Below are 72,089 nucleotides of genomic sequence, written 5' to 3' on the forward strand. Positions count from 1 at the left end.
TGAGCCACATCCCCAGCCCTATTTTGTATTTTATTTAGAGACAGGGTCTCACTGAGCTGCTCAGCACCTCGCTTTTGCTGAGGCTGGCTTTTTTTTTCAGGATCCTCCTATCTCAGCCTAAATTATTCATTTTTATTAGTAACATGACTTTGGCTTTGGCTGACTCTGAAATTGGTCAGTGTTTCATAAACTAACTTGTGCTTATTGATCTGCGTCAAGTATTTTTTTTAAATGCGTAGTGTACCGCAGAAAGCTGGGGATGTCTAAAATAAAACAAAGAAGTAGTCAATTTCTGTTGAAAACAAACAGTAAAATGCTACTAAAAAGACAAAGTAAAAAAATAGACACAAGAAACTGGGTTAGACAAATATAAATTTTGAAATTAAAAAAAGCAAAAATAATTTGGGAAATGGAAAGATGCAAATGTATTGTGATTTTTTTCAGAATTGCAACTGTTCTAATCTTACATAGGCCTTTGGCCAAACTTTGAAAAAGTTGCAGCATTATTCTAAGAGAAATGTTACTACCTATCTAACAGGAAGGAAGGAAGGAAGGAAGGAAGGAAGGAAGGAAGGAAGGAAGGAAGGAAGGAAGGAAGGAAGGAAGGAGCTAAAAGCCAATGGGCAGACCAGCAGGACAGGTAACTGGTAGACCAAAGCCAGATTTTGAAGAATTTCAATTAAGTGATTTATTGAATTTAGAATATTTTAGAAAGCCAAACAAATATTTGTGTGTTAGTCAACTTTTTTTTTCTGTTACAAAATACTTGAGGAAAGATTTATTTCATTTCAAGGTTTTAAAGGTTTTAATCGGTGGTTGACTGGACTACAGTGAGGCAATGTGGCCAAAAAGGTGGGATGGAGCAGAAGTGCTCCCATTACAGCAGCCAGGACACAGAGAGAGTAAAACCAAAGCTGCAGAACAGACCCCAGAAATTAGAAATGCCAGGAGTGTGCAGTGCCTGCCCTGGAAGTCTGCAGGCAGTGACCAAGCAGACGACAGCTGAGAAGACCACAGGCGAAGGGGGACCCAAGGCTCTTGGAGCCCAGCTGGCCCCACCACATGGACCCCATGCTGGACATGAATTCATAGAACTCGATGTTCGCCCTCCAGCTCTTTGATCTTGCTCTGATACGTCCTTTCTATTCTCCTTTTCTTCCCTTTTAGAATAGGATTGTTAACCTGTACCATTGTGTATAGGATATGTAGTTTTGTTTATTTTTATGTGGAGACACTCACCTAAGAGTTTAGTTTGAGCCTCAGAGACTGTGAACTTGGACTTTTGAATAATGTTGGAACCATTATGATTGTGGAGACTCTTAAGAGATTGACTAACTGCATTTAGGGGGGAGTGCAGGGATTGAACTCAGGGGCACTTGGTCACTGAGCCACATCCCCAGCCATCTTTTGTATTTTATTTAGAGACAGGGTCTCACTGTGTTGCTTGAAGCCTCACTGTTGCTGAGGGAGGTTGGCTATGAATTCACGATTCTCCTGCCTCAGCCTCCTGCACTGCTGGGATTACAGGCGTGTGCCGCCACGCACAGCAGACTAAATGCATTTTAGATTGGAAGATGAACATGAGCCTTTGGGGGCTGGGGTGCAATGTTATCATTTGAATCTGGAATGACAGAGGCATATCCGTTGAAGACTCGGTCCCCTAAACAGCAATGTTTTAGAGGTGTGGCTTTGGGGAAGTGATTGGATTATGGAGGCTCTGAATTCATGGATGGATTAATCCCTAAAGAAGTTATAGTTGAATGCATTTTGGGGAGGTGGTAGAAACTATAAGAGGTAGTACCTCATTGAAGGGAATGGGTCATTGGTTATGTGATCCTTAAAGACAAAATATCCAGCCCCTTCCATGTTTTCTGCTTCCCAGCTGTTATGAGGTTAGTAGTTTTGCTCCACCATATCCTTCTTCCATTATGTTCTGGGTCACCTTCACGCCCAAAGCAATGGAGCCAGCCAAACAAGGACCAAAACATCTAAAAGTATGAATCAACAAATCTTTCCTTGATTTTCTCAGGCCTTTTGTCACAGTGACAGAAAGCTGACACAGGATCTCCCAAGACCACAATGTTCAACCTCGAATCTTCTCAGAATTCCATCAAATACTTTTCTCAAAAAGAAATTTTCCTTGTTTCTGAAAGGTCAGAAATATTTACATAAACTATGTTAGAAAAACGTTATTTCTCCTCCTTCCTATATAGTCAAGAGGAAAATGCAGTTCTGAGTATAAGGTTAGCACAGTTCATTGAAAAGGTTCAAGGTTTAGATTGGTACAATATAAATTTAAGAGCTTTTGTCATATAAATTGTATCTGAAGGCATCGGAAAGCATGTTATTGTGAGGGGAATGAGAACTTTCCCATGATCAAGTCCTGAAAAAAATTAATGTTTAGTTTGAATGAAGAAAAACAAGAGAAAGAGGCCAGGTATATTGGAAGAAAATAGGGAAATGTGAGACAGGGTAAATTTCTTGTGGGAGGGAGTTGAATGCAGAACAATATGGTAAATATTACTTGGATACCAAAGGGGAAAATGGGAATATGCCCACAGGATGGGGCACCAGGGGTCTGCAGAGACACTGGAAGAGCATGCAGAGGAACTCAGTAGGAAAGACCCGTGCGACTTCCGCATCACCTCCAGCATGTTGTTTGCAAGTCATGGGTCCCATACTTACAATTAGAATCGAGGAGATTGGGAAACAGTCACTTCTCTTGGACTCACAGGAGAACAGAGGTTATGACCCCCCTGAAGTCTATGGGGACAGGTGGCTCCTGAGAGAGACAGTCCCACCCACACATCCTTCTTTGTGGAGAAGAAGCTGCGGTGGAGCATAGACAGGGAGCAGATGTCGAGCTGGGGACACTTCTGCGCAGTTCTCCCTCAGGACTCCCATCCGATTTTCATAGTAAGGATCTGAGAAAGATTCCTGGATAGTCCTCCTACGGGGAGGGAAAGAGCCGCCACCTGAGAGTCTCAGGCTCTTCTCACTAATAAATACCCACTGCCCCGTCCTCAGAGAGAAAACAAAAAAAAAACCAAAAATACCTTCAACAAGAGACTCAGGGCTTCAAGGAAATAGAAAGGAGGTGACAGCCATGGGAGGAGGTGGGTTAAAAAAAAAAAAGAATGGACAGGGTTGTGAAGATGTCACTCCTGACAAACCAGCAAGACTCCAGAATAATTACAGAGAGCCAACAGAGCTCTAAACTTCCAAACCTTTCTCTACAAAACAGAATGTAGAGGAGTCCCAAATCTACCAGAGGAGAAAGAAAACAAAGCAAGAGAGGAATTCAAAACTCGAGTACCTAGAGCTTCAACAAACATGAAACAGAGCCCCACTTTTAAATGGACGACTATGAAAGCTGATTTAATTTAGTATCTACTATCTAAAAGTTCATTTAATTCAGTATCTTCTATTTAATATGATATGTTCATTTTAAGAAAAACAATCATAAGGCATATCAAATGATCTAAAATGAAAAAGCAAATGTCAGAATCAGACTCATTCAACACAAATGTTGGAACACAAAGAATTTCAATATTTATGGTTAATATGTTAGTGAATCTAGTGAAAAATATGCAAAACGAAGGGGGAGAGTATTGTAGAGAGTAGAAACTATCAAAAAGAAGCAAAAGAAAGTTGAGAAAAGCAAGACATCATTGAGTTCATTAGTAAACTCAGCACAGTTGAAGAAAGAATCGGGGATTAAAACTGGGAAGAGAAAAATCTCAGGAGAAAAATGGATGGAATATTTAAAAAAAAAAAAAGGTTGAAATTCTGATGGTTGAAAACTCTTTAAAATTGATGACAGCCCCAAGCAAGTTCAGAGAACAAGAACATTAAAAATGAAACAACACAAAAGGCAAAATAAAAGCCCCACTCAGGCATATCATATTTTAACTACAGATACCACAGCAAAAAATAAAATCCTGAAGGGAAACAAAATGAAAAAAATAATTTAGGGAACAAGAATGAGACCTACCAAAGACTGTTCCTCAGAATTTATGAAAACAAGAAGAATTGAAATATATAAATTGTGGGAAGGGAAAAAAATCCCACCAACCTAGAATGATATACATGACATGAAGTAGTGATAAAGATATTCTCAGAAAAACAAAACTGACTGGTCCTGTAGGAAATGTTAAAACAGTTCTTCGGACAGGAAAGATCATGACACATGAAAAACATATCTGTATCACAAGAGGGAAAGCATTTACATACCAGAGTAAGGTACAAAACATTTTATGATCTCATTCATAATTGGTATAAAAGATAATTCTTATGCAGTAGTAGTAATGTGTTGGATAACTACAAATACACAGGGGAAATGAACAAGAGCAACCCATAGTGCAGAAACGAAGCATTAGAGGCATGAAACATAAAGTCTTATAGTGTTCGTTGTAGGTGAACTTGACATTTAATATTTAGCATATTGAAATATTTATTTTAAATGCTAGGGAAACCACTGAAAAATATTTTAAGAGAATAAGGAAAAAAGTCAAAAGAACAGTTTAATAAAAAAATAAGAAAGAGCAGAAAAGACGATACAAGAAAATAGAACAAATACAATAAACAGAAAACATTTACAAAGATGATTGATAGATGGTAATACAATTTTGTTGATGATTGCCATAAATTGGAAATACTTTCAACACACCAGTTAAAAGACAGAGAATACCAGGTTGACGTAAAACAAGACTCAATCATATGCACTCTATAAAATTTCTACTTTAAATAAAAAGACTCAGGATAAAATTAAAAGTGGAAGAAAGGAATACCACATTAACATTAATCCAAAGAAAGTTGGGATAGATACATTCCAGTAAGTGGACTTCACAGGGAGCTTTATCAATGATCCAGAACAGCATTACATTAGGGTTAAAAGAGTCAGTGCTATAAGAAGTCATAATAATCGTAACAGATGTATTACTACATGAGAAAAAAAATGAAAGACCTGAAGTGAGAAACAGTCAAATTCACTATCATATTTGTGGTTCTCAATACTGCTCTCTCTGTGATTGATAGAATAAGCAGGCAGAAAATAATTAAAGAGAGACGACCTGACCAGCTATCAATTGACATGATCTAATAGAACTTCTTAGAACATTCTATCCAACTATGATAGAATATGCATAGAATACTTACTAAAGCAAACTATGTTCTGGGCCATAAAAACAGCATAACAAATTTAAAGGAATAGAAATCATACAAAGTATATTCTGAGGCTATAATAAAATTAAACTAGAAATTTTAAAAATAGATTAAAATATATTTGAAAATCATATTATACTTTTCTAAGTAATTCTTATGAAATAAAAAAGTCTTAAGAAATTCTTATGAAATAAAAAAGATAAATTATAGAATATTTATAAGTAAATAGAAATAAAAATACAAGTTTGGCTTGGCAATACACTGAAAATAGTATTTAGAGAAAAACTTATAGTCTTAAAAAAAGTTTGAGTGGGGGGCACTAAAGAAGAATGGAATTACCTTAGGTTAAGTAGAGGGAAGTGAAGGGAAGGGAGAGGAGGTGATGTTGGGATAGGAAAGATAGTAGAACAAAATAGACATTGTTACTTTGTGTAAATACATGACTGCATGACCAATATGATTCTACTACATGTACACTCAGAAAAATGAGAAATTATATTTCATCTATGTGTGATATATCAAAGTATGTAAATGCATTCTACAGTCACTTATAGCTAATTAAATTAAATTTAAAAATTAAAAAAAAAGTTTGAGAAAGAAAAAAGATATGAAAATAATGTTTTCCTCTTAGGAAATTAGATTGAGAACAAATTAAGCCTATAGAAAACAAAATTTTAGACAGATAAACAAATTAAGCAATTTAAACTAAATAAAAAAATCAAACCATGTTAAAAAAGAAAATATTTCAGCAGAAACCAAAAAAAAAAAAAAAATGAAATCGGGAAAACAATAGTAAAAAATCCACAACAAAAAAGCTAGTTCTAAAATACTTAATAAACCTGATCAACTTTTTGCCTAACTAAGGAAAACAATGTAGAAGGCATTGATTATTAATGTGAGAATTGAAAGAGATGATAAAGACTATCGATTCCCAAGTCCAGTGGTCAAAGGAGTATTACAAACAAGTTTGTGTCACAATTTTGGTGCCTTGATTAGCAGATGTCAGTTTCCTAGAAGAGACTAACTATCAAACCTAACTTAAAGGGAAATAGAAAACCTCCATAGTCTTATATCTTTCATTTTATTATATTAGTAGTTAAAACACTAAAACCAAAATAAATACAACACAGATGCCTGGAGCTTCTCTCGTATGAATGCTTCAAGACATTTAAGAAAGGAATACTATGACCAAATCCTCTCCATCTTTTTGAAAAAAAGTTGAAGAGGGGAGCACACTACCCAACACATTTTATAATCTGCATTATCCTACTATCAAAACCAGATAAACACATTACAAGAATAGAAAATGATAAGCCAATATTTTTCAGTTTTTAATGGAAACCACTACAAAATCATTAGTGAAATGTTAGCATATCTAATCCACCAATGTATAAAAAGAATTATGTACCAAAACCAAGTAGGAATAATCCCAGGTATTCAAGGTTGGTTCAACATTTGAGAATCAGTTAACATTATCTACCTCACTAGCAAGATAAATAAGAAAAATCATATGATCATCTTGATGGATGCGGTATCAACATTTCATGAAATCCAGCAGTAATTCATGATAAAAATTCTCAGGAAATACCAATGGAGGGGATCTTTTTCAATTCATTTAATGAAATATACCAAAAAAAAAACCTTAAAACAAGAATAAAACTTGTATTAACAAACTGGATAAACCCACCCTAAAATCAAGAACAAGACAGAGACGGTTTCTCGCACCACTTCATTCAGCATCTTACTGGAGATTTTAGCTAGTCCAAAGAACAACAAAGGGAAATAAGAAATCTACAATGTAGAAGGAATAAATAAAATGCCTTTGTTTGTCTAGGTATAACATTCCAAAGATTTAACAAAGATTTAAGTGCTTTAGATACCAGGAGAGCAATATCCAAGATAGGAGGTAAAAATACAAAAGTCAAGTAGTTTCCTTTATAAAAGCAAGAAAATTTGAATTTGGAATATGAAAATGAAATACCATGCCCAATCCATTAAGATCAAGAAAAGCTAAGAGATAGTTAGATGATTACCTAAGAAACATTACAAAATAAGTACAAGATTACTGTGTAAAACTTACAAAACTTTGGTGAAAGAAATAAAACACTAATTATAAAAATAAGTTTATTAACAATAAAGTGTACTATAATAATCAATATGAGTTAACAGTTTTAAAAACACTATGCACTGGCATTGAACCACCAAGAGGCAGATGATGGGAGCCAAATTTCTCAATGACAGAGAGTCACCCTGCCAATAAACAACTGGAGAAAGATAGAATAAACCATGTGGTGCTGGATTAAATTTAAATAAATCAGCATAAACTCAGTGTTTGTTTAATATAGACACAAACAAATAGATGTTATAGAAATGGTTATGGATATGTATACATGGATTAGAATATGTATTTACATGGATTAGAATGCATGGATATATTTCATAGTGCTACCTGCTAAGAGCAATGATAGCCAAATAACAATGAACAAGATTGGCTCTTGGATCTTGGTGTCCAGTGCTATTCTCTAATAAAAGGAACCCAGGCTCCTTAGAGCAATGCCTGATTCTAAGACATCAGAAGGAAATATACAAGACTGGAGAGTCCTATAGGGCCAGAAAGTAAGGAAGTACTCCAACAGGACAACGGGAAGTCCACAGGACATGGGAGCCTACTGAAACACTTTATTGGCAAGCCTCAAATAATTTGAGCAAGAAAATAAGTGGCATGTTGTTGAAACATAATTTATGGAATAATACTCATGAGTGTATACTCATTATAAGTCAGTGGGGGAGAGACAAATATCTAATTTGGAAGTGTAAACCAATGTTCCATTATGTGTGGCCACTTAAGAAGGCAGATACTGATTGATTTAGTCCGCTTTTTCACTGCTATGATTAAAGGCATGACAAAAACAATTTGAGAAGAGGAAATGTTTTTTGAGGGACTCATGGTTTCAGAGGTCTCAGTCCATAGACAGCTGGCTTCATTTTTTGGCACTCCAGGTGAGTCGGAACATCATGGAGGAAAGGTATAGTGGAGGAAATCAGGTGAGGACATGTCTACCAAGAAGAAGAGAGATACTCCACTAGCCAGATATATGCCCCAAAGGCACACCCCAATGCCCACCTCCTCCAGCAGCACACCACCTGCCTTCTGTTACCACTCAGTTAATCCCTATCAGGGCATTAATTCACCGATCACGTCAAAGCTCTCATAATCCCATCATTTCACCTCTTAATGCTTCTTGTATTGTCTCACATATGAGCTTTTGGGAAACATCTAATCTCTAAACCATAACAAAGTGTCTAAGAATTGCATAACAAAGAAGTCATAACATCTTTATGGAATTTTTTAAAGTTTTTTTAAAAGAGGTTGTAGAAAAACAAATTGAAAAGAAAGAAAAGACAAAGGAATATATAGCACAGCAATCCTCAATTTAAACTTATACACAAAATATTTAAAGGTCTTGTTAAAATGCAGATTCCAATGAAATGAGCCTGGTGCAGAGCCCGAGACTGCATTTCTAACAAGCTCCCAGGTGATGTGGACGCGGCTGGGTCCAAATCCACACTTTAAATAGCAAGAATAGAGGAAATGGTTAGAAACCTCAAAGTCAGTGGCTTCAAATGGTGCCCAAATAGCTGAGTTGAAATCTTTTCCAGAATTCCTCTTCCTGTTTGGTTTGGGGTTATGGTTTCTCACAGGAGATATGATCTGGAAAGCAGCGTCAAGAACTAGCCATGTTCATGCTGAGAGGGTCACCTAAAGCCACACCTCATGGCTGGCTGCTATATCTCATGCGGATGGCTGCAGATGCCCTGATTTTCCTGGTGGATGAGAGGTGACAGGTCTGCATCTTCTCACCACCTATCGGGTCTCTTCATTTGGTATCTCCAATCATGAACCAGGTCCGGGGGTGGTTATGTGCTGACAGATGCCTGTATCATGACCCACATGGTAAAAGCTGCTGGTGAGAAGGCAGTGAGTGACCAAGGTGGGTTCCAGCTTGTCCACCTGGTTGCAAATTTCCCTTCCTTTGTGTTCCTCTCTTTTTCCTGACTGGAGGCTCAGTGTCAGAGGCAGGGTAAACATACTTGCACAGAATGCTCCCCACTCCCAGAGTCATGTAGGCTCTAAGCCCTATCTTAGTTATTTAGGGGATTGAATTTTCAGGTCGATTTCTCACTGACATACATTGGGGATGGTAGGAAGAAACATGATATGCTTATTTTGGGGAGGTTCTAATTATCGGGATGAGAACATGACTACTTATAAAAGACTCTTAATTAGAAAGCATAATATGAATACATAATAATGGCTATACTAACATTAGTATTTAGGACTCTTCGTTGTAGATAAAACTAATAGGTTGATACCATTTGAAAGAAGAGTTTGCTGACTTCCAACCACAAATCTTAACAAATAACATATTCTAGTATTTTAGGGAACCAAGAGAAATCAACAAAAATGGTCACGACTTCCCCCATCGGGGAAACAAAGATGAGTGATTATGTAAAGGTAATTCATTAAAGGGGCAGCCAAGCAGCTAACAAGAATTTAAACCATACTCAGACTCACTATGAAGTAAGTTAAGATCCACAGTAACACTGAGATTGTCCCTAAAACCAGCTATGGGCAAAACCTTGTTAGTGGCTTTCTATTTGCTTGTTTTTCAGGACTGTAGAAAACGGTAGTTCATGGCACACAAGTGGAAGTACAAGTTGTTTTATTCCTTCGAGATAGAAACCTGACTAGTACTTGAGGACATTAAGTGGCATGTACTGTGCTGCAGCAATCCTACTCTGAGGAGAAGGAGGAAGGGAAATGTGTTTGGTGTTGTAGAGAAAAAATTAAGAGTCTGATCAATTCAAATACCTGTTGTCTGAGGCTCAAGTGAAATAAAAAGAGAGAAAGAAGAAAGAGAGAGAGCTGTAGAAGATTTTAAAGACTTTTTCCAAGAAACCTGAAGGAAGAACCACAGAGTTTTTGTTTTGTTTTATTTAGTTTTTTTTGTTTTCATTATTTCTCAATGTTTTCCATGCATCTCACCCATCCCAAATCTACTCTGAAAAACATTTTGTGAATGAGCTTCATTGAGTCTTTCCACAGCAGTCAATTTAACTTCTTAAAAACAGCCACCCACTTTATTTTATGCTCACATTTAATAAAACAAATAATCATTCTGAAGCAGATGAATACTAAATGAAGGAATAGTTAAATAAATGCCAATAACAAGTACAACAAACATGGAAAGATTGGAAATGAGCACAACAATTTCTTGGTATGAACCTTAGTCCATTTTGTTGCTTTAATTAAATGCTAGAGACTGGACCATTTATAAAGAATAGAGGTTTATTAGACTCATGGTTCTGGAGGCTGGGAAGTTCCAGAGAACGGTGCTGGCATCTGTTCACCATCTGGTGAGGGCCTACTTGCTGTAATACAACATGGTGGAGGGCACCACATGGAGTCACAGAGCCAAACTGGCTTCTATAACAGAGCCACTCTTTAGGCAACCCACTAATCCATTAACCCATAGGGCAGAGCCTAATCACCTAATCGCTTCTTAGAGGTGCCACCTGGTCTCCACTCAGTCACACACAATGGGATTAAATTTCAACATGAATTTCAGTGGGGACATTCAAACCAACGCAGTACTTACCCCCTCAGCTGCAACCAGCATCAGAGCAGGGGAATACATTAAGGGAACCCGCTCAGCAGTAGGCAGCAAGCCAGGCAGCTCTCCGTTTTCACAGGGGCAGGGTGGGCTGTCTGATGGTATTCTGAGAAGCAGGTGATACTGTATTAGAAATAAATAAAAGCAAGGCATCCTGGAGATTACTGTTGCAGATGAGGCTGAATTCAAAATTAAAAAAAAAAAAAAGAGAGAAAACTGGTGAGCCTGGGCCGGCGCGGGGCCTTGTGGGAGGGCTTAAGGAAGTAAAATGGTGGACCTGGCGAAGGAAGAAAAGCCTGCCATTGCTCCGCCCGTCTTTGTGTTTCAGAAGGATAAAGGACAAAAGAGGTCAGCTGGAGGCTCCAGTCCTGAAGCAGGAGAAGATTCTGACCGAGAAGATGGAAACTACTGCCTTCCTGTCAAGCCAGAAAGAACGTCCTCTTTAACCCAGTTCCCACCTTCACAGTCAGTGTCAAAACACAATGTTTTTATGCCATCAACCTTCTGCGAGTCCTCTGCAGGCAATTCTGACTCAGACCCAGAGGAAAAGAGCAGCGGGTTCCGGCTGAAGCCACCGACACTGATCCATGGCCAGGCAGCCAGTGCAGGTTTGCCAAGCCAGAAGCCCAAGGAACAGCAGCGCAGTGTTCTCCGCCCAGCTGTATTGCAAGCCCCACAGCCAAAAGCACTGTCGCAATCCATCCCTAGCAGTGGCACCAATGGAGTCAGCATCCCAGCAGACTGCATGGGGGCAGCAACATCATTATCACCAGAAAACCCTGCACGGAGAAGTCCTTCTGAATCTGCTGACGAGGCACATGCACTTGAGGAGAAAGAGCCCCAGAAAAATGAGTCTAGCAATACTTCTGAGGAGGAAAACTGTGAGAAGAAAGATCAAGTTGCACAGCAATCCTTTGTATTTGGGCAGAACTTGAGGGACAGAGTTAAGCTGGTGAATGAGAATACCGATGTAGCTGGCTTGGAGAGTGCCGGACAGCCCAGCTCAGACACGCCAGCTGCCACCAACTACTTTCTCCAGTATATCAGTTCCAGTTTAGAGAACACAGCCAACAGTGCCGACGCCTCCAGCAACAAGTTCGTCTTTGGCCAGAACATGAGCCAGCGTGTTTTGAGTTTCCCCAAGTTAAACGAGGTCAGCTCAGATGCCAGCAGGGAAAACGCAGTCTGGATCTGAGTCGTCTTCCCAGGAGGCCACCCCTGAGAAAGAGTCCCTGGTCGAGTCAGGGGCTGCCTACACCAAGGCCACAGCGCGGAAGTGTTTGTTGGAGAAAGTGGAAGTGATCACTGGGGAGGAGGCAGAAAGCAACGTGCTACAGACCCAGTGCAAGCTGTTTGTCTTTGACAAGACCTCACAGTCCTGGGTGGAGCGAGGCCGGGGGCTGCTCAGGCTCAACGACATGGCATCTACCGACGATGGGACACTGCAGTCCCGACTTGTGATGCGGACCCAGGGCAGCCTGAGGCTGATCCTCAACACCAAGCTGTGGGCCCAGATGCAGATGGACAAGGCCAGCGAGAAGAGCATCCGCATCACCGCCATGGATACTGAGGACCAGGGTGTGAAGGTCTTCCTGATCTCAGCCAGCTCCAAGGACACAGGCCAGCTGTACGCTGCCCTGCACCACCGCATCCTGGCCCTTCGCAGCCGTGTGGAGCAGGAACAAGAGGCCAAGATGCCCGCCCCTGAGCCTGGGGCCGCCCCATCCCACGAGGAGGACGACAGCGATGATGATGTGCTGGCTCCCTCGGGGGCTGCCGGGGCCTGCGCAGGTGAGGAAGGTGACGGGCAGACGCCTGGGAGCACATAGCAGCCAGCGCACAGGAGGCTGCTGCTTGGTCATCTGTCTGCTGCCCGCCCCCTCCCCGCAGGCAGCGGCACCATGGGCGGAGCCACACCCACCGGGTTGACCACAGTCTGGATCTGCATCCGTTGGAAAGCAGACTCACTCGGGAGCTGCCTGGATGTGGTTTGGGACATGAGACCTCATCATATTGATGAGCAAAAAAAAAGAACGTTCCTCCCTGCCCCTCCTCTGAATGGCACATTAAGACTTGTCACAGCTTCTCACTGGGACTGGGAGACCTGGTTTCTTCACCCTGCGTGTTGCAGCCTCTGGGTGCAGCAAGGGCCTCTGGCCCCCCTGCCACCGCACCCTCCCTCCTGCATGGGTGGCACCTGCCTGGAGCCAGCACAGGGCCTGGGTGCTCTGTGTGGCTCTTTATCTCCCACATTCTGATTTGATGGTTTATATTTTACAATTTTTTTTTTTTTAATTTCCAAAGGCTCTGTTTTCAGTTCTGGGATTGAGTTGCTCTCTTGCGCTGAGCAGGCACAGCTCCTTGAGGGCTTGTTCTTGTGGTCCTGGCCTCTGAGCCGGGGTCAGTAGGCCCCCACTCTGCCCACCTGGGTTCCTGTAAGCTGAGTCACGGGGCGGTGGGGTGTCTGCTTCCATCTGGCCTAGGTCTGGAGATTCCTATCTAAAAAAAGGCCACGGAGCCTGGGAGGGGCCCCAGGGACCCCTAGTAGCCTCTTCCCCGTCCACATCATGTGATCCATCTGTCCTCGGGCACCTGGCGCCAGCCTGCTTCCTGCTGTGGGCCATTCCTTGCACAGCCCTGGACATCATACCCTCACAACGGGCTGGGACCTCTGGGAGAGGCAGCGGGGCCCTAGCTAGCCATGGGGACCAGGTACCAGACAGTACGCTGTCCCCGTGCACACAGCATACAGGAGTAGGTGCCTGGGTACCACCCGTAGGGCAGCCCATAGAGGAGGTGAATCTTGTGCACAAGGCTCCTCAGGACTTTAGGGGAAATCCCCCAGCCCTGCCCCCCCCCAGCGCCCCGGGGGTGAAGAGGAGGCCTCGATTTGCAGCTGTGCCACCCACACCTCCAGGGGCAGCCAGAAGCCCCAGGGCCAGGGTGGCTCCATGAGTCTGCACTGCCCAGCCCCCTGCAAGCCTGAGCCAGGGGAGACACCAGAGGCCTGCCCAGGAGATCCGGTCACACTTCTCTGCTTTACGCCTTAGCCAACTAGTGACAAGGAAAACCAGACAATGCCCATGTGTTTTGGAACATTTATGTAAGATTGTCATATGAAATGTATTTGGGAACTACATTAAAACTTTTAACTAAAAAAAAAAAAAAAATTTAAAAAAAAGTGAGCTTATTTAAAGACAAAATAATCACATAGATAAAAGTCGACATGGTAAATGTAATGGCTAACTTTCAGGGTCCAGCGGGAACTACCCATCATGGACTTAACATCATTTCTAAACTCGTCTGTGGGAATGTGTATCTGTTGGCAGTGCTGGAATTGAACCCAGGGCCTCATGCATGCCGGGCAAGTGCTCCACCACTGAGCTGCATCCAGAGCCCTGTGAGAGCATTGCTGAATGAAGCTAGCATCTGAGTCACAGTCTCAGTCTCGGTAAAGCCAGTGCCCTGCTGCTCCCAGCATGGGGAGGCATCATTCAGTCTCGATAAAACAAAAGGAGAAAACATGCATTCTCCCTTTTTCTTTGGCCTGACCACATAGTTTGAGACCTTCATCTTCAGTCCTCAGACTAAGATCATACCAGGTTGGCTCTCCTGTTTCCAGGTCTCCAGACTAGAATAGAATTCCATCACTGGCTGGAGCCTCCAGCTTGCAGAGAGCAGATTGAGGGGCTTCTCGGCGTCCATAATATCGTGAGCCAACTCCTTATATTCAGTCGATGGAGAAGATAGATTACATGGCCCCTGCAGAAGAGGGGAGAGGTAAAACTCCGAGTCCCTGAATGCCTGTTTTCTGTTCCCCCAAATTCTAGCCAAGTTCAGGGAACGATGAGAGGAAGCCTGGGCCAGAAAGTTCAGATACATTTTATCTTGAAGGGCCCTGGCTTTCTCCTAAGCACACAGGGAACTAGGACAGGTTACTAGGACAGGTTAGTCTTATTCGTAGAAAGCTACTTTATTGTGTCTACACCAGGAGAGATGTTCCTTGGGATTCAGGCAAACTAAGCAAACTAATACTCGATGATGTCACTGCTTCTTGCTTCTGCAGACTAACATATAAAACTTCTCTCTAAATGGGGAGGGGCAGGGAACTCAGGGCACTGTGGAAGCACATGGGTCACCTGTCTAGCTGGCCGCCACTGGACTAAACGCCATGAGGGAGAGGAAGCCCTGCCTGACAATATACCTTGAGGGACAGAAGTGCTACTTGTCATCTTGTTGCCACTGAACTCTTCTTGGAGCAGTCACTGATCTCTTGAAGCTTTTCCCAATAAACCATGTGTCTCCTATGCTGTCTCTGGGTACTTTCTTTGGCCATTCTGCAACCTACACTACTGGGTTATGTACAATATATATATATATATATATATAGATAGATAGATAGATAGATAGATAGATATGGATATAGATATATATAGATAGATAGATATAAAGAAGAGATATTAGATCTATTGCTTTTCTTTGTTCTTTCTGAAGAACCATAACTGATACACTAAATTACTATAAAAAATCTCATCAAAATGTTAAGTATTTATTTATTCTCTATGAGTTTGAACCCTTGGATTTGATCTTATAGATCAAAAACAGTCAAAAAGCAGCAATTTCATGTAGTTCAACCAGGCACCGTAGTGTTTTCATCTTGGTATCAATCATCTGGTACAAATAGAATATTAATGATTTAGAAGTACAAGCAGGATTTGAAGACACAAAGTCCTAGAGAAATGGAAAGGGACATATTTAGTTAGGTGAGTTGTGGCACATTGCATAAGGTATCAAATTTTTGAAAATATTTTTAGTTTTCTTTAGTCCATAAATAAACTTTCCGTGTTCATGAAATATCGTGTTTATATGCAAGGTACATTGTGTTTCAAAAATTATGTGTCACAACTTCTCCTACATAAATTTGATGGAGTCATTTTAACTGTCTTCTGACGGGAGAATTTCAGAGAAGGCCGAGATCATCAGCAATTATTCCAAATAATCTGTTTGCTTTGCTGATATTTTTGTTTTGTTTTGTTTCGTTTAGTTAGTGTGAAATTTGTTTTACTTTTCTGTTAGGATCATGAGCTATATAATTCTACCTAATTTCCATCTTCCATTTTTGGATAATTTTTTTTAGAGCTTTATAGTTATTCATACTTGGTGGGTTCATCCATCCGTGGAAATCGGTTGAAGTTCACGTTCCCCCTTTCCCTCCCCCTGCCCCCTTCTCTTTCCTCTACCATACCAGACCTCCTTTCAATGGTCTATTAATTTGTATTTGTTGGGTAATGTTTTAAACTGGGGATGAACTTTCTTGATTTAATATGGGAGTATTTTGTATTTCAGTTATGACTTCTTCCCTGGGAACTCATGCAAATGTTCATACAGCCTTCTCCAGGTCTTTATTTATTTATTTGCAGTTACTGGTAAAGGCTTTACCACTGAGCCACATCCCCATCCTTCAACCTTCCATTTTTTTTTAACTTGCCTTTATCCATTTTTCTGTAGGAATCTCTCTGATCTTCCCTCTGTGTTCCAAATGCGTCCTCTCTTCATCCCAGGGCTGTTAGAGACTTTCATCTAGCCTTTGGAGGTTCCTAGTGGTCCTTTCCCCATGTCTCCCTTTCATCTCATCTAGTTTGTTAACTCACAGATTTCAGGTTTCTGCTTCTGTTGACAGAGGCCCTGGCTTTTCTTGTATCCTGTTGAAGATACTAATAGCATTCACTTCTATAGCATTGTTAACATAATTGTTTTCTTCTGGTTTCCATATTAAACTATTTCCTTTGGTCTTTCCATTATCGGAGTCTTCAGCACGATGCTTTGCTTATTTTCTTACCTAACAACATTTTATTTATTTATTTATTTATTTATTTATTTATTCATTCATTCATTCATTCATTCATTCATTCATTCCAATCAGTTACACATGACAGCAGAATGCTCTTAGACTCATGTACACAAATGGAGCAGAAGTTTCCACTTCTCTGGTTGTGCCTTACGTAGAGTCCCACCATTCTTGCAATCGTACATGTACCTAGGGTAATGATGTCCGTCTCATTTCCACCGTCTTCCACCAACTATTTTACAACCTCTTTGTAGGCCCCCAGTGAGATCTTTTGTCTACCAGCCTTGAATGAATTAACTTCTATCCATGCACAGTCCCCAGATCTGGTTAGTGGATTGTTCCTGTCTCAATTCTCATATTCTTCTGGATTCTCCTTCTCTGATCGCTCTAGGGACAGCAGGGGGATTTTAGAAACACTGGCTGAGATCAGAACATCAAAAAGCCTTCTATTTTGCATAGGGTCCTTCTCATCTCCTAACCCACAGCCTTGCTCACACTGGGATTAGAATAAGGAAATTATTTCATAACTCCCAGAACATTATACATTGCTTTCAAAAACCTTCCTCCACTCTTTTTCACCTTTCCTCCCCCCCCTTTTTTTTGTATAAAAAATATGCATCCCTAGATTTAAACTCTCCGTGTTAGTGCCCCATGGTGACCCAACCACTCCATTGCTATCACTGAAGTATGGTTTTCATTTCTTTTTTTTTTTAATTTTTTTTTTAATTTGGCACTGGGGGTTGAACCCAGGGGTACTTTAGCCCTGAGCTACAGTCCCAACTTTTAAAAGAAATTTTTTTTTTAAATTTGGGACAGGGTTTCACTAAGTTACTTAGAGCCTTTCTAATTTGAACTTGCAATCCTCCTGCCTCAACCTCCCAAGTAGCAAGGATTAGAGGTGTGTGCCACCATGCCTGGCTTATTCTCTTTTACCACTAGAAAGTTACTGAGGGGATTAGAAATGACCACAGGCCTCTTGACAAGAAAATCAACACACACTGTGGGAAGACATCTGACTATGGTATTGATAAAGACTCAGACTTTCTGAGGAAGAGCCCCGCGAGAGCCCTGTAGGCCTCCTTTCCCACTCCCAGATGGGCAGGCCGGCTCTGGTGCAGGATGCTTAGCCTGAGTGGCTGAGCAAGTAATGTTTTTGGAAGGAGTTATCCCACATGCTTTGCCGTGATTGGAATATCACCCAGATACTGGCAACAGAATTGTACACTGTCTTTTTACATCTAGTTGTGGGTTTGGAGATGCTGTATGAGCCAAAGTCATTGAAAAGATTTTCACTTCTTTTGATTTAACTCATGCAAATTTTATTATAAACTGCAAACTCCCTACTTTTATCCTTTTTTAACTTTATAACGTTTAAAACTCTAATATTCCCCACATCATCTCTGCCTTCATTTTAGTCTTTCCTCTTAAATACCCTTTCCTTTCTGCTAATTCTGGAACTGATCTTTCTTTTAATCCCATGCCTTGTCACATCACATCCGAGGTCTTCCTAATTCAGTTGCAATTTGGTTTTGCCTGTTTCCACCTAATAAAACATTCAGAGTTTTCCCCTCTTCTGCTGGCCTTTTCCTTTCCAGTTTCACATCGTGGCAAATTAATTACACAATCCATACTGAATATTGAATAGTGCTGCCTGTGCCTCCGCAGCAGGTAGTGGCAGCTTGGGATGTTATGCTTCCGACCCCGTCCACTCAGTCACATCTTCAGCCCTTCCAATTAATTATTTAGAAGACTTCATATCTTTTCTCGCTGGGAGAACCAAGTTGGAGCAAAAATGGTGTCAGTGCTTTGGAATACTCATGTGACATAAATCACTATTTATCTGGGGCCACTGGTCATTTGTGAACCTGTTCATCTATGCTATCTGTGCTGACTTTGAAAGAGCCATCATGATTTTTTTCCCAGTTTTCATGATTAGATCACATCATGAAAATCCTTTTTCACTTACACTTATATTTTGAACTTTAGTCTACATATAAAGAGGCACAGAAAAGTCTAAAATATGAGTAAGAAAGATTAAAAAAATAAAAAGACAATGTCTTGTGAATTTTTAAGATAGCCACTAGCCACCCCTCTCATGCTAGAAGTTTGGTTATGTTCCTCTCTTAGAGGTACTCCTGCTGTTCTTTACTTCTTGACAAATTACGAGTTGTCATCCTATTGTAAATAACAGTTGGGGGAATATTTAATGAAAAATCTCATGGGCCGAGCAAAGCATCACATTATTAATTTGTCAGAAATGCTATTACTTAGACAACCAATCTAAAATTTGTAGCTTTTATTTCACAGTATTAGAGCGACTCACACCGAGAAGCACTGAGCAATATCAGAAAAGGTACTGGGAAAACTCCACCAAAGTAAATTTTTTTGTATGACCAATTATATTTCAATTTATTTTTTTTGATAATAAGAAAGCAGTAAAGATTAAAAATGCAAAAAATACTTTTGAAAGGAATTTTCAGTTAGAAATCCAAATCTCTCATTCATGTTTCTGATTTTAGTTCATTCAGTCATATAAAACTGTGGTACTTAACCTGCAAAAAAAAAAAAAAATAGCAAAGAGATTTCAGTATGGTTCTGGTTATCCCACTTCCATAAAATCAAATATGTCTATACAACCAGAGATATGAAAAATTGTGCTCTAGATGTGTAATATGATTTGTAATGTCTTCTGCTGTCATATATAACAAATTAGAATAAAAAATCAAATATGTTTATTTTCTATAAAGTGTATTTTTAGGCAAAAAAAGAAAAAAAAAACATGCTTAAACTTAACAGAAAGATATGACTAGATAGGAATTAAATTTGCCAAAAAAGAATGATCTAGGATTTTTAATATATCAAGTGGTGCTTGCATTTCAAAACATCTTGTTTACTATAAACATAAACATTTTCAATTAAAATTAAATAAATATATTTAAAATTTAAAAAATTAACAAGTATATTTCTTAATTTCAATAAAAATTACTTTCTTTCTTTATGTTCATCAAACATTTATGGGTGGTTCTGCTAGATGTTCTTTTGCATCAAGGCACACATCCAGGAAGCCACGAACCTGACCCTTTCCAATAAATGAACTGACTCTTTTCCATGAGAGCTCAGTAAGAAAGGCAAAGGGAAGAGTAAAATAGAACTTCTCAGCTCTTCTCAGGATACCAAAACATCCGTGGCATACAGAGTCAGGAAGACATAAAGCCATGAGAATTATCAGTCTTGCCTTATATTGTATTCAATATTTATAACACACCATCAGAGTGTAAAGATTCCTATGGATATTTAATCTTTGCTTTTTATGGACTGGGATAAATATATATTCTCTTATAAAAAGGCAGTTGGAAACAACATCTACATCTTGATTGTGACAGCATGACATGCATTGGGAGAAGTTTTCTGTACTTTGTTTACGACTTGCTTGTGACTCATAAACTATTTCAAACAAACATAAAATCTACTCAAAAGTATAATCATGTACCACTCCATGATGTTTTGGGCAAGGACGGACCACACATGTGATGGTGGTTCTACAAGATCTTATCTCCTGGAGATATCATAGCCATCTTGCTAGTGTCTGTACACTCTCTGACATTTATAAGATGACATGGACTAATGGTGCATTTCTAGATGTCATGGCCTTCCTTAAGCAGAGCATGATTGTGCTAGTAACTTTCCTCATAAGCCTTTCAATATGTGACCATTTGTAATTTTAATAGTGACGATTAACTATCTCAAGGTAGGTAAACTAGAGTCAAAGTAGATCCTCTCAAAAAAGTTTGGAAAAGGGCAGTCTAGTTTTACATGGATTAAACAAACAGAATTACATTGAACATTGGTAAATTCAGAAAGCAGGATAACCTGTCTTTTACTTTTTTTTTAATTTTATTTTTTTAGACTATAAAAACTTCCTCTTTAATCAAGGTTTTTAACATTGAACAGATTTCTCAAATAAAATGGAAAATTTTCAATACATTGAAACATAAATCCATAAGTCACCATACATACAACACCCAGCAGGAAAAAACTAAAACGGCAAGTTCACACAATCCCTGTAACAGCCGTGGTCTGATTCTTAGATGCTCCCTCCATCTGCCAAGTGTGTTCTGCTGGATACAGAGCACACTGTGGCTTCTGGGGACCAACCCAGCTAAGGCTGTGGTCCACAGAGCACTCATCTGGCAGGGCAGCAGTGGCTCTATTCCACAAGCAAAGTAGTTACCAGCACATTCAAACAGTGGATTGAATATCCTTTAAATATCAAAGTGGAAAACAAGAAGGCAACATAATCACATTATCAGAAAGATGTCAGAAAGTAAGGACAGCTGGGTAAAGCTCAAGGCTGCAAAGTGGCTCGCCAGCTTCATTTCTTTGGCTTCTTGGGTAGTGGCCGAGGGAACAGCAAGATGTGAGGTTCTGGTTCATGGATCATATAATGAACCCATCCCTGACTCTGCAGAACTCCAAGATTCCTCCATTCAGATTCAGACATCAAATGGGTTTTAGGGACCAGTTTGGCTATGTCCTTGGGCAACATGACATGCAGGTACTCGAATTCCTGGTCGCCGTATTTGTCCGAATAGTAAATTTGTTTGTGCGACTTGATCGCTCTGCCTGTGGGCCTCCAACACGGCGCCGCCAACCTCTAAACAACTCCCAGCAGCACGCGCCACCTGTCTTTTACTTTAATGTTTAATTAAAAGCTACCATTTCAAAACTAATGATCTTTACATGAAATTCTACAAAGTTAAAAGGGAGAACTGTCAAACAATACATAAAACACATATTGTAAGATACCTTTTTTTATATTGTATCTAATACTTTATAATATCCTTTTCATGTGAGAGAAGAGAAAAAGAAATTAAAAATTATATGGCTGGAGCAAAAAAAAACAGTAATAATAATGGCACCTTCTCTTATCATTTTTTTCCTTTTTATTGTTCAATGTGGACTTTTACTCTACATCCTCTCTGAAGAAAAGCTAAGTTAAAGTGAAGTAAGCTTTGACTGTTTTCTATTCTTTCTGAGGTTGTTCTGCATTTTGTAACTTTGTAGCAATTATAAACACCAGTACCACTTTGACAAAATACCCCCAAATAAGGATTTTACTTGAAGAAGGACAGTTTTATGCCGGATGAGGGATCACTGTTTTTTTTTTTAATATGGAAATTGAACCCTGAGAAGCTTTGACACTGAGTTACACCCCCAGTTTTTATTTTTTATTTTGAGACAGGGCCTCACTAAGTTGCTGAGGGCCTAAGTTACTGAGGCTGGCCTCAAACTTGCAACCCTCCAGCCTCAGTCTCCTGTGTCATGGGGATCACAGGTGTGCATGACCACACCCAGCAAACGGCCCCTTTTAATTGAGATGCTTACTATCGTGTCCTATAGTGAAAGAAACTCACCCCCCCCCACACACACACACAAAATAAGTCAAAACACTGTGGCTGTATTTGCTTCTATATTTAATAAATTGGTTTACTCTTTTTCCTTTTAGAAACTTTACATCTAAGTTTATCATAGGTCAAATGAAATGTTCACTCTGGACTTTTACTAAAAATATTTTTTACATAAAAAGTTTAAACACGTATAAACAAAGGTCTATAATGTAATGTCAATAAGTTATTCAAAAAATATTTTGATAAAAAAACTTTTACTCCAAATCAATAATTCATCAAAATGGATCAGATGGAGCAATTGTGTATGTATATCCTCCAAGAAGAGTAGAAACATAAACTTCTTAACCCTTTAATATAAAGAGGCTAAGTAGGAAAAATAAGGGGCTGGGGATGTGGCTCAAGCGGTAGCACGCTCGCCTGGCATGTGTGCGGCCCGGGTTCGATCCTCAGCACCACATACAAACAAAGATGTTGTGTCCACCAAAAACTAAAAAATAAATATTAAAAAATTCTCTCTCTCTCTCTCTCTCTCTCTCTCTCTCTCTCTCTCTCTCTCTTAAAAAAAAGGAAAAATAAAATAAAGATAATGGAAGACCTTCTCTTTCAGCTCTGACCACTGAAGACCTTGATGGTCATCACTTCTATTCTTACAGCAAAAAAGGCTGAGACAATTGAAGAGCGACTATCTTTCTAGGATCCTTCAGAGAACTCTGAGCAAACTTCCACCCCAAATTTGTACACACAGCCAAATGCAGAGAGCTCCAACTCAGACTTGGCTTTCTTAAATGGAGGCCACTGGAGCCATAAACGGGGGGTGGGGGGGTGGGGGGGTGGGGTGCACATGAATCAAGGCTTTGACAAATGGCGGAAGGCTTCACTCCTGAGAGTGCAGAAGCCCACGGTGGTAGTCCCAGGGCCTCCTCGGATTCCCCAGCTCACTCTCCCAAAGGGGAGACAAACTTGATCAGAGACTCGTCCTATTAGGGAGCAAAAGACATTTCTCCCACTCACCTCCCTCTGGTCTTCCTGCCTCATGATACAGGGAGAAAAACAGCCAAGAAATAGATTTGAAGGTCATGGTTCTGGGACACAAGCCCTTCAAAGACTGAGATAGACCCCTAAGACTTGGAACACTGTCCCCTGCATCCTGCCACCATAAATAAATGCAGACGATCCAGACTTTTGATGATTCAAAGTTTTTTTTATCTTTAAGATAGTACAGGAATGATCCACAACCAGGGAAAAGCCATACTTTGGGTTTTGAAATTAAATCCTGGGTAGGTAGAAGTCCATTTATTAATAGATATATGTATGTAATTTATGTCTGCTAAAAAATTAGTGAATTTTTTACTCTGTTAGTAAATTAAAGAAAAGAGAAAGCAGGAAGAAAATGAGAAGGGAAAGAAGAGCTCTTGCAAATCACAGTCAGAGTGGTAGAATTTTATTTCTGTAAGTCTGCGCAAATTACAAATCTCCCCCAAATAAAGCTGCAGAAAAAGACAGTGAATGGGGAAAAAAGAACTGGCAGGGGGGTCAGGGCAGGGAGATGAGTGGGGGAGAGGAAGGGGACTGATGGGGAGGGGAGGGACAGTGGGATGGAACTGACCAAGTTAGGCTCTGTGCACGTGTGCGTCTGCCCCAGTGCGTTTCATCTTTAGGAATGTCTATAAAGCACTAATTTTAAAAAACTACAAATCAATAGAAGGATGATCCACAGAGCAGAGGAAGGACAACAGGGGAGGGAGAACGTGAAGGGGTTGAAGTGGAGCCGTCTATATCCCATGCAGGCATGGTCACGTCAAAATGAACCACGATATTAGGCGTGACTGTAATTTTCTAATAAAAACATTAAAAAGAAAGTGAAAAACAAGATTAGAAAATTACAGGATCAATACACCATTTGAACATATAAATAGATGACCCAGAAAAAGAAAACAGAGGTGGAAGAGAGAACAGAGAAAATAGAAGTTAAATAATGAATAGAAAATTATAATAATTTAGAGATATTTCCTAGAAATGAAAGACATCTGTTCTTTGGTTGAAAAAAAATCATAAAGTTTTTGAAAAACAAATACACCAAGAAATATTATCATGAACCTTTCAACACTAGGAAAAGAGAACTGCCTAAAAATTCTGAAAAGGACAAAGGCAGGTTACATGGACGAGATTTGTGGTGGGCATTACTCTGTGTGTGTGTGTGTGTGTGTGTGTGTGTGTGTGTGTGTGTGTGTGAATGCACACGGATACCAGGGGACCCACCCTGCTCCCAGCACATCAGCACTGCATAGGACATTGAACAAGTTTAATTAAAGAGCTAAAGGTAGCAGGAAAAAAATTGCAACGGTATAAGAAATTTTTAATATTTTTGCAATGAAAACTTGATATCAAGACATAAAGCCAGCACATACTAAGACTTTACTACCAGAAAAAAATATGCAGCAAAAGGAAATTAACAAGATGCAGTTGTTCATATTTCAATTTGAGAGAAAAAAAATTCTTAAAAATCCAATAATATTCATATCAATCTAACGCTAAGAAAGTAAGTTCTTGTACGTCTACTAGGTAGAAAATGTATTGGTACAATGCAATTTGACACTCTATATTAGAAACCTTGTGGCATAAAACCACTGTTAATTTTTTGTTTATGGTTCTGGGGATCGAACCCAGGGCCTCACATGTGCTAAGCCTGTCCGTACTCTAGCTCTGAGCTATATTCCCAACTCTATCTTGTATAGATTGTGATGGACTCTAAATTGTGTCCCCCTAAAACACAGAGGTTGAATTGCCAGAGTGAGTGTCTTGGAGACAGGACCCTTAAGAGTTAACTGAGGTAGAACTAGGTCATGGGGCGGCTAACCTCCAGAAAGGAGAGGAGGACACGGCCTGCTCACACAGATCACAGCCACCTGCTGCCCAGAGAGAAACCTCACCCACAGGCCTCAGGGAAACTCCCCTGACCACCCTTGACCTGTGACCTCCAGACCTGTGAGAAAATGAGTGTCCCCTGTTGAGTGGCGGCCTGCCGTGTTTTGTAGGGCGGCCCTGGCCAGCCAAGAGAGCTTTGCTCCTTCGATGGCTGTTGTTCTTCTCCATCCACCTCGCCGTTTCAGAGGTGCTCCCGTCAAGTCTTCAGGGACGGGGTTGCCTCCCCACCTGGTTCGGCCTGCTGTGAACCACCCCTAGGTCTTCTGAGGGCTAGTCGGAGTTCACCCGGGAAGCGGAGCCCACGGGACACAGTGGATAGACGAGGCATGGGCAGGTGGTCACGGAGGCCACGTCTGACAACCTGCCCACAGCCAGCTGCAGGCTCGGGACAGCCGGTGCTCTAAGTCAGTGGAGAACAGAGGACCAGGAGTTCTGCATCCAAGGACGGAGACAGATGTCCCAGCTCAGAGAGAGGACTTGCCTGCCCCCTCCTCTCTGTTCTGTCCAGAAGGCTTGGACGATGCCCACCCTCATTGAGGGTTTTGTTTTTATTTGGTCCACTAGATGACAACTCTCGTATTGAACAAAAGCGCCATCGCGGGCACACTCAGAATCATGTTTTACCTGCCATCAGGGCTTTCCTGAACCCAGTCCCCTTGACACACAGAATGCAGTCTCACCTGCTGGGGTTGAGGTGATTTTTGCAGATAATATTTCTAAGGTACCTGGCACAGGATCTAGACCAAAATATGTGCTCAGTGAATAGTGGTTGTGATATTGTGACTCTTACAAATCATTCCCCGTGTAGATTGAAGCCGGTGACCATAGCTCCTCTTGGGTTCCAGTGTGCTGAAATGAACCCGGATACCTTTGTATTCAAGGGCACAAAGCCACTGACCTCTGGAATCCCCAGGGGAGTTCAGAAGCATGTGAGGAGAGTACCATGACCCAAAGAAAACAGAGTCTAACAGGAGTTAGAACCTGGAAAAACTGAGTGAAATTCAAATACAGTTACAGAAGGGATGTGGGCAGTGTGCCTGGCATTTCCACATGTAACTAATACGGGGAAAGTCCTTGCTCAGACACTGTGGCCAGCCCTGCACTGCTGCTACCCCTGGTCTCACTCCAGCTTTGTCCATGCTGCAAGGTCAGCATGCAAGTGCTCAGTGCTCCATGGACACCACACTGCCCCCAACTCACTACAGCAAGAACCCCAGAGACCTTCCTTCTGCCTCCTCCTCCCTGTCCAGGCCTGGTCTGCAGTCGGCCTGCTCCGGCCCTGCTGGTGACCAGAGCTGTTGCTCAAGAGGGAAGCCAGTCTTTGTTGTCACCCTCCAGGACCAGTGGCGGCCAGCGCTCTCACTCCCGGCACCTCCCTTCCTTCCAGAGAACATGGTTATCTGTTTATTTTGCACTTTGTATTTTCATTTTATTATTCAAGGGAACAGCACCCTTTCATCATCCCCAGACCCAGCAAATTAATAAGACACACAGAGAGTCACGAAGCATCTCTACTTGGCCCACTCCCTTTACCAACTATGGCCACATGTTTTATGCCTTGGATCCTCTGACTTCCTACAAAGAGCATTTTCCTTAGATGACATGTGAAGAAAGAGTAGAAAAACCAGAACCCACCAGAATGCCCTGCTCAGCGAGGCCTCTGTATGGCCAAGGACCTCCCTGCTCCTCAGGAGGGAGACGGTGTCATGGGTTGGCCTGATTGTTTTCTCTGTGCAGAGTGGGAACCGCTGGTCTTGTCTTCCCATTCAGCTGCTCTTTTCTACCACATTTGCCACCCTCCAATTGCATTACCAGTTTGGATGTTTTATAGCACGGCAGGGATCCTTCCCTCTTCCAGGCTGGGTGGTTTTGCCCTTCTTGTGTGACACTCTTGAGTTCCCAGAATTGGGTTGGGGTGATTTCCTATAATTCTATTACAGTAAAGCGAATGTTTCAAAAGTCTCTGTGTCCAGTAGATTTCCTTGTTTATGGAATGGGACTATGTTTCTGGGGCCTGCATACAGACCACAGGGAGAAGCTGGCAGGCTGGGGTATGTTTCAAAGTGTACTTGAAACCACCAGGTAAAGACACTGTGGGTTTGGGTTTCTTTTTTTTCCCAGTTTGTCAACATTACCTGAAAATATAGTAGAGAATGTTATTTTCCATTAAAACAAACATGAATACACAATGGAATCAAAATCAAAACTCAAGAGGACTTTTAAAATAGAGTCATGATTGTTAACAAATGTCATTTGTGGTTGGCTAAATACTTCTGATCATTTTGATAAAAACAGCGTTGGAAATTAGCCCTTATTAAGAAATAAAATCACAAATTTTCTGCCCTCAGATTCCCGGGTCCAGATTCAACCATTTGTCTTTAAGGGGGACTGGAGGGGAAAGTTCAGGAAGCGATTGCGCTATCGAGGCATCACAGATGAACAAAGTTGTTTCCTCACGTTGTTGATTTAAGCCTGGGAGTGGATTTTTGTTTCGCTTTCATCAATAGTGCCTCAGGGCAGAATTCAAATGAATGTTGAGAAAATGCTTAATTATTTCTCTCTTTGGTTCTCACACTTACTCGGCCAAAATCAAACAGCATTTGTAAAGCCTTTATGTATTCTGCTCTGATTGAGGTGTGTTGTTTTTGTGATAAGCATTAAATAGCATAATTTGTAAGTTGTCTGTAAATAAACAGTTGAAGAAAGAAAAATCATGAATTCATTTCCAATTAGACCAGAAATGACTCACAGAAGAGGTGAAGACGACAAGGTTGACCTTGAAACAGAATGACATGTGAAAGACACCAGTGAGAGACAGCACCAGGAGATGGTGGAGGAAGCCGGCAGGGGGTGGGGGGCGTATTGCGGGTGCAGAAGGGGTGACAGGAAGATGGGCCCACCCTGCGGGAGGAGGAAGAGAACCAACTTTGGCTGCAGCCCTGCTGCCCCGGGTCTTCCTGCAGTGCTGTGGGTCTGCTCTGGAGAGGGTGCTCTTCCCATCAGGACCGCGAGGTCCAGAGCTGCTCAGCAGAACTCAGGCTGCGTGGGCCGTGGTGGGGAAGGGTGCACTCTGAGGAAGGAAGTCCTTCTGGTTGTCCTCGTGATGAGTGGTTCTGGGACGCAGGTCCCATAAGCTCCGCCAGCTTCCTCCTGGGAATCGCCAGCGAGGCCCTGTGGACTCTTGGTTTGGTGCCCTCTGCTGCTCTTGGTCTGACCCTCATTCCCCAGCAGCCTGTCCACCAGAGAGGCAGGTGCCTTCTCTCCACAGGGGCCCTTTCCCACAGGGTCCCTGATGGGTGATTGTGAGTTGCATGATGCACCTGTGAGTCTCAACATTCTAGGATAAAAAAATGTGTTCATGGGTGAAGTGAATTATCGAATTAAATTTTAGCTTTCAGCCCACAAAGTAATATGAGTTAAAGATATTTCTAAAACTTTAAAAATAACAGGAATAAGAATAAATAAATTAATAACCCAGACCAGGGATATAATTTTAATATCATACTGTCTAGCTGCTTAAGGCTGATAAATACCAGTATTCCCACTTAGAGAAACTATGGAATATCACTGGTTATGAATATAAATGTTAAGATATGGGGATAAAATCACTAAAATTTTGATGCCTCTTCCCCTGTCAAGTCAGTGTATCAGAACTTGGCCATAGAAAGTCATGCCAGATGCCACTTCCTGAGAGAGGCCTTCCCCAGCTGCCCTGGAGGGCAGTTTGGAGACACCATGCTGCTGGATCCCCTCAGCAGAATGGCAGTGCTTAGCGTGGATCAACTCACTGGTGTAATCATCTAAAGGTCATACAAACTAAGTGGCTTTATTAGCATCGGGAATTTGCAGATAAGGAAACTGAGAAACCCAAAGAGAAGTGAGTACCTTCAAGTCAGCTGCCAGCCACACAGTACAAGAGGCCCCACAGGTGCCTGGTGTCAAAGCCCCAGAGATCCTGACCTGCCTTCTCCTGGTCTAACCCCTCTCACCCCTAAAGCTTCCCTTACCAGCCCTCCAGGCCCTCTCTCGCCCTGTCCACCCCTGCCCTGCTGTTCTTCCTTCACTGTGGCCCCAGGTCCTGCAAGAGAGGGAACACGCACTGAGTGGAGGTGCCAAGAGGGTTTAAGAAGGGACTTTTGGAGAGCTGTAGACAAAGTCCAGGAAACCTGGGGGATTGTGAGGGACTCACAGTGGGAGGCCTGGCCACCATCAGACCTGAGGGCCCCAGGGAGGAAAAGGGGCTTCAGGACCCTAGGAGGGGAAGGAGGAACTGCCCCCACGCTCTCCTCCCCCAGATCTGCCAGCGACTGTCTGTTGTGATTTCCCTGCTCAGTCAGCAAGAGGGTCAGCAGGAGGGTCAGCAAACAGTGAAGCCAAAATGTTTTTATCCAGAAGGAGAGTTCTCTCCCGCACAACGTTAACATTTAGCCTGTTCTTTCTACCAGTTTTAATTAGCCCTTTGTTACCCAATTCCCTTGGTGTCCTCCCTGAATCCCAAGTTCCCCATGCAGCAAGGGTATTTTTTTGAGACATCAAACACACATGACAATGGCTTCAAGCCGATGACATTGCAGAGGACAGAGACACTGAATCCACAATGAGACATTCCATGTTCCTGAGCGAACAGATAGTCTTCTCTGCATTGCTCACTCTGGAGATCGGAGAACATACATATCAAACAGAAAACACCTCTTCCTTTGAGTATAATCTAAACTCTGCCTTGCTGGATCAATGTTTCCAGTGGCACAAATCATCCTCAAGCATGAAGAATAATTACTGGCTCAGAAAGGATGAGGCAGCTACTGGGAAGAGCATGGGGATTTCCGCATGCACACTCTCTCCACCCATTTTGACCTTGTGACACGTGTTCAGGGACCACTTTCATTTGGGTTTGCAGTTGACAAGTTCTCATCACAAAGCTACCTCTGAACAGTCCAAGCCTTTTTAAATATATCTTGCATAAGATCCAAGTGTTAGGCCATCGTAGTGACCATCAAGGCTTACCATTTTGGTGAACCACGTCATGGAATGGCTTCAGTGACAGGGACAAACCAACCAGAATAAACCAGAGCCCCTGACTCTGTCATTTAAACGCTTTCTCCTTGGTCACTGATGGTTGCTTAAGACTGAGTGTAGTTTGCTTGCTCGCAGAGGGTTTTAAGAAAGTGTGCAATTGGCTTTTGTATGTGAAAAGAAAACCCCTAACAGGCTCTCCATCAAAAGCAGCCTTGAGGGGAAAAGATTTCCTATTTTTCTTTCAAAAGTTAATGGACAGAAGTTTGAGATCCCTACAGAACGTACCTAGTTCTCTGGCATCCAGAACTCTCAGAGGGATGCACCTGGGGAAACCCTGATCCCTGACTACAAGACTTTTAACTCATGAAAGATGGAGACACAGAGGTCTCCAGACCCTCACCAGCTTCCGCACGGCTAGCTCAGCTCTGCGGATCTGGAGTTTCGCTGTGTGAGTTGGCTTTTGCAGTATCCCTTGCTCTGCTGAATCTGCTTCTCACCGCAGCTGTCCTTTCCTGCCTTCTAGGTCATGGCTTCGGTGCCTCCAAGATGTCGCGTGCCCAGACGTTTCCCAGCTATGCTCCTGAACAGAGCGAGGAGACCCAGCAGCCCTTGTCGCGGTCCAGCAGCTACGGCTTCAGCTACAGCGCCAGCCTCATCCAATGACACCCAGTGGCCACGGTGACAGTCTGCCCTGGACCTGCCTGAGGGTCACTGCGCCCTCCGCCTCCTGGAAGACCACCTGCAGAACCAATTGACGAGGGCCAGGTCTCACCCAATCCCATGGGAAGGTTAAAAACTGGAGTTCGCTTCCTTGATTCAGCGGTTAAGTCCTTTATTTATTGAATTTCTATGGGGGAATCTGTGTTTTACAAAAATAGAATCCAAATCGTATGAAGAGTCATTTAAGCAAAATTCTTTGGGTCTGACAGTAGCAGAAGCCTGGTCCCTGGGGGACAGCACCCGCACTGGGCTGTGCCTGGGAACGGGCCCCTCCAGTGCCTGATTCAGTCCTCCTGTCTGAGCACAGGGTCTGTCCTTGGACATAGCCATGACCCACTCCGAGCTCTGTGGCAGGGACAAATCCAGTGAGCTCCACAAATGGCATCTTAACTCTAAGTTAACACAGAACTAAGTCCAATGACAATAAGGGAAGGTGAAATCAGAGCACTCTCTCTTGAGCAGGGCCCTGTGGCTCGTGTGTGTGTGTGTGTGTGTGTGTGTGTGTGTAGACAACTATAGATATGGATATCACTATATCCATCTATCTACCACAAGTACATATCCGACATGCGAGGGTGACAGGATATGCTCACTTAAATTGTTGAAAACTACGATTCGTTGCATTAAAACTCAGATCGTTATATTGAATAGCTATTTCTAAAATAGTGCTATTTAAACACAGCTTCTCCTTAGCAACAGTCTTTAAGTAGTCCAGTCTGCTCCTGTCAGACAGGCAGGTATAAATGTGGAAGGGAAATGCTTTGGAAGCAGCAGAACCAGCCCAGCTGCCCCACCCCTCGCGGCGTCTCGCCGTCTGGTCCATGTGGCCTTGCTGTTCTCGACGTTTCTCCCCTCTGCTGTCCACCTGAGCCATGCGAGGAAGAGTCGGTGTGACCACTGACCAGCTTCCATTTACCCTCAGAGGACCAGGAGTCTCCACGTGAGAAACTGTTCGAGAAAGAAACAAAAACACTTAAAAAGAACTCAGCTGTTTTGTGGTCAAGAGTACAACAGGTCCTGGATGGCAGATACTGAGATCTAAAATTCTGTAGATGACGATCCACAGCCCCTGGGGGCTTGTAACTTATTGTGTGACCAGCACTGACTGGTCTTTGTTTTTTTCTTGGGCTGGACAAGGTTTGTCTGGGATTATAAGAGAAAGTGGATCACATATAAATGTTTCAGCCCTGCATTAAACAGACCTGTAAGGTTTAAAGGAAAGTGGCGGTTTTTGTGTGAATTGAGGAAGTTTGGCTAATTCAGATCGACACTGGTATATCTGTCCTGAGTCTTAAAATAAAAAGAGCAATTATTCTGCCCGAGTCATCTGACGCCATGTTTCTAAGATGGTTATCTCTCAAGGACTCCAGGGTGGGTTTAAAAAACTGGCAAGTCCAATTAGGCAAGATGAAAACTTGATTATTTTTCTTAACAGTAAAATATGTTAAACTATCGAGGTTTATCTATATAGAAAGGGTACATTTTTGCTAATCTCTGCTAGAATCTTTTTTATCCCTAAACATAGCTTACGAGCTGATTGGCAATTCATTTCAATGACTCACCACTGAGTAAAAATGGTCTTCATTCCTCCTTGATAAACGTGCACTTAAGCAACTACCTAGCTTCTGAATCAGTCACTAGGTATGAAAACCCCATCAAGATGCTAATCATAAGAGTTAATGTGGCTGCAAAAAATAATTGCATTACGCTTTCAGGGAGAGAAAAATATTACCCAAACACCCCGCACTGCGAATTTTGCTGATACAGCAGAGGAGCAGAGCACCGTTTCTTTCAAGGATACAGCCTTCCTGGAATTCCAGCCTTTGGGGTTAACATCTCTGAATTTCTTTAGCACGTGGCATTTGCCTTAGAAATGCCGGTTGGTCAAATCCACCAGAGCAGCTCCCAGCTGAGACCACTTCAGCACAGTTCCTAGTGCGGCCAACACACAGGGGCTCTGGCCGGCTTACTCAGTCGAGCTGTTGCTCAGACAACCACAAGTTTCCACAAGGGACTTATGGGGAAAGGCCCTCAGGGGTCGTGGTTCATGTCTCAGCTTTATTAATGTGCCAGAAGCACAGAGAGCGAGTCCAGGGGGATTCTGCTAATTACACGAGTCTGCTCTTGTGTCTCATTGGTGGGAGACAAACATCGGCATGAAGTTCCTTCAAGAACACAGTTTGGTTCTGATCGTTGCCAGTAAGCGTTCAGTAAAAGGCACCAAAGATCAGGCGCAACCTTGGGCCATTTTTTTCTGAAAATAATGTCACCAAAAGAGTATGTGAAAGAGAAATTGGCTTCCCAAATCTTTAGCACAATCTCATCACAATGAGAATAATGCTGTAAAATTCCTCACAAACCCTTTTTAGAGCTTTATTCTAGCATCCTCCTCAAAGTACATTTACAATTACAGCGAAGTCAAAACTGCTATGGAGAGAGAGAGAATTTACAGTAACCTAATACACTTGATGTAAGGCACTGTCATTGAAATAAAAATGACAAGCCGATAAATCGTCTACAAAACCAAAGATGGCAAGATGCTTGCACTGGTCTCTTGGACTTTCATAGAATCAGTTCCACTGCAGTGACAGAATGCCCGTGGACGTGTGCTCAATTCCACTGAGCTCATACATTTGTGATTGAAGATGCCACTGAACTTTTCAAGGTTTTTCTCCCTTTAGATACTGTATCTTTAATATACATGCGGCTTTTTGTTACAAGAGAGGGATTGCTATGAACCAAAGACATCTTTGGGCTTCTTCTGAAAGTGACTCAGTTGGGGTTTCTCCCAGATCTGTACAGATTGAGTGAAGTTGGCGCCATTTTTACACCTGGTTGGAAGAGACCAATGATGAAGGAATCCAGGGTACATAGTGAAGTCTCTTCTAATGGCTCAGAAAGACTAGAAGCATACCTACACCGTTCACAGAAGGATTAGATGAGGGGATTTGTTTTTATGTTCCTAGTTTTTTTTTTTCCTTCTGATTATAAAGTACACATGGCCAACACATGACATTCTAGAATAGAACAAAAAATGACCTTGACCCAATGGCTCATTATTCTGGGGAAAGGGGAGAATAAAACAGATCTTTCACTTACTTATTGAACAAACGATAGGCACTCAGAGCTAATTTATTTATGCAAGTTGGAAATATTTATGAATCAATGTTTTGACCACTGCTACAATTTGAATTTGACAAAATACGAAATATATATTTACTATATATTAGGGAAGATGCTGTTTGATAGAGCATGTAAAATAAAGTGAAATCTATTTATTAAAACTAAGCCACACCTCTTTCACCAAATAGTATCTAAAGTACTAGTCCTGGTATCTTGTATAATTCTTCTGTGTCTTCATCAGGCAATTATGTTTGAAAATCATTTATCACCAATAAAATGGCCAGTCACTTATATCTTCTGTCCAACATAGACACAATGGACTGATAAACAACGTAACACTGTTAGTAGTGCTTTCTACTGATCCAGTTTATTGCATGTGGTATCTTTATAGTAGATATTAAAAATACTCTGTAAAGGTTGACGTCTAGCCCCAGTCTTTGGTCAATACCTCAGAAAACTTTGTAAAAAAGCACGAGTACCTTACTCCCTTGATTATTGGAACCTTTACAAAAGCCAGCCTTTATTGCCATAGTGAAAACAAGCTACAGTGATTATATTCTTATAACATAGTCCAGATTTGACCATCATAACAGCACAATCAGCAGGCAATATTCAATGGGGGTGAGCTTTAGGCCTGTAATACTTCATGTTTCACACAAAAAAATTACCTTAAAAACTGTCCAAAGTGAAGATTATGCATTTTCCCCAATTCTACTAACATGTCTATCAATATCTTGGAATTTCTAATTACTTTATTAATCATTAATTCAATAAGTTCTGGAACACCACCTTCTCAAAAATAAGTAAAAATTTGCCTCTGGGTATGCATTAGTAGTTATGACAATGGGTGATATGCCACACAAGTGAATTTTTAGCCTATGAAATTTATAAAGAATGTATCTGCAGGCTATGAAACTTCCTGTGGAAGGAATAGCGAGGGTGGTCACGAAACAGGAGGACAATTTTGGAAAAACAAACAATAAAGAGTCCATTGAAACGTCCAGAGTAACACTTGGACGCTACTTTCCCAGCATTCCGACCTAGTTTCGTGTCATGGTGTGGCCTTCTTTTCTGGTGCCATCTGCTGCTAAATGTGCTGCTGAAAGAGACATGGCTGCTGCATTACACCTTGACACAGGGAGGTGGTCAAGCAGTTTGCCAACCAATATGCCTCTTTCCATTGGTGAAAAAAATTTAACACAAAAGAATGGGTCCCCATGGAAAATTCTCCATGGACAACCTCACTGGGTAGCTTGTGAAGATACATTATCAGTGAGCCTGGTGAGAGTCTAAACATGTGGGAAGACATCAGCAACCTCATGGGTGCAATCTTCATAAACATACTCAAGAGCACCCACCTTTAAATCTGTGGAACTGGGCAAATCCTATTTTCTCAATTAAGACTACGAACCTTGTACCATTTGTACCATCATTCTGGAAGAAGAAGCTTTAGATGGTGTATAGACACTCGTGGAAGTATCATGAGATGCTGGACACATTTTTGAAACAGGTGGAATGTTAGCCAGCTCTTAGGGCCATCTTGAAGGTCATGTAGCATAAAGGTCTCATTTTATGTTTCCCCCAAGAGAGAGTTGAAACCCATAATTTGTTCAATGGCAAAAAATTAAACATCCTAGTTCCAAGCTCCAGGTCCAAGAATGTCTCCTCGGCCCCAGCTTGTCTCCCATTTAGACATAGTGGGAGTTGAGAAATGCCACGTGCTCTCACAATAAATAAGCCTTGTCCTTTTAAGTCTTTGAGTTGTTCTTGTTCTTTTTGAACATACTACCAGCTATATCCCTAAAGAGAATTTCTGGAACATGACGTGGAGCTTGTAGGTTATGAATGACTGGCATATGCTTTATTATTTTCAAATTGTTATCAAGTTATTTATTTAAAATTCAAACTTATTTTTTGCAGATCAATATATGATATTTTGGTGCATATTAATCATACAAAATTATGGGTTTCACTGTGGCATACTAGTACATATATAAAAATATAATTTGATCAGCTTCACACCTCAATACCTCCTACACCCTTTTGTGACCTCCTTTCTTGTCTCTCTTCTGGTTTATCCTACAGTAATAGTTTAACTTAAAAAAAATAATTAAATAGGAGTGTGTATTTCTCAGTCCTACTAATTATTCATATTTTAATTATGATTATTATTTGCCATATTTATCCCTCCACAGCACTTTAGGATGTCATTACTTATGACATTTATCATAATTTTGTTAGACAATTGATGAATCAGGGCTACATTTTTTCATGAGAGCTTCAAAATCTTCTATTCTCAAAAGAAGTTTGAAAGATGAATTTTTTTTACAAATACCTTACACACAAAAAAAATACCTTCCACATCAAATTTTCCTTATAAACTTCACTAAGCAATTATTTAAATTAACTGAAGTTTGTATAAATAAGAACTATGTTAAAATTACTTACTAAATAACATGAAAACATATTTAACTTGTAATTTTCAGACATTTTCCCCTGATTTAAGGTTTTACTATCATGTGAATACTTGATGGAGAGGAAAAAATTCATTTATTATAGAAATATTCCTTCTAATAATTCCATTTACCTACTGAGGATTTCTTTTAATGTTTCTTCTATGTTTATTTCCCAGGTCTGTATTCCACATCCTGGTTGTCAGGAGAATAACTGGATATAAGCTTTGTAATCATTATTTGGGGCCCAATTTTAGTAGCTAATACAACTAACTTCCTTTCTGTTTCCCACCTACGGTGTGATGAGGGACTGAGCATGAAACCCACCCTTTCTGTAGATGCAGAACCTTGCACCCAGCAGAGCAGGGCGGCTTGCGGCATTCTGCAGGGTGCCATCCTTGGAACTTAATCCTAATTCCCCCCAGAGACCCACAGTCTCAAAAGCATTGCTTCTCACCACACAGCCGAAGTTTAAAAACCTGAATTCAGGCAAAGAAGAAGATGGAGATATGACTTAATCTTTCAAAGTCCCTGTAGAATTTCTCTCTAAGAAAACACCGTGAGAGGGTTTCTATGGTGGTTCCCAACCATTGACTCTTTGACAGAGGTGCTGAAAAGGGAGTAAAAGGAAGAACTAAATGATGGGAGTACCCTTGAGAGTAAATACGAATCAGAAGCTGATAACACAGGGCAATATGAAATAGTAATTCAGGGACTCAAATCCAGATTCACAAATCTATTGCATAGTTCAAGAAACAATGCTTAACACTTGCCAAAAGTGTGTGTGTGTGGGTATGTGTGTGTGTGTGTGTGTGTGTGTGAAGAATGGAAGGAGGGGGACTACAGCTCCACATGTGGGAGGAGCCCCACTGTAATGGAGTGTGCGGTTCTTTCCAGTTGGGAGCCACTCTGTCTTTCCGTTACACCAGGCGCTACATTAGAGTCAGTCCGCTCCCTGACACTCCCCGGACCTGCAGTGGCTGCTTCATCTCAGCACCCTGCACCCCAGCTCCTAGCTTTCTCTCTCTCTCTCTCTCTCTCTCTCTCTCTCTCTCTCTCTCTCTCTCTCACACACACACACACACACACACACACACACACACACATTTTGGTTTTGACCCACTCTTCTGTTCCACTGTAGTTATCTTTGTTTCTTTTTAGATCCACATAGAATTTACCTTTTCTTGGCAAAATTTTTATCTCTAGGAATCTCCAAACTGTATTAAGTTATATATGTTTGCTTTCTGTAAAGCTCTATTTAATTAATTTATGTATACTTTGTGAAATAGTATATTGTACATTATAAAGGGATGTCATTTGTGGTTGGCTAAATATTGATGATCATTTTGATTAAAATGGCCTTGGAAATTAAGCCCTTATCAAGAAATAAAACGCCCATTACAAATTTTCTTCTGTTGGAAAATATATGATCGGGCACACTTTATTTTCAGTTTTAATTTATTCCAAATAAATGACAGCCCGGGGAATTCTGTACTTAAATACTAGTTGGGCCACTTTTTTGGAATGAAATGCAAAGGATTAGCTGTCCCTGGAACCTAAGTGTGAATTTCTGGCAGAACAGAAAATAATAATGAGGCAATAATAAAATTAGGAAATTCAATTATTTTTAAAGATGTCTGTGTGATTTTTCCCCTTGATTAAAATACATGAAATACATAGTTGAAGAATTACCTTCTTCTGAATTTATAGTATACATATATATGTATATACCTATATACATATATCAGTCCTTAATTGATAAACCTAATCTATTGTTCTCAATGTCTTATATTCTTATATAATTCCAAGAAATATACAAATGATATTGAAACAAGGAAGAAAATTTATAGTTGTGCAATATCAAAATTTGCTTCACCACTTTAAAAAAAGGTAAAGCAGTTCCAAATATTACTTTATACCAACATTTTGCATGATTGAGACCTTGAACAACTAAATTGGTGGTTTTACAAAACCCATGGGTTATTTAATATTGCTAGCACTATAATATTAAATGATTTTCTTACATTTCTGTTATTATGTGATGACATGTAACTATGTAATTAAACAGAATTCTGACAATCATGCTCTGCTAACCTTTAAAATGTTACTTATTCCTTCACTTATTAGCTTGCTATTTTCAAAATAAAGTAAAAGAAAGCACTTTATTAAATGTAAGGTTACTGAGGATTTATTATGTATTTCCAGTGTTTTCCCAACCCTATGTTATAATGTAATTTAACTTCTGTTATGTTGAATCTGGTTTGGTGGAATCATAGCATATTACATTGAAGGTGACGTTAGAGATCAACATATTATTTTGTAGTGAAGAGATAGCCAGAGAATGTAAGTGACTTTTATTTTGGGATACAACTAGATAATGGGTTTTCTTCCAACACTCTATCACTCTTTAATAACAAGAAAAATATTGAAAATAAATATTTGGCAAATGCATGCAATTAGACACTGTCCTCACCAGCTCCTTGATTTAGCAATCAGTGGCTTCCCTTATTATGTTCTATCCTGTGATCAACCTCTATCCCTGGGATTTAGACCTGCCTAGAAGTACATTTACAAAATCCGTTTCTCAAACAGCATTGGCTGGGTTTCCTGATTACTTTATTAGATGAATTTGTTTTACAAGTTTCTTTCCTCCTAGAGATTCAAGCCTTTAAAGAGAGTGGGGACCTCCTAACACTAGACAATGGCTTTCTCAGTTATGCACCCTGGATCCGGCACTCAGTCCTGTTAACGTGTCCTCCTGTGGGTGGGTCCAACCAAAGTCATGAACAACGTATGGGATTTTCCATCCTCTGAGCCAGAAGAAGTTTATAAAATACCCAGGAGAAGCAACGAGAATGAAAACAGCCCGGCTTTCCTGATGCCGAACAAAATACAGTTTATTCTGAATATGAACTTTTATGCCACATTTGTAACAAATTGGTGATATGGACTTGGTGGATTTTCTTTTCCCTTTTGTCACCATTAAAATTACAAGGACTATATTTACTGAAAAACGTGTCTTTGAAAAGAGCGTAAACGTCTATACAGGCTTGGAGCTGACATCAAAGGAGATGTTTAATAAATACATGTCACAGGGCACAGCCCCAAAGCAATTACTCTGCTATTTTTTGCAATGTACAAAGAAATCAGCTCTCTCTTTTTCCAAGCTAGACAAGTTTATCTAATTTTGGTACCCATATGATGAATTATTAAAATAAATGTGGAACAAGAACTGGATTGAATATTTAAACACTCGTGGAAACATGAACTATCCCAACATGTAGGTAGTTGAGGCTATCAGGCGCTGATTCAAAGGGCCAGTCGCTGTTTACTGAGTTGTTCATCTTGTCGTCTTCAGACATGGAAGAAGCATCTACCACCTCTCTCAGTCTTTGTTCTTTCCTCCCTTAATTCCTTTTGACGTACTTCAATATCAAGAGTAGTTCTGAGGCGAAGGGAAGGGCGTGTGGCCGCCGCAGGAGACACAGAGGTGGCTAGAGACGGGACGTGAGGAAGGCCGGAGACACTGTCACACCAGCTTCCTGATGCACTTCTCAGAGCTCTCTCTGAATTTCTCCTCCTCTCCTCCGCTGAATAGACTGGTTTTAATCACAGAAAATTATTACACAGTAGAGTCTAATGAAATTCCCAATCATCTCCTGCTGTTTGAATGCTATACATTTTTTAAATCATTTTTTAAAAAACCCTCTTTTCCTCTTTTAACACAAACTTATATGTAAGACCAATATACATATGGATATTCTCACTCATGCCACTTCCTACACACGTGTGAATTACAGAGGCCGATTCCAAATACAGAACACTCCTCTGAATAAATCAAACTTCCATTGTGAGGCGGTCAGAGGAGAAAATACTATTTCAAAATTCAATCTGAAGAGCATTAATTTAATCTTTGCGCTGCAGGGATCCGAAAGCAAGATTTGCTCCCTCCCTTAAGAAGCTCACCCTGTGGAGAGGTATATGTAACCTGGTCCTGTTCACTGAAGGTGCTTTGAGGACCACTCGGCTTAATAAATTCCTTTCTTGTTCCAGTATCTATGAAATGTTATTTTGAGGTGCCAGCTGTTTTCAAGGTGTCTATTTTTTTAAAAACAAATCTAATTACATTTCAGGGAGCTGAGTGAAGAGCTAGAGCTTGATACACCTTCCACCAAAAAATAAATATTAAGGCTGCTGCCTAGAAATAACCCACTTCACTCTAACCAGTCATCTCACTCTCCAAAGTATAATATAAATAAAACGTGATAAGTAACATATCTAAAATCTTCTACTCGGCACCCTCCCGTAGGGCCACTGCTCCCCGTACCTAATTGACCCTCTTTCTGAGCAATGAAAGAGGACAGCTTTCTCCATTTAAAAGGGCACAATTAGACTGGGAAAAGAAAGTGAAGGAGGACTGCTTTAAGTTTAGAATTTATAGATGACATGACTAGGAATTCAATGGTAAGGAATACTCACTGATGTCTTCAATATGTGCACAACTTAGACTTCTTGGGGGTGAGAGTTGGTATCTCAGGTGAAACCAGCATTACATGACACAGAGGACACAATGTGCACTCTACTCACCAGCAGAACGTGACTCCCTGCTTCGTGGGACATTGTGCCTCCGACCCCTTCAGCCGAGATGCGATATACAGAGGGACCTAAAAGACACTACAGCCAAGAGACATTATAGCATGGTGTTTGACACTGGAAACTAACAATCCCAGTGGAAGCTATATTTGACCATGTTTCAGTGGGTGAGTGAGTTGGGGTTGGAATGTTATTTTTAGTATATCAGAATACTATGACATCTCTTAGTTCAGATCGTCGCTATTGACCCTCAAGTAGAACCCAAGACAAGAGTAGATCACACTTGTCTTTGTGTGCTCCTCCACGGACACCACATTTCCCTGAAGCTTGCATGATGTGATTCTTACTGCTTGTTATTATTCATGCTTTTTCCTAATCTGGAAGAGATGGTGACATATTTTGGGCACGAGGTTTTCTGGTGGCTTATTAGTTGACACTAATAGGAATGTTCAACTTTAACACTACGCCTATTAAGTAGGGTATAGTTTCAGGAGAAATCATTCAATGATCAGTCTGTAAAGTTTTGCAGTAGTATGTTATATAGCCATATGTAGTACGCAAACTAGGAAGATTCTGGACCCTGCTCTCACTTCTTTGCCTCCTTATCATGAAGTCTTCAAATGCTTATTTATTTTTTGTGTAACTAAACCTTAAAATAAATTAATATCAAATACAGCAAAATACTGCAATATGACTTGCATTTTTGTTTGTTTTGTTTTAGCAGAATTCTAAAAACAGTTCCTGAAATCTGGTGCTCAGTGGTGAGTGAGCTTTACTGACTACATCTGCTTTACGTTTTGTTGATTGTATTGACTAGACATATTTTTGTGACGTTGGACAAATTTTCTTTTTATTACCTTTGCTTCTTTTTTGGACTCAGAAAATTTTATAATAAAAATGTTGACCTAAACATAATCAGGAAAACTGAGTATGATCCCATGCTAATCTTCAGATTGTCTCCTATATTTCATTTTGTGTTTATTTTTTTAAAATAAATATGTATCTGATTTGCATATACCATAAATAATACGCCCATTCATAAAAATGGGCCAAGGAGCAACACAGACTAGAAAGTCAATGGGACAGTGTCCAGTGTCCAGCCATCCTAGTGCAGTGTCAAGAAGTCAGGGCAACGAGACCACTCAGAAGCCAAGAGAGCACACCCACACTTCCTACCAGTACGTGGAGAAGGACCTGCGTGTTCACTGCCACCGTGTAAAGAGCTTGCAAGACGTGGCTGCGGAGCTCACGTCAAGCAAAAGCTTTCTTAACGGAAAATCTGTGACTTTCTTAGACCTATTACAGGAAGGAGGTCCCAGAAAACGCAGGCACCCCAAAACTCTGGAGTGATAGACAAATCCAGAGAGATACAGGAAGCATTCTGCTTGTGAAGAGGTGGAGCCCTGGAACCCCAGGCTGCAGGAGCGCTTACCGGCGAGTCAGCTGAACTGCTGCCGTTTGGTCATGAGTAGGAGTAAAACCTCTTGTGAACTCTAGAGACTTGAAGGGTCTCCCCACTTGCATGAGCTTCCCCTCCAGGACACCCACCAGGTTCTCAATACGAGGCTCCAGGGCAAATCTCGCAGCTCTGGCAGGCGAAGGGGAAGCTTCAGGAAATAAGCCAAGCAGCTTCTCAGTAACAAAGGCCTACTCCCAGGGAAAAGATCCTCACCCATTCACACGCCAAGTCCTAGACCCTGCAGCCCACCTGTCCCACCTAAGAAAGAAAAAGTAAAATTAAAAAAAATCGTAAGTCAATGAGGTTAGGCTTTCAAGGGGATGCACTGGGATGCAAGTGAAGGGCAGGTGGAAGCTACAGCACAAGAGAATGCAGTCTCAGGCCCACTGACAGCCTGACTCTTGATTATGAGATTAGAGACGCTCTCCTTCCACTGTGGTGACTCACCCCACGGCCACAGGGTCCCAGGACAACGGCAGAGAATTACAGAGGAAGGCACTGGAACAGAAAGCCTCTCTGAGCAGGGAGTAGGTAGGGAAGACAGAAGAGAAAGGGAAAGAGAAAAAAAGAGAGAGAGAAAAGAAACCAAGCACATAAACAAAAACCACAAGGACACCAGAGGGACATGAAAGTATTTAGCACCTACAGCCGTGATGGACTTCCACTCAGTCCAGCATCCGGTCAGGTTAAGGTAAGTCTGCAAACCAAAGTCCTATCCACCTCGGTTCCCAATATGCCATACGCTAGGTCTGGCTTTCAAGGAAAAAGCTGTGAAGCATGCTCACCGGCAAGACCAGCTCCGGTGTGAGGGGACCACGCCATTCCTGGACCAGAGAGGCGATGACTCACGTCAGAGTCCTCAGACATGGAAATCATCCTTAACAGGTTAAGGGCTCTGTGGAGGAGCTAGACAACAGCAAGAACAGATGGGTAGCGTAGGCAGAGAAAGGGATTCTAAGAAGAAATAAGAATCAACTGCTGGAAATGAGAAGCACAGTGACAGAAACAAACACTGCCTTCCTTGGGATCATCACTGGACCTGGCACAGCGGACAAAAGGGATCCTCGATTGTGACTGGTCACTATGAACTTCTGAAAGTAAAAGGTAAGCAGGAAAAGAGAAAGATCATCCAAGAGCGATGGAATAATTTCAAAACGAGCACATAATCAGGATCCCAGAAAGAGAATGTAGGAAGACAGTATTTGAAACAATAGTGTCTACAGACTTGCCAAAATTAATGAGAGACGCTAAGCCGTAGAATCAGGAAGCTCAGAGAACACCAAATAAAATATATTGAGGGAAAAAACAGAGTTACATAGGGGGGAGGGGGACAATTAAAAGTATGGAAGGAAGAAAACAGGAGGGAAGATGTAAATTCAAAGAATAGGTGTGATCATCGAAAACAGTCACAAACATGGTAGACATTTTCCAACTAGGTCAATAATCACTTACAGTTGAATGGTCTAACTATTAACTAATTAGAAGACAGATGGTCACCGTGGATTTTTTAAAAAAGATTTAACTATAGGTTGTCCATAAGAAATTCATTTTACATACAAAGACTCACATAATTTAAAATTAAAGGGTGGCAGAAAGACATACCCTATCAATATGAGCCAAAGGACATAGCTGTGTTGTTTTCATAAAAAGGCAGAGATCCAGAACAAGGAGCTTAACAAGCATGAAAAGGAACATAGGTGTGGCAAGGTGTTGGTTATCTCATGGGACATAACAGCCCTGAAAGTGTGTGTCCTGACCAGAGTGTCCGATACCTGAGCCATTCCAAGGTGGTCCCAACACGCCGTCCACCGACATCGCAAGAACATTCCTTTTCTCCACACATCGGACAGCATTGATTATTGTTTGTGTTGACGGCTGCCGTCGTAACTGGAGAGAGACGAAATCTCAGTGTAGCCTGAGCTGTTCCCTGATTGCTGAGGTGTTGGGCATTTTTCCATATATTTGTTGGCTATTTGTACTTTTTCTTCTGAAGAATGTCTGTTGAGGTCATTTGTCTATTTATTGATTGGGTGATTTGGGGGAGGGTTGCTGTGTGTGTTAAGTTTCTTAGTTCTTTATTTATTTTGGATCTTAATCCCCTGTTGAAGAGTAGCTATCAAGGATTTTCTCCCATTCTGTAGGCTCTCTCTCTACACTCCGGTTTATTTTGCTTTTTAATTTGATGCTACCCCACTTATTGATTCCTGGTATTATTTCTCGAGATTTAGGAATCTTTGTAAGGAAGTCAGTGCCTTCCCCACTATGTTGGAGTGTTGACCCTTTTTCTTCCAGCCGTTTCAGTGTTTCTGCATTGATTCCTACGTCACGGATGCACTTTTTTTGACTTTCATGCAGGTTGAGAGGCAGGGATCCAGTTTCACTCTTCTTCATGTGCATATCCAGTGTTCCCAGCACCGTTTGTTTAAAAAGCTGTCTTTTCTCCAGTGTATGTTTTTGGCACCTGTCATGGGACTGTCTCTATATGAATCTGTCTCTGTGTCTTCTATCCTATTCCATTGGTTTTAATGTCTGTCTTTATGCCCACGCCATGCTACTTTTGTTACTATAGATCTGAACCATAATTTGAGATCAGGTTTGTGGTGCCTCCAGCATCTCCATTTTGTTACTATAGATCTGAACCATAATTTGAGATCAGGTTTGTGGTGCCTCCAGCGTCTCCATTATTGCTAGTATTACTTTGGAAACTCCGGGTCTTTTATTTTTCCATATAAATTTTATGAATATTTCTAATTCTATAGAAATTCCTCAAAAGACTGGGAATGAAACGACCATTTGACCCTGCTATCCCACTCCTTTGTATAAAGTAGCAGCACACTGTGGCAGTGCATGCATCCTAGTGTTTATAGCAGCAAGATTCACAAAAGCCAAGCAACAGAACCAGTGTTGGAGCCCGCCCGAAGATGAATGGATAAAGAAAATGTCATATGTGTACGCAATGGAGGTTTATCAAGCCATAAAGAAAGAGAGAGAAAAGGGATTAAAAAAAACTTCCTATAGTTCTTTGGTCCACTGCATATAAAACACACAGAATGTTGCTTTGAGATAGATGTTACAAACTGTTCAGAATATAAAAACTTTATTTCTGCATTTTTAACTCTGAAGGTCAATTTTATTCTGTAGAAATATTTTTCCCTACTCTTCTTTGATAGCAAATGAAACTGATGATCATGGTGCACTACATTTTATTCATTCAGAACAACAAAATACAATAAATGAAGGCAAACATTTGCATGGCCAACAAATGGAAAATCTGAAATAACTGGAAACAGTGTTCTAATTAAGGTAACGATATAACTTCATCAAACAAGAACAATAGGCAGGATCGTCCCAGATTTGGGATTGGGATTACCACCCCAAATGAGACTTTTTCTAACATCATCTTACAACATAGTTAGTGCTTTGAACCCAGAAAAATATAATATGTAAACCAACCCTGAAGATCTATAAAATTTCCCTCAGAAGCACTGCAGTAGATTCTAGAAGTTCGTTGGATCACAGCAATAGAAAATTTAAAGGAAAGCAAATTGTTTTTAATTTTCAGATAGATCTACAAGATCCTAGAGGGTTACTAGAATATTTTCAATAAACAGAACAATGAAAATATACATTAACTGATATCAAAATCTAAATGTGAAGGTCAGCACCTTCTAGACATTACATTTTAATAGGACCCAAACCAATGATTATAATAAGCCAGTGATATTTCATGTTCATATTATAGTTTTACAATCTTCAAAGATATTTTCATATCATTATGGTGAAAAGGTTAACCTTGTTGTCACAATTTAGCATCTACACCTATACTTTATAAGCATCTCACTGAAATTCCATGTAAGCGGTACAAAATATAGCATATTATATAAAATCTAGGAGAAGCATTGGATTAAAGTTATCGCTAATTAAAAATGTAGACTTTCCCAATTTGAAAAATTACTATAATACAACTGTAATTATTATTATTATTATTATTATTATTATTATTATTATTTGCAGTACGGGGAATTGAACCTAGGGCCTCAGACATCCTAGACAAGTGAACCAAAGTCCTGGAAATTTTTATTTGATACATTTTACAAAAACCGATAGCATTTAGATATTTAAAGTAAAAGCAAATCTAATAAAATTATTTTTATTGTACTTGTCTTTTAAATTGATTTTCAGCATACTTAAATATGGATAGCACTTTATTAATAAACTGAACTACTTAAAACATCATATAAATTTGAATTTTTCCTAACTAAAAATTATAATCTCATTTACTTCTCCCAATCTATAAACTTGAGTGTGAGTTGAGGGACCGTATACTATGGACTGGAGGTGGGGCTCAGTGGCGGAGCACTTGCCTGACATGCACAAGGCTCATGTTTCTCTCCATCACCACAAAAAAAAAAAAAAAAGAAAAGAAAAAGAAAGAATGAATACATGAAAGAATTTTGTGTTCTATTTTCTCAGGATACATAAAGGTTTGTACACAAAGTTTGAAAGTCTCTCTGATAATAATATAATCAATACACAGTTACTGTAAGTTATATTTATTAAAGATGTGCTCTTTCCCTGATAAACTGAATCCTCTTTAATGACATTTAACACACTTACCTACCATATTATCAAATAGTAATTTCTTCAATTGGAAGGTAGCTATGCTCACCACTATACCGCCAATGCCACCCTAATTTCCTTAATTGGTAATTTTAAATGTAAATATTAAAATCATGTATTCAAAGGAAGCATAGGTTTTATTTGATGTTGTATTATGTACCAATATAAATTATACATGTAAAACAGACAAAAATCTTAAGACTGCATCTCGCTTCCAAAGCAGCATCTTGCAAAAAAAAAAAAAAAAAAAAACAAACCACAAATATAGTTTAATTCCCATCTTGATCTTTACTCTGAGGATCTGTTTTGATCTATTTTCCTAGTAACACCCAGGACAGTAAGCACAGATTCGAGGGAAAACAAGGGGGGAGGGGAGAGTTCAAAGACCTGGTGCTGCAGGTGTGGCGTTACAGAGATTACAGAGAGTGCGAGGACAGTGCCTGGCTAGGGTTTCCAAAAGGAAATGGGGAAGAAGCTCCTCAGCCCAAGAGCTGAGGCAGTAGAGAACTTCAGCAGGCTGCAGGAGGTTCCCAACTCCCATGGAAAGAAGAAAGGACAGAGTAAATACTGCCCATAAATATTTTAAGTGTGATATTTTTAAAAAAATTTTTAAAATAGGGAGACAGAGATGAGTTTCAGATATTCTGGGGGCTAGCACACATAAGTGGTTCATCATGAAAGCCTGTCAGCCCAGTAGCTATTTTCTTTTGAAGGGATTTATAGTCCTTCATGTTAAGACTGTAGAAATGTTTTACTTCTCACCTGTATTAATCAATGAGAATTTGGTTATCAGAATCTTCCAGATCATTTTAAACGAGAAAAAGAAACAGCTTCTTTTATAAATGGTGCTAAATTGGTTCACAATGTGAACTCAGGGATTTGGCCCTAGCATCTTGGATAAACGTGACGGTAGAGTGTTTTCCGGCAAACGGCCTTTCCACTGGGTTATGCTGATAAACTCATGGAAACAGTTCATGAATCCAAATATGAAGTTCTAAAGCAATGATAATAAAAACGAGGGTAAATGTCCAAACTGGGAAGCCCACATTTCCCTTTGTACTTTATTCCCCGATGAGTTTCCCTCCTTTCCTGTTTCCTCTCCATACTCTCCCGACTCCAGGCTCAAATTTCTACCCTACAACCCTATAGCACCACTTCCAACCATGTTCTCTCTTCATGTATTCAAGTTTTCACACAAAATTATTTTTAGAGAACTTAATGTGTAAGTTCCTGGCCATTTTGAGAGAATTTGCATATTAAATATAAGTCTCAAAGGTAGCAAAAAGAAAAAAATCGATATTAAAAGTATTTACATTATTTATTCTTGGACCCTCTATCACACTTGCTCATTAGGCTAGACCCAGGATGGTGGCAAGAATTCTACATAGATTCAGAGATAAATTTATTTTCTATGAGAAAATAAAATGCTAACCCTGTCACATTTATCTTTCTCTGACTTCATTCATTGTGCTGCCAGGTATTCTTCTGAACTATGGATGATAGAGAAGATTCTAGAAGAGAGGAGAGAGAGAGAACTAACCTGGTTTCACTTTTTAGTGGGTTAGTAAGAGATGTCTTGGAATGTCATTGCAGTCAACATTTAGTAACAACCACAGCTTCCTGGTTCCTTTCCTTCTTTAATACCCTGAATCGCCCTTTCACGCGCTTTGTCCCCACCTCCAGCTCTTACAGGTGAACCCTTAATTAAGGTAAGCTATCTCACCTTAATGACCACAATGCCTGCTTAATGACAGGCAAATAATCGAATATGTTTGCTGTGTTAAAAAAAACAAACACTTCATCCAATGCCAACAGGGTCACAAATGACTTCAGTGGTTGGCTGCCATCTTGAAAGCACACAGAAAAGCCAGCATGGGAGTTAGGCCAAAGCCAGAAAAGTGCATCCACTGCTGTGGGAGGGGGTCTGAACCAGCTTAGGGCCATGTCTAACTCTAGACACAACATTAGAGCCCTGGTAAGTAAAGCTCACTCAAGTCTGGTCTCCCCTGTTCCTCTGTGGCTTGATCCAGCAAGTTTCCCTTATGTAGGAGCTAACATGACTCAGGGGTCCTGAAGCACTCCTGTTCAGGATGTTCTCTAGGTCACGCAGTGTTTTCTCTACCAATGAAAGAAGTTTCGTCAACTGGAATCAAGACAGTCATTGGGTGGTAGGAAGAAATTATGAAGATCCATGTATCTAATAGTCTTCATTAGTTCGATGATATCAAGAGAAAAGCTTAGACTCTAGGTTTTGGCCTTCGAGAGAAGGTAGGATAGTTGACATAGATGTCCTCCCTTGTGTCTTCCATGGGTTGAGTGGTGGAGATGGGGCTTCTGTAGTTGTTGGCTGCCTACAAAATAAACAGCAATGGTATCAATCATTCAGTGTGTTTCATCAGCTAGTAAAGATATTCAGCATAAATCTCTCAATTGAACCATAATGTAGGCCAAAATTCCACTACAAGTAATTTCTAAAACACTCCTTCCATGGTATAGAACTTCTGTTAGAAATCACTTTCTTGATTTATCGGATTCTGAATAAGATGCAGCATAAACATAATCCAGATCTTTAATGCTGTATTGTGCTATGAATTTCCTTTTTAGATGCAAAAGTAGGTTGGTATTTCCCTACAGTGGGCATCCATCAATGTCTACTGAATGATGCCTTAATTAGTAACTATTCTTAGAGTACACAGTGTCCTAGCTTTAACAATAATCAACTGAACACAATGAAAGAACTGTGCAACAAACTTTCTCCTTCAAGCTGATGGTACATAACCATTAATATTCTCTACTTTAATCAAGTGATGTGCACATGTGACAAGATGAATGTGCACATGTGACAAAACATACAGGTGTGAGAAAGAGCAAAATTGAGAGAGAGGAAAGAGAAGCAAGAGAGATCTTCTGGTGAGTGGTTTCAAAAGTTAGAATGATTTTGGTGTTTGCAAGAAGAAAGCAGGAGGAAAATCCAGGTGCCTTGTTACTTACATCACCTGTGAGGGATAGCAAAATGATCAAATAGCTCTATCCTCTTCATCCTTCACAGTCCCTCTTACTATCAAAGTTTTAAATTGTCCTCGATATAATAAATACCATTATTATAAAGCCTGGAAGAACTGGAGACCTAACATAGTCCTAAAGCATCCTCCTTTCTTCAAAATTCATAACAATAAATATTCCTTTGGATTGACTTTAGCAGGCAAATAGCAAGGAACAAGAGAAAGAAGCCACTAAGTGGATCTGGCCGGGCAGCGTCCACTGTGTGCCAAGCAACAGCTGGAGGAGCTGAGCCGCTGCAGCCTGCATTTGGTGCCATAAAGCCAGCTGTGAGTCAGTCAGAAAGACACATCTGACTTGCAAAGAGTAACTGCTTAATAACAGAAAATCTTAAGTTGATAGATTATTAAGAAGTCTGAAGCACCCGTATTGGGTGCTTAAGTACTTGACTTTTTAGCCGTGTTAAATTCAAGTGCAAATAATTAAAGCAAAAAGAAATCAATGTGATTTTTGGATAGCACTTGAGAAAATGTTTGCCTTTGTCAACTCAGGCAAGCTGTAATAGAACAGCGCAGACTAAGTGTCTTAAACAACAAGCATTTATTTCTGGCAGTTCTGGAGCTGTGAAATCCAAGACCAAATGTGTGGCGAGGGCTGCCTACTGGATCTGTGGGTGGCCATCTTCTCCCTGTGTCCAGGCTTTTTGTGCAGAAAGCAGAGAGGAGGAAGCAAGCTTCTTCTTACAAGGGCACTGATTCCACCCATGAATAACCTCCCCAAGGCCCTACCTTATCAGACTCTCATGCTGTGTGTGAAATCCTAACACAAGCATTGGATTGTGAATTTTAATAAACAGAATAATATGTGCACAAGAGAGCAATATCTGACATACGCCGGAGGCAATGAACATGAAATTAAACATCACTGTTATCTACAAACTCCAAAGTTTCTATTACTTTAACTAAACAATATGCGCAGTAGCAAAGTAGAGCGAGATGGAAATTTTAATAGTTCATCAGACTCCTGCAACCCACAAGAAAGTTCTTTAGGTTTATAATGTAATTTGAGCATTCATTAATTCATAATTAATTAAAGGTAATAATAGTAACAAATATCATGTATTATGTCCTTTTATATGCACACTTTGCTTCTGAGCCTTGAATGTAGGTTAGATTAATTTAATCATCACAATGTCTTTATGACATCAAAATAATGTTATGTTCTTTACTGGTTTGAATAAAACTCACATCCTTCTGCAAACATCATTATGTGGCCTTCTTTGGAAATAAGATCCTTGCAGATAAAATTAGTGACGTGAACATCAGGATGCACTGGGGTAGGAGGCTGCCCCTTAATCCAAGATGACTGGTTTCTTTATAAGAGGAGGGGCACAGACACACACAGGGGAGACCCCAGGTGAAGACAGGCAGAATCGGACGTGTATACAAGCCTTGGACAGCCAGTGATTGCAGGCAACCACCGGGAGGTGCTGGGAGAAAAGCTTGGAACATCTCACCCCAGGAAGGAACCAGTCTTCTCACACCTCTTTGTGGACTTCAACTCTCCAGAGTCATGAGGGAATAAGTGTGTGTTGTTTCAAACTATCCAGTTTGTGTACTTTGTAATAGTAGCCCTAGAAAACCAGTGCGGATTTCGGTAATGCACAGGGTTGATTCTTACTGTGTCGGTGTAATTGCTTCTTTATTCATATTGATATTTAAAAAAACTTGGTGTCAAAAGCCATCAATAGAGTAGTACAGAGAGTAGCTGCTTCCTCAAATAGCTGGTACTTAAATTATCAACTGCATTGCCAGGTTATTAAAAATAAAACAAAAAATAAGATCCATAGCTGCAAAATAGACGGACTTTACAAGATATTTATAAAGCATGAAAGAGGGGGGAAATGACAATTCCAGGTGAACTCACCTTACTCTTTGTATCCCAGGACTCTTTAAATGGGGTGGACTTCTGTCTCCTCCTCCTTCTAAAACACACAGTCAACAGGGAACATCAAGGCGCTGCAGTCCAGCATGGTGCCCCTCGGCGTGTCCCCAGCCCACGTGCCCTACTGAACATGTGCTCGTGACCAGCCACAGGTGCTCCACACGTATTTGTCCAGCATTCTAGTGGCTGACACTCACTTTGCACACCTCTCCCACACTCCCTGGAGGGTGCACACAGCTCCGCAGCTGTCCAGCAGTGTCCATGGTAATTACTCTCCTTGAGAACCCACGTTAGAAGGGCTTCCAGCCTTCTCCATGGAATCTTGGACTTAGAGATTCTCATGATTAAAACATGTTTGAAAGCCAACAGTGAAACTTCTTAGGTGACTGCACTCACAGAGCTCAGTGTTATAAAACCTTCCAGGTGTTATTCTATATAACCTGTATGGATGATTTTCTTCAGATCTCATCAAAACTCTAAACTTAACAGGTTAGGAAACGGAGGTGCAGAGAGAAAGGATCACGCGACTCGTTACATTACAGGTAGCATCGGCCCTCAGCCCCCCCGCCCAGCTCTGAGGCTTCCCTTCTCCCAGAGTCACTTTGATGTGGCCGGCAACCATCTGCAACCATAGTACTCCACAAACTCTCCACAGTTCCAATGACGCTTATGAAACCTAACTTCTGGAGAAATCTTAAAAGAGCAAACACAAGAGAAGGAAAGAAGAGGCTACTGTAGTTGAACAAAGGAGAAATAACATATCCAAGTGTGAAGACAATTATTCTGGGGAAAGTCAACCTCTCTTCTTCCATCTCCCTAAAGCAAAGATTCCTGTTGAACAACGGAAGAGGTGGATTCCATGCAAAAATATAGAGGTTTGTTTTGTTCTGTGTTTTGTAAGATGCGATCTCAATTCCTTATTAAAAATCTTGAAAACGTGATAGTCACTCTTCAAGGAAAAGTTATTCAGTGGTGGATATTGATTCTAATGATCTCTTCTAGTAATTTGGGAATTCTACCATGTTAACAGTCTTCATCTTATTCTATAGGCATTAATTTACTTATTATTATCCTTATTTATGTTGATTATTCTTTCATTTACTTATTCTCTGTGTAAATTTACTACATGCAAAATTCATTTCTAAGTGTTTTGTATAAATTACATAATTTATTCCTCAAAGGAATCTATCATAAGGCTACTATTATTACCTTTTGTTTACAGATGAGGAAGCCAAGGCACAGGTCTATGACCTTTGATCTTTAATTAAACCATGACGTGGCACAAGTCTATCTCATAACATACAGCTAACTTTCCCAGACGGATCGCTGTGTCTGTGTGTTGAAATAAGCCTGGAGCATGCAACATGAGGAATGAAAGAGAAGGTTGGGCTTGGAATCAGACTCTATGTGGCTGAGTGTTTTGCATCTCAAAAGATCAGTCCTCTGTCTGTAAAATAAAGGTAGTGAACATCACCATTTGATCTAAGTTGACCAGCTGTCCCCATTTGCCGGGGACTAAGGCATCTCCTTGGGATGAAATGCTGAAACCAGGAAGGTGCCGGGAAAACCAGATGCCACCTTCATCCTAAGCACAAGCCCTGACAGCAATCTGCAGAGACGTGTCTGACGTTTCCCTAAGGATTCAAGCTCTTCCCAGGACACAGGTGTCCGTGCCCAGAACACAAGCTGGCTCTCCTGGTGCTCACCCGCACTGCACACCTGCAGCATGCTCCATTCTTACTGTTGCTGTTCTGACCCCTACCAACCCAGGCAGAGGAGCCGTTTCCAGTGCCCGTGGAGCAGGTGACGGGCATCCCCTCTGAAGTCAGACTTGCACATCTGAGGCTGAGGGATTATCTCAAATGGTTGGACAGACAGGGTTCAGGGGTCATTGGTGAAACCCTTGGGTCATTTTCCAAAACATTTTGAATTAAAGTAACAGCCACAAAGGGAGACCAGACAAGGCAGGAAGAACCGTGCCCTTTGCTTTGTGGAGTTCACCCTTGATTAGACACTCGCGTCCACTAATCTTCCCATCGCCTGGACCCAAGAGGGACAGCAGACTCCACAGTTCAGTTTAACTACTCATGTGAAAGCAAAGTGTTTTCATGAAGGAAAGCCTGTCCTGTCCAACACCTGTGACCCTCCAGAGGTCTGTCCACCCCGCGTTCTCTCAGTCACGCTGCCTATTCCCCCAGACTCTCTCTGCCCGGTCTGCATTTTCATCAGCCAACGTAAGGCAGTAGAGAAACCCTCTAGGACACTAACCTGGGGCCCCTGCCTCCATTTGCTAATTTCTGGTCAGGGAAAGACTCGAGGGTAGCCACGATGCAGAGAAAGGTGAAAGGACTGGCCCTGTCCCCCTTTCATTAGGCAGATGATCACTGACCCTCCACGGCTTGGGAAGATTAGCTGCTGAATGCTATCCAACACTAGAACATAAACAAAACACAGTCCTGCCATTATGAATGCCCCAGTAGGGAAGACAAGCCCGAATACAATTAAAATACAAAGCAGGATGTGAGGAGTAGCAAATAGGAGTGCAAGATGATTCTGGATGGTGACATCATGTCTATCCCAGGGACAGAGAAACAGGACAGCCCTCGCAGAGGGGACTGGTGTCTTGCCTGTTACAATGCACAAGATTAAGGGCAAATACAGGGAAACTGCATTCGGGGAGCATAGCAAATGAAAGAGAGTGGGTGTGCTCAAAGAATAAATGTCATAGTTTTAATAAAAATTTGTGAATTTTAGAGAAAGTAAATAAGGTAGAAACTATGAACAAAAATTAAGTTGCAGTCAGAGAGCCGAGCACCTTCAGTGACAGGGCTGATGAGGTTAAAACTACTCTGGGTGCAGTGGGAGGGTAACAGTGTTAATCAGGAGGACGACAAAAGAGGAACTAGGAATGGCTTAGAGAGAGGATGGTCTGAGAACAGGAGGGCAGGTTGGAGAGGGCAGGGGCGTGGCAGAAGAGGCAAAGGTCAAGGACATGCAGAGGAGATGCAGAAACCTCCTGGCAATCCTGTTAAAGAGCTGCACATTACTTGGGAGTGGAGCAGAGATGGAAATGTGCACAGCCAACAAGCACATCTGTGCCATCACAGACCTATAAGAGACCATGCAAAGAATAGTCCCTTTCCCCCTCAGCAAGCCTATCCCCACAGACTCCTGTAGAATCTGTAGAACACACACTCCAACCACTGTTGTTGGCCCACAGCATAATTCCAACCCAGTGTGATTCTAGAAGGACCAACCAGTGCTAGGCAAATGGGTCGGCAGACACGGAGAGTCTGGAGAAGAAAGGGCCGGCTAAGAAAATCCCCTGGGCCACACCATGAGTAGCAGGAAGCTGCTGCTGATTAACATGGCTGCCCACTCCCCGGGGTGAGCCTCCCGCTCTTCTTCCTCAGTGATTCTTAACAGTAGCATCTAGACCACTGTTCAGAAAGTACGCCACACTTCAAGTTTACTGTTAGCTTATTAGAATGGGAGCTTCCCTACATCTCCTTCACCACTTTGCACAATAGATATCTGATGAGTGCTTAAGTTAAGGCACTATCCTCTCTTACACACACACACACACACACACACACACACACACACACACACACACGCCTTCACTGGCAGCTATTTCCTTGGAGGAGGGGGTGAGAGATGGGGAACATGCAGGCAGGCTGCCGGCTCCGCCCATCCCTCAGGGAATGACTCTGTCTGGCTTTGGCTTCTGATATTAAGGCCTCCTCCCTTGAGTAAGAGCCGTATTCAAAGAAATGTATGTGGATGCCCAGACAGCTTGACAAATGGTTGGGTTATTGATAGAGAACCTGTAACATCGCAGCGACTCAGGGCAAACCAGACTGGGGTGCTTGTTCTACTCACCTGTAACAAGAAATGACGATGATGATGATGATGATTACAGCAAACAACAGAACTACCCCTCCAGCCACAAGGAGGGGATAGTGGTGATCAGCTTTACCTAGGAGAAAAAACAAAATCACAGTAGAAATTAGGGATCAACTAATGCCACAAAAGGAAGGTTGGAAAATGAAGAAAGGGCGTATCAATCAGGATGGAATATTAAGAACAGAGAAGACAGTAAAAAATAGGTTGGATTGAGAGAAAAAAAAAAAACAATTTTCTTTTAGAGGCTCCTTGATATTTCTGACTCCTCACAGGTTCGTATCTGTTCCTTGTTAAGCTGGATTCGACAACATAAGAAATAGAATCTGTGGAACATACACTCCAAAAAGCTCCCAATCCCATGCACAAAACCTTTTGTAGAAGAAAATAGCTACTGAAATAGCCTGCTTAGGGAGGCCAATTTTTATGTTTGACGTGTTCATTATGCTGAACACACAACAGTATGTAACCTTAATGTTAACCCACAGAATTTTGTTTAAGAATATCTTCAACTACATTTGAGTTGATGATAAAAGTCAGGGGAAGCATGTTACTCCAACTCAGAGTTTCCCAGAAATGGACTGAAGTGGCGCGGGAGTCTGGAGCCTCGTCCTGGGCCTGTCACGGTGAAGCGGAGGGCCTCCAGCAGAGGCGTCCTTTACCTTCCCTGCGTGGGCCTCTCTTTATTCCAGTGGTGGCGATGACTCGGTTCTGATGACACCATGGAGCTGTGGTAGGACTCTAATGAGCTGTTGTTCCAAAGAATGCAGAACTAATCCCACAGCAACGTCACCTCTGCAGCATGAGCCCCCACGGGTCAATACCATTTCAGCCTTCTGCCGGGGCCTCCTGGCCCAGCACACCCCACCCATCGCCACCCACAGAACACCTGTGGGGCACCTCCCCCGAGGAGAAGCCCATCTGTCCCCGTGGCTGGTGGGAATGGGGCTGACGTGCACTGGACCTGTTCTCTTCACTGTGTCTTTCTTTGGGACAGCAGATTTGCCCATCTTGCCACACAGGAAGGGCGTGGGCTACAGCACAGTTCAGCTTCCCTCCCTCTTGAGACCGAAAGTAGAAGACTTGTGACTGCAGGGGTCTGGAGCCAGCGCAAGTGGAAAATCATGCTTCTCCACCAACTCTCGCCCCTCCTGTCCTCAGACCACCTCTTCCCTCCTACGTCACCACGTCCCTAAAGGTTTTTCCATGACAAGAACTCACTGTCTAGACCCCCTCAGTCTTCTGGGAGCTTTACTACAATGACAGATGATAAACTTTTTTATGCTTTAAATTTGTTCATCCTAGATTCTACATGGAGAAAAGATCAACCATGCAGTATTTTTCTCTCCGTGCCTGGCTCACTTCACTTGGCATATATCCTCCAGGTTAATCAGTGTTGCTGCAAAGAACAGGATTTCCTTCTTTTATAAGCTGAATATTATTCATTGTGTCTGTAAACCACGTGTTCTTCATCCACTTGTCTGTGGATGGGCACAGAGGCTGTACCCACCTGCTGACCATCATGAATTATGCTGCATGAACATGGGGTGCAGATGTCTCTTCAAGACACTGACGGTGTTTCTTTGTGGCTACACCCAACAGAGAGATTGCTCTGGTGATATGATAGTTCTATTTTTATTGAAGCCCCTCCATACCATGTTCCATAATGGTATTGCACTTTAAATTCCCCACAAGGTAGATGGCTTCCTTTTCTTCCACACTCTCACCAACATTGATGATCTCTAGTCTTGTTGATCGCAGCTCTCCTCACAGGCTGAGGTGGTATCTATCTCACTGTGGCTTTGATTTGCTTTTCCCTGATGAGTAGTGATCTTGACCATTTTTTCATGTATCTAATTGCCAGTGTCATGTCTTCTTTTTTTTCAAGTCTAGTGCTCATTTTTTTTTTCATTTGGATTATTTGTGTTTTTTGACAATGAAATCCTGAGACTTGTGACAACATGTATGGACCTAGAGGACATTATGCTAAGTGACATAAGCCAGACATAGAAAGACGCCACGTGATCTCACCTGTAGTGTCGTCTAGAATTGTCAAAACAATAATAGAGAGGAAAACAGTGCTTTCCAGGAGCTGAGGGTGCAGAGATGGTGGAAATGTTAGAGGGTACAGACGTTCAGTGGTAAGATGAGCAAGTTGAGGGGACCCAGTGTGCAGCATAGGTGGTAAGGGACATGCTAATTATGGTAATCATTACGCAATACTGACATGTATCAAACCATTATATTATACACCTTTACTATATTTAATCTTTGACAATTTTTAAAAACTTTAAAGCAATTGTTTTCTTTAGGCTTTTTGGTATTTCCAAATTTTTCTAAAAGGTCTCTTGCCTTTTTAATCAGGAAAAATCAGGACAAAATTTTGAAGGTCTGCATGCGTAAAACAGAACATTCTACCAAACTTTAGTGACTGTTTTTAATAGAGCAGGATGTAGAACTCCTTAGAAGTAGACAGAATGCTTAAGAGTGCAGACAACATTTTTAATTAAGCTTTAAGTTATACGAATTCAGAAGTAGAATCCACTTGAAAGTGTGCCCATTTGTATCACAACTGGTCAGTTATAAATCCAAATTTCAAATGTTTCAATTTGAAATGTTTCCTATTTTTAACTGTTTCTAGCAAGGTGAGACCAATGAAGTCAGATCATTTATTTATTCAGTATTTACATGGATGCTATTTCAAGGCGTATGTGTAACTGGTATTACCTATAGAGAATGGAATTTATGTTATTTTGAAAAGTCCTATGTGACTTAAAAAGTGGCATGGAACTCGTATTTTCTCTTAAGAAATAAATGTAAAAGCATGGAGGAGAGGTGCAGATCGGCCTCTCAGAGGGGGCACATGGACCATCCGAGACAGGGTCACCTCCCACCCCTGCCTGCCCTGTCTGGCCCGATGTAGCATGAATGGTCAGACTCCGGTGACCACGCAGCTTGCTGGGCCTCATGTGGAAGAAGAAAAAGCAAATGGGAAGGGCTGCTTTGGGGAGTTAACAGCTCAGAGCGCTCACTGTCTCCCCCAAGTTCTGTTAATAGAGCTTCAGTTGAATGATGTTGGCCCTCAAGCCCTCCTCTGAAGAAAGGAGAATCGCTGTCTGTTTCCAGTGGCCACATTTTTGCTGACTTTTTTGCTTACATCCCAACGCTCGTTGATTCATAGGGGGACAAAAATGTCTTGAACCATAAAGCCATTATTTCTCCTCCCATCACAAAAGATAAATACAGTTAAGACAATTTAAAGCAAGTCAGTGAAATTTATAAATGAATAATTTACTCCAGGCCTATGACCCTCCGGGCTAAGTTTCTGCTGGTGACAAGTATTTATGGCTGAGTTACAAACCTTAGAAATGGTTCATGACAGAAATGCTGCCGGGCCCTTCCTGCAGAGCCAGGCGGGCAGAGTCGCCCGAATGCCTGGGGTTCCTCCTTTATTGGAGACGGGTGGGTTAGGGAGTGAAGACACCCAGTAACTAATAACCTAAATAACTGGACCAGAAAACAAGCCAGAAGAACTCATGCTTTCCAAGCCTCTAACCAGGCCTGATAAGTCCTGGAAAATATCAGTTACAACTACTCTTTTCTTGCCTCATTAAGAAGAGAAAGAAATGTTAGCTCTCATTCTCTGTCCAGATGCAATGCACCCAGTGGTGCGGGCGCAGGGTGGAGAGGTGTGAGCTGACAGAGTGTGCAGGAGAAGGTCATTCCCAGTCTAACTCTCTGGATACTGCAGGAAAATACCCAAACTTCATTTCCATTAGACTTCAGTTGGCTGGAAACACAGACATGGAGGAGGGAAGCCGTGGGGCCTTGTCCTGTCTTCTAATTCTTTCCTTGGAAGATCTCATTAAAGGACATTCAGTCTCTTTATCTTTGCAGATGTGAGATGACGATGAAATAAAACCCAAGGGTCACTAGGGGACTGAACTAAAATACACAGACATTCTTTAAATATTTTAAACAGCACATAACATAAACTATTAATAGTGTACATTACATATACACTTACATTTTATATGCACACATTCCCAATTAGAGTTAAATAAATAATTTCATTTGTTTTGTGTTGAGATGTTGTGTTGAACTAGTCATGTAATGGAGGATGCTTGTTCCTGCAGTCAGATTCAGGTCTTGGGGAAGGACAGAGGTAGTGTCCATCAACGAACATAAAACAATCTTAGACTGGAAATAACGAAAGCCCAAAGTTCGTTGCATCAAAAATGAAATATGCATCAGATGGATATGGGCCTGGTGATATCCCAAGTTTTCAAAGGTCACTTGTCTTTGTGTAAATCAGTTTTATGCTCTTTGTATTTCAGAAACTTTAGCCTGTTTTATAGCAAGAAGGTTGTAGGGAATAAATGATTTTCAGAAACCATGACATCAACCTCCCATCTTTCTTCTGAGTAAATAACAAATATTTTTTCCCAAAAGAAAAATGTTTTCAGATTTTAACTGGGAAACATAAGAAACAGAGACTCGAAATAATTATCCGATAATTACGGAACAACCCAAAGGGAGCAGGTTTCTAACCTAAAGTGCAATTTCTGTTAACAGTTTGCCTCTCTTGCTGTAAAACAGTTTCCCAACCAGCTCAAGCACTTTGGAACTCTGCCAGCCGAAAAGCACACAGTCTAGAAGAGCCCACGCTGTACCAGGCAGCAGGACTGCATTAGTGATCTTGGCTCCATCCGTGTCACCGCGCTGTACCATGAGATGGGTGCTCCATGGTGACTGGCCTATGGCAGGGTGCTCAAGTCTGCATGTGGACAAAAGCAGGGTAAACATCTTTGATTTTGTATATTTATTGAGAAAAATTTCATGACTGAGTCTATTATATGAGATGCCTCACCTTCTTGCCCAAGTACATCTTAGTCTTACGCTTTCTGCACACTCGCCTCGTTTGCTTGTAAACACACATTATTCAAATGCACCATGAGTCAGAATATCAAGAACTGGGCATGTCTGGCCCACTTCATTAGTGAGTCAGCACCCGTAGAAGACTTGCTATAGCGGCCCAGAGTACGGTCCCCAGAAGAGCCTGTTCACAAGCCTGGTCCTTGGCTGGCACGTGGGAACACGGCCTCATTGTGCCTTTCTACCACTGCTGGACTGAAGGAGCTCATTGTGCTTAGATGTCTCCACGTCAGTCTGGTGTATGCTAAGCACGTGCTTTTCTTCTGGGGTATCAGTCAATCCTTCCCATTTGGCCCGGTGCATCTTTCTCCTTCACTGACTTTGGATCCTTTTGCTGAAATCCACCAGTGCTGAGTCCTGTGAGTCCTCCTAGCAAATTCCAACTGAGAAGTCATATTTTCATTGTTTCTTGATACCAATGACCCTTCTTAAAGCAACGCTCTCATTACATTACTGTAAGAACACATACGTTATGCACCTATGTTACTGATAATATAGTTTTTATATATAAATACACATGTATACACATGATACATATACCTTGTTTATAGGAGCCATATGAAGTAATTTCATACTGGATAACATATTTCTTTACCTTACTAAACAGGGGATTTCTTTCTTTGTCAATTTTCTGAGTTTACTGTTAAGTAATTTTAACAGGAAGCCAGATTCCCAAGGGCAAATAATCCTGATCAAGACTGAGGGAGGTTTTGAGCCAAAGGTGAGAGTTCCCACAAGAGATATTCTCCTTGGTGGACCAAGCACAGGTCAGGTTACGTCTACTTCCTTTTCTCTTTTTATATATTTGTCTAATTTATGATTCCTGATTTTTGCCAAGACATGTTCAGATAATTGCACATTAGAACCCTAGAAATAAAAGTGCACAGGAACAGACTCGACAGGTCTCCCACTCGGGTCAAGACTCAGTGCAAAGCGTTGATGATCATGGGGAGCCGCGTACATCACTCTCATCTGCAGACTTGGAGACAAGGCCTGGGAATCTGTTTTTCAGGAAGCACTCCAGAACATTCCACAGCAGTGACCACAGAACTGGCTTTGGGAATCACTGCTGCAGTCTACAGCACCTTCCAGAGGGACTCTGGCAGCTGACCCCTGTCCCTCTGCTGATTTCTCCACTCTTTCCTTTCCTGTAGCCTTAATTTTAGAAAACTCAAATCTGTTTTGGTCTCTTCAACTCTTTGAAATGCATGTAAATCTTTTTAAAATCCAAGGGAGGTTCTCATGAACTTTGTAATGGAGAAGAATCTTTCTCCAGGACTTGGGAGCCATCCCTGTGAAAAGGAATCATCCCAGTCTCTGTGGGAGGAAGGGAGGGAGGCTGGATTCCACTGGCTCTGCCCCCGAATGGCAACCACTCCTTCAGGAAGACTGAGATGTTTGGATTCCCTGTGAGTAAAGCCATTCAGCTAACACAGGTGGCCACCCGCATTACCGGGGGAGCCCAGGATGGACTATGTGTGACAAATGGTGCCCTCAAGCCCCTTTCCTGAAGCCTGCTTACTATTTACCTTTAGGACATGCATGCACGGGGCTCTACTTGCTGGTATATAAAACAGTGAGATTTCTTTCCATCCCTGTAATCTCTTAGTAGACTTCCTGGGAGGCAGGTAACATTCTGATTCAGTGTTTGTTTATTCAATAATAAAACTGTTTTCTTTCCCTTCTACCTTGTGGAGTAATTTTTCCTCTTTTGTAGGGAGTAGATTTTGTTTCTGATTCTATTTCCGCAGCATAGGGTTTAATATTCCTGTGGTTTAGCCAGGCTAACTCTATACTACAATGTTACTATTATGCTTATCCTCAAGGATACAATAGGAAATGTTCAAATGTTCTGATGCTATCAAGATAAACAACTTGCCACCTACAAGCTGCAATAAGACACCCAATAGGCAACCATACGACTGACACATTTAGCTGAAGAATATGAAGTTATATAAATGGGAGAGAATACAAATGGTCAGAATATGTTATCTGTTATCTGTAGCCTTCATTTTAGAAAACTCAAATCTGTTTTGGTCTCTTCAACTCTTTGAAATGCATGTACAAGACAAACCAGAGTTTACAGGAAGTAAACTCTGGTTTGTCTTGGAAGGTTTTATACTTAAGACTTCGCTATCCCTGCGGAGCCACACACTCCAGCTCTGACTGCAGTAGCCATTAAGTAATTAAGATCTACCGTACAAGAGCAAAGGGAGAGCAGGGTTTAAGGAAAGAGGAGCTTAAGACGGAAGGAGGGGCGTGTGAGGGAACCTGTAGCAGATCCCTGGCATGCGCTGAAGGGAGCAGACTTTTCCAGAGGGGAAGAATCTAGGGGGGCTCTGATGGAGGGGTGCACAGGTGCTTCACAATGCCCAGAAGTCATGTCGGGGCTGAGATGTCACCACGTCACCCTCCTGATGCCCAGAGGCTTCTCCTAGAGTTCCCTGTCCCAGTCCTTCTTAAGCTACTAATACCAGGGTTCTTGAGGTCCAACACCAGGGTGGCTGGAGTCCGGCCAGGGCCTTTGTGCTGCACTGTCCTCCCATGGGTGGTGGGAGGGCAAGAAAGGGCAAGAGTGAGAGAGAAGGAAGCAGTGGACTCAGCCTTTTCTCAGGAACGCACTCCATGATAACCCCACCCCACCATAAGGACATTCATCCTTCAATGGAGACCGCCCTCCTGGCCTCCTGGCCTCTTCAAGGTCCTGTCTGTCGGCCCCAGGTGACAGAGCGATTGTCTCACACATGTGAGGCACTGGGTTCCATCCTTAGGACCACATAAAAATAAACAAAAAAAATAAAGACACTGTGTCCGTGTATAGCTAATATATATATAGATATAGATATAGATATAGATATATTCCTATCTGTCAACTGGGATTGGGTTTCCAACATTTGAACATGGAGGGACACATTTAAGCCACAGGATTTCCTCATCTGTTCTTGGCATGGACTTGACTTCATCAGCACCAGCACCTGCTCCATGGACCCCGTCTGAGTCACTTGTAGACCATGTGGAAAGCCTGTCCCATGTGACCCGACTCCCTGACATACATGAAGCCCTGGAATAAAGAACAGCAGGGTCTGGAGAACAACTCCCCACACAGCTCCTGAGCCTGAGGCTGCGGACCAGAGTGAGCTGAAGCCCCTGTGCTGGAGGAAAACCCAGGGAGATGGAGCCCCATTCCGGGGCCCGCACCTGCCCTGTGTCGGCCCAGCTTGAAACCTGTGCACAGACCTCCTGGAAGGAGGAGGGGACCCTCCAGGTACCAGCTGCTGACAGTGATGACAGTTTTCTTCTGCTTGGAGTAGAAGTACAGATCTGTGGCTAAGGACAAGGACCCTGCAGCCAGTCTCACAGCTCTGAATCCCAGCCCCTCGACTCCCTGGCCGTAAGATCAATTGCCTGAACTCTCCGGGGCCTCACCTCCTCATCTGTAAAACATGGATACATCAGAGTTGTTGTGACAGGTCAAGAAGCAATTATGCACAAATTCTTAGAATAGCCACTGGCGCACATAGAAGAACGACACATATGCTCATCCAGTAGTGGCCAAGACACAGCCCCAGGACAATTCTTGCAGCTGCTAGTTATAACTATTTTGAGGTGTCCTTAGAAAACATCAAAATTCAAACCATATGGCTGTTGCGAGCTTCCCATCACTGACACAAATACGTGAGATGACCAACTTGTGAAGAGGAAAAGATTGTTGTGACTCACGGTTTGAGAGGTTCCAATCCATGATCAAGTGGCCAGCCCCCTTGCTTTGGGACCTATGGAGAGGGAGCAGGACACAGAGGGGAGTGCATGGTGGAACAAAAGTGCTCACTGCATGAACAGGGAGCAAGAGATCACATCCCCTGATGATCTAACTGCTTCCCACTGGCCTGCCTCACAGAGGTGCCTCACCTCCAAGTGGCACCAACCAGGGACCAGGCTGTTAACACGTGGGCCTGAGGGAGAAGTTCAAGATCCAATCTGTAGCTATGCCACCATAAACACCTGTGTGCAAGCCTGTTGTGAATGTTATACAGACATTTTCAGAATATGAAATGCACAGAAAGCACTGGACTGAACGAACGTTACCTCTGAATGTTCCATTTCTATCCAACTTTAAGTAGTTGTAAAAAAAAAAAAGTTAACCAAGTTGCTTTAAAAAAATGTATACAAACCAATACCTGACAATAAACAAGATGTCTGGTCATGATTTAAATCTGAAGCTTTATACACTAGAGTCCAGGTGCCCCTTTGATCTTTCATCTTATAAAAGAGCCAATGATTTTAAAAGGAACAGCATGATGAGATTTCAAAAAAGATACCTTCCTTTATTGGATTAGGAAGCAAAACAGTAGTCAACCTAAAAGCAAAATAAAATGATGAAAGTATTTTAGAGTTGGCATATATGCATGTGTTAAGTATGGGTATAAATCACACGTATTGATTGACTGTTTACCACAGCAGGTTGAATAATGAGTCTGTTGCTCCTTCTAACGAATGTTCACAGATTTATTAATGCATATACGTGTGCATGCGTGTGTGTGTGCGTGTGTGCACACACACACACTCACACACACACATGAATAAAGAATGAAGAGTCTATCTAACTGCACCAGATGAGATGGAAGAAACTGAGGCCCATTAACATCAAACACCTATACTTTGTGAGCTGCCTTTTTCTATATGCACAAATTTACTCTCTACCTAGCTCAAAGTTGGGGTCATGGGCACATTGGGTCCTTGAGCATCCATTGCTAATGTGGTCTTGACAACCACATCTGCTCTTCCCTTGCCCACGCCCATCATCATGATGACAAGGTGTTTTTTCATTTTTCTCACTTTTAATATTGCTAACACTGTTTACCTTTCCACCAACCCAGGGAGAACATTAACATTCCAACTTTGTACTTTTGAAAGGAATAATTTCTTGTGAGTAAATAAAATAAAAAGTCACTATGACAGATAAATCACTGAGCACCGTGGCCACTTCAGAGTTCTAAAAAATAGTGAAGTGCACTGAATTTATTCTGGAAATAAATTTAAGAGTGGTCAATGAGGATGGCAAAATATTTATTTTATAAAAGCTTTAAAGGAAAACATATTTCTCTGTTGAGTAAATACCTTTAGGAATCACTGAATCATTTCAGTGTAAATTATAGTTTTAAAAGATACAAACTGAGGTTCAAAGACATAACTCTAAGAATGACAGATCCATGCTTATTCTTCATGTCCTTATCTTTTAAATAACATAGTCCTCTACGAAACCATTATGTTGCCTTTGAATTTTTTTTCAGGATCAAGTCAAGAATTTTGGAAATGCTTCAGATGGAGTTAGCAATCTTCATCTGATTAAATGAATTAGAATTTATACAATGAAAATTTTTGTTAAGATGAAAATGCCATTAATCTTATATGAAGAATCAATTTCAAAACATGTTAAGTAATTTTCTTCTTGCCTTTGGAGAAAATACTCACTCGCCCACGTTCAGTTTCTAATAAAGCTCTAAGGGGCAGTCACAGGCTGTTAACAATTCCCTGGAGTTTTTAGAATGAAAATTCCATGCATTACAAAAAAAGCATAAGTGGCAATTTTGCAGTTGGAGTCATTAGAAAGGCTCTTGAATAAATGTGGCCACGCACAGGTTTTAAGGGGGCAGAAAATCAGTATGTTTGCCTGAATTTAAATTTCTACCTGTAAAACTTGTACCAGAGAAGAAAACTTCATGAAAACAGATTGATATTCAATCTAAAGACAAAGACCCACTTACAGAATAGCAATTCCTAGTGTATATACATTACTATATACACTCAACAGTGTTACTTACCAAATCAATTTAATGTGTGACCTTTCAGAAATTCCTTCTCTCTGATATTAACTTGTCACTATTATTCAATTCAATATCTTATTTATCTCCACAAGTAGGGTACGTATAAAAAATGACTATAGACAAACATTCCATGGAATTGTGCATTTGGAGAAATAAATCAATATGTGGGGCTTATAAAGAAAATTAACTGACCAGTTGCATTTTTTTAATGCAATGCCTTATAAAAATCCTGCTTTGGGCAGAGGCAACTGAAAGGTACAATGACCTAATAGGCCATAATTGAGGAATCAACTCATTTGTGATGTTGAAAACAGTATGTTACATCTGGATACCCAGTCATCATCCAGAATTTTAAAAGCAAACTAAATTGGGCTGAAAATTGTGGCAGATCTGTTTCAGTAGAAGCTATTCTAATTATAAGTAGTGTCACTGCTGCTATGGGATTCTGGTTGTGTGGTCCTATCATATAAATTAACTGCTGTGGACATTTTGTTTTCTATGTAGGGAAAGATTATAAAAGGCTGAAGTTCATCGCACTGTACCATGGAAATGGATGTGTCCATCAGCTCAGTGTATAGCAGCTCTATTCTAAATCCTAAATTCTAAATTTATAGGAATAGGAAAGAAGGCTGTGAATTAACAAAATCCTAAAAATAAAAAAAAAATTAACTTATCTCTAACCTGAAACTGCTCTAGAATCCAAATCAACGGGGAGCAAATTGGGTCCATTTTAGCAGAAATTAAAGACCAAAGAAATAAATGAAATAAAAAAAGAAATGAAATTTATTTCTTCTTCAACATTCTCATAGTTCAACTCAAGAGGATAGAGACTTAGACTCAGCAGTATTCACCAAGCCATCAATAGCCAAGATGCATCATCTATAACACTCTATTCCCCCTGGTCCATCTTTGCCAACCTCAAGTCTTACTGAAGAAATATGTGGGAAGAGTCCCTTGGCTGTGGGAGCACCATTTCCTAATGAATACTCCTATAATCTTAATTTACAAATCCCATCCTCCAGTCCTTGAGACTAGCAAATATGTAGCATTATGTTAAAAAAAATGAACAAAATAAAGAAAATGAAAAGTTAAAGAGCAAATAGCCTTTCTAAAAGTTAGATATACAAACAAAAGATCATGCAAGTGTTCTTCACAGACATCGCCACTGATCTTTTGAAATCTCCTTTTCTTTGGTAATCAATCGCTAAACCTCAAATGTTAAGTGTTGATGAAGAAAATCTCAAAATAATCTACTCAGGAAACTTAAAGCTAAGGTGGACATGGTTCCTACCAGAATCAGAAGAAATATTAACATATCAGTCAGGAGCCCTTGTTGAGCACATGGGAGAGAGACACTCGGAGAACTTTAAAGGCGTCCTAATCTCTAACCTCCAGCAATTTTTGTTAGGAGTCTGGACCATACAGACAGATGCAGTTATTAAGTCATTTAAAGGTGGCAGTCTTCAAGTTAACAAAGTTTGAGAAATTCAAGATGCTTAATGGTTCAAAGACCGTGAGCAGATTGGGCTCACACAGACATGAAGACAGCGAGGGACTGAGTGACACTCCGTGGAAAGAAGGTAAATGTGGTGAGAAACAGAAGCCTGGTTAAGAGAAGGAGAACGTAGGGCAGGGCGAGTGGCAGAGCTGGCCGAGAGGTGTTTTAGTGACACCCCTCTCCCCTCCCTTTGTCTGGGCCATTTTGTGCCCAGCTAAGGTGGACCTGGGGCCTGGGGCTCATCACCAATCCCAGAACAAGATGGCTTCACAGATGAATTCCACCAGACACACAAGGTAGAATTAAACCACTCTTCTTAAATTTTTCCAAAAAAGTAGAAGAGAGAACACTTTCAAATTCATCTTATGAGAATAGATGCTCTGATAACAAAACCAGACAACACCACAAGAAAACTACAGTCAATACCCCCAGTGAGTATAGACAAAGAAGTCCGCAACAAAATACTAACAAACTGAACACAACAGCTTGTTTAAAAGTTTGAATGCTGTGATCAAGCAGGATTTATCCTTGGGGGATGCACGAACAGTTCGAGGCTTGCAAATCAATCAATATAGTAGACCACATTCACAAAATGATATCAAAGACCACATGATCATCTCCATAGAAGTAGAAAAGGCATTGATAAAATTTAATATCTTTTCGTGATAAAGACTCTTACACTAGGTGTAGAGGAAACTTACCCCCAAATAATAAAGGCCCCATGTGAAAGGACTCTACAGTGAAAAACTGAACCTTTCCTCTGAGATCAGGAATAAGACGAGAGGGCCCAGTCTCAGCCCTTGTACTCAGTGAAGTCCTAGAGGCCGGAGTTAGCCATAGCAATTAGACATGGGGGGGGGATGCATCTGAGTAGGAAAGGTAAAGTAAAAGGAGCAATTTGCAGATGACATAATCACATCTGTATAAAATCCTGGAGACCACACACACACAACATCTAGAACTGACAAACGATTCAGGAAAGTAGCAGGTTAGAAAGAGAAAACCATTATATTTCTATATACAACAGATAATACAAAAAATAATCCATTTACAATAATAACAAAAATATAATAATACTTAGGATTAAACCTAACCAAAGGGGTGGAAGTCTTCTACTCTGAAACTTAGAGACAACCCACTCTTCCTTGAAGCTATTCTGCCATCTTTGCTCAAGAGCCAGCAAAGGTTTTCCTTGACTATTCCACAAATCCAGAATTTCACCAAGTCAATATGTCACTTAACTTACCTCATCCTACACTGACCCGGAACTTGGACTCTCTGCCAATTTGTTCATCTGATTGCCATCACCCACATGGCCCCCTCTCCCTATTCACCCCTCACCCCTCCATGATTGGCATATCCTCCCTCATCAGCTCCACTCACCACACACCTCATTTGACCTATGGTGGCTTGGTCACATGGGCTCGTGGGTGGAAGAAGATCACAGAAGGATGTGAGTAAGTATGTGAACCGAAGTTTATTCAAAACTAGCCTCCTCTTGGAACCTTCAGTGGTAGCCAATTTCATTTATTTTATCCTCAGTCTTTTTATACTTAATAAGCTCAATTTAAACAGTAATAGCCTGATTCCATCATTTCTTTTGGAGTTACCTGAAATACCTCTCTCATGACTACTGAAAATCTGGAGGCTATCAAAGACCAAAAATAATTTGGGTTGGGTGTCAGTAAACACACATTTTTCTCCCCTCTCTTACCCTTCTGGTCAAGTTTCAAGTTCAGAAAGGTCAATCTGGAACTACTGCATACCCTTCCAGCCCCTGAGTGGTGTTGCTAAGACGGCATTTCCTTTCACTCAGAGAAGGAAGTCGAAGGCAAGTCAATTCACGCCTTGCCATCTTCCTCCTCTGCACAAATCACAGGAAGGCCTGGATATAGGACTATTGGTTGACAATTATATAGCTATTGGTTGGGGATTATACAAAATCTTTTGGGTGACCTCTGACTAAATGATTCCTTGTCTAATGAACACAGGCAGGCAGAGTCAGGGGAGTGTGTATATATTTGTGAGTGTGTGTGTGTATATGTATGTGTGTGTGTAAATTTAAGTCTTAAAAATCTCTCTTTTAAATCCAATAGTACGTCCTATAAAAGAAGTAGATGGGAACTATCAAAAGGATGCATGGCACTTTATAAAATTTGTGTCACAATCACCTTTCCCTGGACAGTTGAAATAAATTAAGTCTGTTCCAAATCTTATACCTGTCTTTCTGCTTTAATCTCTACATTGATTTTTGACCAAACAGCCTCAGGACTTGAAATAATCAAATTGCACCAGACAAAACACAAATGACCTATTTTTCTCTCAGACTGGTTTTTTTAGATTCAGTCTTTACTTATAATAATTGAAAAAAGAATTAAGCCAAAACATACAGTCAATAGCTGTCATCTTCATCAATTTTACTTTTCTACTAATGGATATAACTCCAGTTGTTACTCTTGCAATCTGTCAATTGAATGTCAAAAAGCCATTTTGCAGCTGTTCAAAACTCATGGGCCCTTACAGTACCCATCATTACACTGTCACCTTCATTTCATTGGCAGATTTTTGAAATTGTTTATAATTTACACACACAAAAAGAGTTTTCTGCAAGAAACTTAGTCATATTTGGACAAATCAAAGACAGGTTTATTAATTAGTAAAAGTTAAATAACTATCTCCTAAAAATCTCTTACCTTCATTTTCTCTGTGATTTAAGATGTTTCTAATTACTTTTTCAGCCCACAATGGACAAGGCCTTATTTCCTATGTTTTTAAATGATTATGACTTTTTTTTTCTGAATAGAACATTTTCTTGCCTTAGTCTTTAAGAAAAAGTTAGTATCTGTTTTCACTTTTTTTTTCCTGGCCAGGTTCAAAAACTATTTCTGTAGTGCAAGATTTTTTTAAGTAAGAACTGTTTTCTATGTCTTCAGAAATGTGATCAACATTTAAAATGTCAAAGAACGGTGTTAGATTATTTTGGAGAGGGAAAATGAGCAGAGCTTCCACCATCCTCGAGACGGACAGAGGGGGCTGGTGTGCTGCCTCTCAATAGATGAATGGATAAAGAAACTGTGGTACATATATACAATGGAATATTACTCAGCAATAAAAGAATAAAATTATGGCATTTGCAGATAAATGGATAGAGTTGGAGAATATCATGCTAAGCAAAGTAAGCCAATCCCAAAAAACCAAAGGCAGGATGTTTTCTCTGATAAGTGGATGCTAATTCACATGGGGGTGGGGCATGGGACAAGTGGAGAAATTGAATTGAACAAAGGGGTGGGTGGGGAGGGGAAAGGGCATGGGGAGAGGAAAGATGGTGAAATGGGATGGACATCATTACCCTAGGTACACGTATGACTGATTGCACAAATGGTGTGACCCTACTTTGTGTACAACCAGAGAAGTGAACAATTGTGCTCCATTTGTGTACAATGAATTGAAAAGCGTTCTGCTGTCAGGTATAACTGATTAGAACAAATAAATAAATAAATAAACAGAGTGTCTGCACATGGACATCCCCTCTCCTCCAGCCATGTCCTCATCGCAAGGGCCCCAGCAGGTGCGGTGGCGGAGGCTGTGGTTAATAGCCTTTCTCCTTCGGTTCCAGTTCAGGAAGGACTATCAGCCTGCAGCGTCATCTGAGGCCAAAGGCGTAGCCAAAGCCTGGGGAGCCTTGGCTCCAAAGGTCCAAACACAAGCCAAGATCAAGAAACTGGCCAAAAGCATAGGAAAGAAAGCAAGGCACCACTCAGATGCAGACCCTGAAGGTCAGCTCAGGGAGCCTCAAGGTCAGGGTGCTTCTGTGCTCAGGTCTGAAACCAACTGAGAAAAGGCTCTGCTCTGGCCCAGCAGCAACTGCGTGATCCCCCAGCTCGTGCCTCTAGTCACCCCGAGACCAACTTACACGTGACCTAGCACAGTGTCCTTACTGCTGGGGTTACCAAGGGATGATACCACCCTGTCACCTGCAAC

General features: G+C 41.2%; 1 long non-coding RNA gene and 2 pseudogenes across 1 annotated transcript; 1 reads left to right on the plus strand and 2 right to left on the minus strand.

Moving 5' to 3' along the window:
- The first annotated feature begins 11,106 nt into the window (after positions 1 to 11,106).
- On the plus strand, positions 11,107 to 12,927 carry LOC144364804 (ran-binding protein 3 pseudogene; annotated as a pseudogene).
- A 7,261-nt stretch (positions 12,928 to 20,188) lies between these two features.
- LOC144369502 (cyclin-dependent kinases regulatory subunit 1 pseudogene) lies at positions 20,189 to 30,044 on the minus strand (annotated as a pseudogene).
- Positions 30,045 to 48,554: 18,510 nt separating this feature from the next.
- LOC144369016 (uncharacterized) lies at positions 48,555 to 55,927 on the minus strand. The gene is made up of 3 exons (XR_013428428.1): positions 55,830 to 55,927; positions 51,930 to 51,987; positions 48,555 to 49,354 (listed from the first exon to the last, which is right to left on the minus strand). It is a non-coding gene; the product is annotated as an uncharacterized LOC144369016 (long non-coding RNA).
- Between the last annotated feature and the right edge of the window lie 16,162 nt (positions 55,928 to 72,089).

This window comes from Ictidomys tridecemlineatus, chromosome 12, assembly GCF_052094955.1.
Source record: "Ictidomys tridecemlineatus isolate mIctTri1 chromosome 12, mIctTri1.hap1, whole genome shotgun sequence".
In the NCBI taxonomy this organism is placed as follows: Eukaryota; Metazoa; Chordata; class Mammalia; order Rodentia; family Sciuridae; genus Ictidomys; species Ictidomys tridecemlineatus.